At 45.2% G+C, this 72,089-nt stretch overlaps 1 pseudogene; it reads left to right on the top strand.

Annotated features, from left to right (window-relative positions):
• Positions 1–54,823: 54,823 nt before the first annotated feature.
• LOC144124774 (uncharacterized) lies at positions 54,824–57,020 on the top strand (annotated as a pseudogene).
• Positions 57,021–72,089: the final 15,069 nt, after the last annotated feature.

Raw genomic sequence — 72,089 nt, 5'->3', positions numbered from 1 at the left:
CGAGTGGTGATGAAGGACGCACAGGGCTGACGGGCTGGAGACCAAGGTTTGCAAGCTCTTGACGGACGACGGCTTGTACATTCGAGATGGTGGGCAAGTGGTTGTCGCCATCACGTAGAGGCAGGGAGGCAGGGGACATAGCTTCGAGTTCGCGTCGAATGATGCGTGTCACGTTTTCTGGAGGCGCAGGAGTTTGCCGGTGCAGCAGGTCTTCACATGAGGAAGTCGCAGCCGTGTTGGGGAGGCGTGTGTACGACTGACTAATACGGCTGCTTTTAGCTTCCTCGAAGCGGCGACATTCCTTAATAATGCTGTCGACTGTAGTGCAGTTCTTGCAGACGAGCAGGTTGAAGGCGTCGTCGGCGATCCCCTTCAACACGTGACCCACTTTGTCAGATTCGGCATGTTATTGTCAACTTTGTGGCAGAGGGCCAACACGTCCTGAATGTAGGAAACATAGGATTCCGTAGACGTTTGAGCTCTGGACGCAAGCTCCCTCTTAGCGGCGAGTCCAAACAGCTCGCGCAGCTTCTGCTTGCAGACGTCCCAGCTGGTCAAATCATCTTCGTGAGTCTCGTACCAGACGCGGGCGGTGGCTTTTAGATAGAAGATGACATTCGCGAGCATAAGAGTCGGATCACAGCGGTTGTACGTACTCACGCGTTCATACATATTGATTCAGTCGTTCACGTCAACGTTGTCGGTGCCAGAAAATGTCCCAGGGTCACAAGGGGAAGAAAGAACGAGCGATGGCATTGCCGATTGTGATGTTTGCTGGGCGGCGTCTTGGGTCATGGTGAGCGAAGTCAGCTGGCGGCCGCTGCGGAGCTCCGTCTTCGGTAGGCGTAGAGGAAAGCCGCACCTCCACCAAATATGTTGCGGGAAAGAATATATTTACAGATATTTACAAAAACGAATGAACAGCTACGGGCGGCACTCAGAACACAGCCAGAGATGAGTTCTCGTCTTCTTCCTCGTCCACTCGTTCACTCGCTCAATGTCGTCGTCGTCGTCGTCTACCCGCTGCAATATTTATGCCCTAAAGGCAAAACCACAAAACAATATAGGCAGATAAAGAGCCTCAGGGCAGGAGCAGGAAGACCGATAACAAGCTGTAGCTCAGAATGTCCATGCATAAAGAAGCGCTTGTAACGAAGGCGAAATGCCGTTCCACGATTTCAGCTATGTTGTGCTTCCCAACCACCTGGTACCATCCATTGCATTGCTGCAGCTGGTCGTCGATAAGTAGAGATTATTCGAGAACCAGTAAGCGTCTTCAAAATCAGGAACGCAGCACAAGCTTGGCGCCAGAGTAGACAAGTTATCAACTGAACGGCAACGGCTACGTGAAGCGGCTACAAAAAATGCGAGAATACGACCGAATGCGTCGCTAAAGAAAAAGAAACACAAGTGAACAGATACAATGACTTGAACGAGAGCGATTAAAAGTGTCTGGTGTGCAACGTTTATGAGCGAGCCAAATGCAAGGTACAGCTTTCTTGCGAAGCGTTTCATGCACATGCCTACTCTCGGCGACGAGAGAGACCGCTAGCCGGCAAGAAGCATGTGCGAGCCTCAACGCAGTCACAGGGTTGGACATGCGTGTGTGAATACTCACTGCGTTACGATCGACAATAAATGATGTTGCCTTACACATTATTCAGTTAATGTGATTTGCACAATACTGTTTGAACGTACTCTTTACATACTACTGCCTTTTTTGCCAGCGCAGCAAGCGGGTTTGCTTTCCTGCCATTTTACTCTGCTCCACTCTTTTGCACCACGTCACTTATATTTAGCTTTCAAAACTGATTGTTCTTTGCTACAAGTTTGTTACTCCTATTTTAAAATAATTTATCTCTGTATATATATTTTTATTTCCTTTGTTGGCAGTGATATTGGTTTCTCCGCTTGAAGGTGACACAAATAGCGGTAAATAGCGCACCTTGTGAGCCACGATAAACCTTATTTGTCATTCGGCGCAAGAGTAGTTGTATCCCGGCTTCTTGCAATGCTTTAAATACTCCTGTTACAATCACCAATTCAGTGTCAATTTCAACAAGTCATAGTCGTATTTAGTGCTATATACACAGTGTCACGCGATGAAGTTTAGAGACTACTCGCCGCAGAACACACTCGGCTATAAGTGAGTCCGGGTAATTGACTATAGTTCTTGGTTTCCACAAGTGAGCAGTCATCCTCAAGTTACGCGAAAATTTAAATGAAGTACAGGCCTGGCCCTCCGTAAAATACTTCGGAGGAGTGCCGGCGTCGTCTGGCTCAAGTATATGTGCAGTTATATTCCTATATATAGGCATATGTGCAGTTACACTCTTCAGACACACCTGCCGCCCAATCCATTGTCAGATCTTCATTTAATTCACTGGTGAACTGGCGAAGGATGCTGGCGAACTGGAACGCATACATATTTTTCTGATGCAGGTCATAGCGGTGCTGTGTGCGTGTCTGTGTGGGCTTAGAAATTGTTAGCACCTAGTATTCAATAATGCAGTTCAATATATCATTCACTTAGGAAACATATTTCTTTTGTGAAAAGGTTCAGCGGCTATTGGGAAAATTCCAGACGAAAAGGTCAGGTGCATGCACAGTACGTTTCAAGGGAAATGTGCATTCCGAATAAGTTTTCCTCCCCGCAATCGATCGTGTCGTGAAAATATTCAGTGAACCAAAGCTCACTAATTTGATGTAAAGCGAATAAGTTTTCCTCCCCGCATACGATCGTGTCGTGAAGACATTCAGTGAGCCAAAGTTGACTGCATAGATGTAAAGGCAAATTTGCCTGACGGGCGTGTAACTTTCTCTCACAGACGTCTACATGGTTATCTAGAGCGCATGTGCGTTTTTGACATTTGTTGCGGCCTGCCGGGCTCGATGAAACTTTTTGAGGCAATAGAAGGAAGCACCATCCATAAGAATATGTACGCACAGTGAAGTATTATTTCGAGCTCTGTGCTTCTCGTAAATAATGCTATAATTTAATACAACTCAAGAACAAAGTGGAAAATGCAGTTAACAAAAGCCCCGCAACCAATGTCGTCAACCGATTTTCATGCCGTCGTGCTTAATCCCCTTATACCCTCTTTACACGGGCAGCCGTAACCGTGGTTAAGGTTAACTGCAGTTAAGGCGGTGAACCGCGGTTAGGGTTCACTGCAGTTCGCCGCGCTCACACAGAGTTTAGCTATCTCGGTTAGTGCGACGAAACAGATGATGTGATACCCGCCCAAATGAAGTTAAAACGTCACCTGCTGAGGCGCATTATTAAACAGGGCTATGTTGAAAAGAATACATAACAGGAAAACGTCGTTTCATGTGCTAAGGTCTGCTTAAAAACTTTTTTTTTGTGCTTGGGGCTGTCGTTAGCGAAAAATTAAAAGAAGTTCTAAACAGTGATCACAGTCGACATCGTAACCGACTGCGCGTTCTACTTTAGCTATTTTAGCCTCTTTTTCTCCTGACTGCTCACTGTGACGCATCACTGCTCGCCTGCTCACTGCTATCTTTGTTTATTTTTCGTGGCTTTTATTACACAGTGAGTGCTGTGCACTGTTTGTTTGTGTAGTTAAGATGCTTCGGACGTCTTGTGTGTCAAGCCATGGTTGGCCCTTAGCAGGCCTGTCGCTAACGAGGGCGACGCTCAATGTTGGCCTGCGTTCGTAGCGTTGCAGATGCTGGCGCTGAGCGCTGAAATTGTCATGCTTGAAGAGAGGAGGAAGCGACACCGGGAGCGGCCGAAGCGCTTTTTGTTGGTGCCGGCACACCTGTCCGTCCATGAGCGAAATCTGTCGGCGTACCCACGACCAGATTGGTGGTACGAGACTATGCTGCCGCACCTTCCGGACACCGGCCCCCGAAAAAACTTTCGGATCAACCGCGGCACATTCCGGTACACAGTGGCTGTTTGTGGAAGCGTGAGCCGGTAAGACATCAACATGCGGAAAGCTGTTCCGCTGGAGAAACGCGTGGCGATAGGCTTGTACCGCCTCGCAACATCAGCAGAAGAGCGGACTGCTGTCGACTTGTTTGGCGTGAGAACTGCGTCAGTTACTTATATACTGCACGAATTTAGCGGCTTGGTAGTGGAGTAGTTGGAAACACGATTTGTGAATTTCCCAACACCAGCTTAGCTTTACGAGCACATGTGTAAATTCACAGCACTCGATAGTTCGAGGCGTGCCCTAAAGGAAGAAGATGCCGATTAATACAATTATAAGGAGTGGTACAGTGTTATCCTTCTTGCTGTCGTCGACCACACATACAGGTTCCTATGCACGAATGTTGGGAGCCCTGGTAGGAACAGTGACGGGGCATTGTTTCAGACGTCTGAACTGCCAGCTACTCTGGCTAGTGAGCTGTTCCGGCAAGAAACAAAAGTCATTGAAGGTGTGGAAGATGGCGCAATTCTTCTTGGTTATCAAGCCTTCTCCTTGCAGACGCACCTGACGAAGCTGTTCTCTTTCCAGGTGCCTCTGGGCCCCGTCAGAGACCTTTAACTACCGGCTGCCGTGTGCCAGACATGTTATCGAAAATGCTTTTGACCTGTCAAGGCACGCTTTAGAATGGTGCTGAAGGGCCTTGAGTGTGGCATCCACAATGTCAGTTATGTGATCCGTGCTGCTTGTGTGCCGCACAACATTTGTGAGCAGCTCAGTGACCACTGAGATTGAAGCTGGTTTGGTGTGGTTCAGAGCGCTGATGAAAGGCGGCCTCAGCCGGTGTGAACAAGCAACCGGGAAGAGACGTTAGGTGGAGCCATCAGGAACGCCCTGGCCAAGGACCTTGTCTTGAGCTAGAACCCGCTCCGTGGGAAACTCAAGAGCAGCTAAGGAGGACACCTCTACCAAGAGCGAAGAGCCCTGAACAGAGCTACACACACATTATTGAAGGAGCAGACTGGGTTCAGCTCATCTTAAATAGCTACCATTGTATGCACATGATGCATACTCCCTACTGGGGTGAAGGTTAGGATGGTTATAACTAGTTTAGTTTATGGTATAAGGGGTATATGGTATAAGCGACTCAGGCTATGTGAGACGCTGTAGTGAAGGGCTCCGGGAATTTCGACCACCTGGGGTTCTTTAACGTGCACTAACATCGCACAGTACACGGGCCTCTAGAATGTAGCCTCATCGAAATTCCACTGCCGCGGCCGGGATCGAACCCGTGTCTTTCGGGCTAGCGGCCGAGCGCCATAACCACTCAACCACCGCGGCGGCGTTTACAACTATTGTAATTTTCGTAACCTACATGTGCTTCATAAAATAGGTTTGGTTTGGTTTTGGGGTTTAACGTTCCAAAGCGGCTTGGGCTATGAGTGAGGCCGTAGTGAAGAGCTCCAGAAATTTTGACCACCGGGGGTTCTTTAACATGCACTGCCATTGCAGAGTATACGAGTGTCTTTTTTTACACTTCCATCGAAAAGCCGCCGTCGTGGGCAGGCTTTCAGAAGATAGTCTTGCATTATGTTGCTAATGTTAATTATTGGTTCTTGTTAATCTACAAAACGAAGTGGTTCGTACCAACTACTAGTACTCCTTATGACAAACAAACCTTCACCTACATAAAAACCGCCTCTAATAAATTAATAAATAAGATTTAATTACTTCCTGTAAAGAAATCTCTTCAAACAGTTTTGCTCGCAGACAATAGTAAAATGCGAGCAGCAGCCTTACATTTTTATATGATTCATTCTTGTTGAGCACTGCAGTTTATGTTGCTGATTCATTGCTATTGTACTACCTTTTTCATTTCTGTGTTTGTGTCACATGAACTGCGTATTGCCTGCTAATCTATCACTTGCGGTTTGCTTATAATTTTTGTGTATAACTGGTCATCATCTTGCCACATTGCCAATCAGCACCTTGTTGGTACCTTGTCAAGCAGTACAAGCTTTTAGGCTTGCACTCCTCCTTCTGAAAGCAGAAGTACTTGCTGTTTGGCTAGTTGGTTCTTTCTAAGCTGAATGGAACAAAGGAAGAAACACAGGAAGGCACAGCAGTGACACTTTTTCTGTGTCTGTGTCTTCTTGTGTTTGTTCCTTTGCGCCATTCAACTTTATTCTGAAAGCATTATAGTGAATGAAATGCATTCACTATATAGACGTTTCCAATAAGGGCCCCAAGGGTATCAACATATTTTTTCGCTAGACTGTTGCATGCACCTGAGCCCAGTGGAAGCGGATACCTCTGACCAAAAAAGCTGTTGGTGCTTACAATCATAATACAGTGAAAATTTTATATCTAGTCGAAGATTAAGCAATAGTTGCGAGAAATGTTTTGTTGCTCATGAAGGTAACGAAATCATGTCGGTCACAAGTGATAGCTTCAAATTGTTGCACAAATCATCCGCACACAAAGCAAACACAAAAAACTGATGTAAGTATGACCCAATGGTTAGAGCTTTGAAAGCCTTACAGTGTGATAAATTTCATTACATTCCCATCCCAACTCATTGAACCAAAGTACGCTTTCTGTGAACAATTTCATGTCATTACTATTTTGCTGTTGGCAAAATTTCATACTGTTATATCACTTGCCCCCCCCCCCCCCCCCAAAAAAAAAACAGATCTGTTGCAAGAAAAATATAAGCCTTGTATCAAACAGTTCCTAGTGAGCATGCAACAGCCAGTAATTCTGAGTGGAGAAGCAGGTGGAAAGTTATTGCGAGAGCAGCAGCAATGTACTTGCAACAGATTTGTTTGATTATTGCACGTCCACCTGTGTACCCCTGTAGTGTATGCATGTGTCCTGTTAATAACGAATACTGCAAGCTGCCACGGTAGCCAGCCCGCACGACACAATTCACTGTTTAAAACAATACAAAACTCTCAGCAGTGACAGATCTGAGTTCATCTCATCACATGCTATAATATTGTGAAAAATCAAATAACTTCTAGCTGTTCCTTTGATCAGTGTTTATTCAGCGAGTCATTATATTCTTTGTTGTCTAGAAATTTAACAAGCAGTTGCACCATGCTTGCATTTATTTTATTCGCTTCCTTCCGGAGTCGCGCCATTTTCTTGCGTATTTCGTCAGCCTTGCGGTCGGCCTTTGCTGCTGCCTCGCTTTCTCCCATATGAAGGGCAACTAGCTGGTCTACAGCAGATCCTTGTTCTTGTGGCCGCTCTTTTGGGGTGCCCTTCTTTGGGCGCTTGCGCCAGCACCGGCACTGCTCCTTGCCCCTGCAGCGGCACTGCTGCTTGCGCCAGCAGTGGATCTGCTGCTGCTGCCTGTGCGTTGCGGTACATGTACTGCTGCACTAGCACTGCAAATGGAGGTGGTGGTGATGGTGGAAACATTTATTGCCAAATACCGAGGGGGCAAACCCCCTAACATGGCACGAGGCAACCCTTAGGGGGCTGCCCTTACAGGGCAAAGGACAGCCCTTGCAGGGTTTTCCGCTTCAGGGCTTCGGTAATTATCCGGCGCTGTGCAGCAGCAGCGGAGCTGGCCAGGAGAGTCTCCCAGTATGAGTCCGCTGTGGTGGGGGAGGGAGGGTGTGGCAAGGCAGGACATGTGAGGAGGACATGAAGGAAGTCTCCCGGTTTCCCGCAGAGCTTACAAGAAGAAAGGAATTGATCGGGGTAGCGGCCATGAAGGAGAATAGGGTAGGGAGCAGTTCGGGTCTGGAGTCGGCGCCAGTGGGAGGCCTCTCTTAAGGTTTGGGAGTGAGCCGGCGGTGCGCAAACGCGCCGGGTATCTCGGTAGCAGGCAAGAATATCTTTGAACGTAAGCAGACGCTCTCGGGATGGCGGAGGAGGGCCAACGGGGTGGGTGGGGTGCCAGAAGCATAGAAGCCGAGCCGCGGTGCGGGATATCAGGCGTTTGGCGAAATTAGATAGGGCGGATTTTCAGTCGGAGATAATTTTGGTGGCAGAGGTGGAGGCAAGAGCGAGTGCAATGGCCGCTTCCTCTGCAATTTCCGATGAGTCTGTGGTGACGGATCCTAATGCGATTAGTCTGGCCTGAGAATTAGTGACGGCGAGAAGCATGCGGGAGCCCGACGAGTACGCTGCCGCGTCCACGTAGGCTACCTCGGGACTGTTGCCATAGAGCTTGTGCAGGGCTTTGGCGCGGGCTGTCCCGCGTTCTCCGCCGTGCTCGGGGTGCATATTCTTAGGGATTGGAAGGATGATGAGATGGGAGCGTAGGTCTGGAGGTATGGGAACCCCCTCGGTAGGATGGGTGATCGGGGTGATGCCTAGCTGACAGAGTAGAGTGCGGCCTGCCACGGTACTCGACAGGCGAGTCAGCTGTGCTGTTGGGTGGCCTCTGCCAGCTCCTCAAACGTGTTTTGGGTACCGAGGTTGAGCAGCCGGGTAGTAGAGGTGCTGGGGGGTAGGCGGAGGGCAACCTTCGTGCAACCTTCGTGCATCTCCTGAGGAGCGCGTTGATGTGGTTCCGCTCCTTCTGCTTTAGGGGGAGGTAGGGGAATGAGTGCGCCGTGCGGCTCGTGATGTAAGCTTGGGTGAGGCGGAGAGTGTTCCGCTCTCACAGACCCGCGTGGCGGTTCGCCACGCGCCGAATGAGACGGGTGGCTTGCTGGGCTTGGGTCTGGAGAGTTTGGATGGCGTTGCCATGCGCGCAGTGGGAGTGAAGTACGAGGCCCAGGATGCGAATCTTGGAGACCAGGGGAATGGGGTGGTTTCCTAGAGTGAGTGAGATGGGATGGTTGGCGGGGTCGTGCGGCCTGGAGTGGTAGAAGAGTTCTGGTTTAGAAGGGGAGCAGGCTAGGCCGCGTGCGCGGGCATATGAGTCGATGATGTTGAGTGCCGACTGTATGTTGTGTTCCATGTCGGCATCACTGCCTCGATTAGCCCAGATAGTGATGTCGTCAGCATAGAGGCTGAAATGTATGTCGGGTATTTGGGCGAGTTGGTGGGGGAGTTGGAGAAGGGCTATATAAAGAGGATAGGAAACAGTACAGCACCCCGAAGGGTTCCCCGTGCTCCCAGTGAGACACCGGACAGCCGGTGGTCGCCAATGGTGAGTGTGGCTGTTCGTTCGGACAGGAAATCGCGGACGTAATTGTACATCCGCGGGCCTACACCTAGGGCGTGGAGGCCCTCTAGGATGGCTGCGTGGGTAACGTTATCGAAAGCTTTTGTTAGGTGGACGCCGAGGATAGCCTTTGTGTCGCCCGCGGGGGAGTCAAGGATGTGGTGCTTGAGCTGTAGAAAGACGTCCTGAGTGGACAAGCCCGGGCGGAAACGAAACATGCACGAAGGCATAAGGTTGTTGTTCTCCAAATACCAGCTGAGCCGGGTCTGGAGAACGCGCTTCATGAGCTTGCCCACATACGACATAAGAGAGATGGGACAGAGGTTAGCGGGGAGAAGTGATTTGCCGGATTTTAGAATAAAGACTACTTTGGAGTCTTTTCACTGAGGTGGGAGAGCGCCGCGCAGCCAGCATTAGTTGAAGTAGTTACCTAGGGCTTTGATGGAGGGGGAATCGAGGTTGCGGAGTGCCTTGTGCATACCGTCGGGGCCAGGAGGTGAGGACGTGTTGAGGCGCTGAAGTTCGGCCCTCACTACCGCCTCGGTGAGCGGTTGGTCGAGAAGGTCATTGGGGGAGCCTGTGTAGTCAGGGTGGTCTGCGGAGGGATATGCCGGGAAGTAGAGATCACGAAGCTCCTCGAGAAGTTCCTGCGGGGAGGCCTCGGATGTGTGTATGAGCTTAATGAGGTTGTGTTTCTGGTGCGTCTTGGACTGAGTCGAATAAATGAGATGGCGGAATAGGTTAAATGTCTGGGGCAGGCTCCTTTTGCCGTCCAGCGTTTTAAAGAGAGATTCCCAATTTTGGCGAGACAGAGTTACAGCATGCGTCTCAATCGTCTTGTTGAGCCGGGCCAGTCGGCGTCTGAGTGTTCTATTCCAGCGCTGACGCCGCCATCTCCGTTCGAGACCCGCCTTGGCATCCATAGGTGCAGGAGATGGGAATCCATCGCGTCTGCAGGGCAGTCCTCTGGGAGTTGGCCACTCACGGCGCTGACGTCACGCTGGAGTTGGTCGCACCAAGTGGCTATGTCTGAGATGGTGTGTAGAGTGCGGGCTGCTCTGGGGGTGCGGAACAAGTCCCACTTCGTGATGGTAGCATCAGGAGAGGGTCTACGTGTTGGGCCTGCTTGTAGGAGAATATCGATAATGTAGTGATCATTTACCAAATTCTCCTGGGTGTTACACCACGCAGCGTGAGGGAGGCGGTGGGTGAAGGTGAGGTCAGGAGTAGTGTCTGCGCAGACGCTGTTCCCGTTGCGAGTAGGGGTGGTGGGGTCTGTGAGAAGAGAGAATCCGGCCTGCTGAGCTGCGAGCCATACCCTGCGCCCCTTGGGGGTGTCGGCTGTGTAGCCCCAGGCCGTGTGCGGGGTGTTGAAGTCCCCTACAATCAGAAGAGGACATTTGTGTGCGGCTCGCTTAGCAAGCGTGAATAGTTGGTCGAAGTCGTGCCGCAGGCACTTCGGGTGGCTGTATACGTTGAGGATGAAGAGACCAGTATCCCGAGAGCGCTGCGGCACGAGTTCGACGAGGAGATGATCTATTTCGGGGATGTCTAAGGGGTGGGAGATAGTAGTGAGCGCACGGCGTACAAGAAATGCAACCCGAGGGAGTGTAGGAGAAAAGGGGACGATGGGCACGTAGCTGGGTAGGGTGAGGGGATTGGAGGGCTCTTGCAGCGCGAGCACGTCGGGGCCATCTGCCCGAGCTAGGAACTGGTGGTGAAGCAGCCCTCACTTGGAACCAAAGCCTCGACAGTTCCACTGCCAGATGGTTAGGCTAGTGCGTGGTCTCACCATCACTGAAGCTTTCGTTTGCAGTGTAGGAGTTGGAGACGTTGTGGAGCCGGGCTTTCTTTTTAGGCCGCACGGCAGCACAGGCTGTCGCGTGGCGAGACTCTTGCTCCTTAAATCGGTCGTCAATTTGGCAAAGAAATTTGTCTAGACGGGTAGTGAGGTTGGCAAATTGATTTGTCAAGGCCTGGATGGCCGTCTGCACCGCGGCTTGAATTCTCGCCTCCATGAGTTGTTCGAAATTGGGAGGCAGGGTTGGCGTTCCTGCGGTCGTGGTTGGTGTGGTCAGGGATGTAGTGGGTGTTGCGGTCTCCTTCTTGGCCGGCTGTTCGCGAGTAGGGAGAGGTGGCGGTGGAAGAGTGGGGGTAGGAGCGGCCGGGGCCGCTGGTGCCGGGGAAGGGGTTTGGGCCTGCTGGTGGGCATGCAGCTGTGCCTGGAGGCGGTGGTTGGTTTGGAGTGAAACTTAACAGAGTATACTGAGGGGCCAGTTAGTCAGACATATTATAAACAAAAACGTAGCATATGGACCGTCCTGTCTTCGCCCTTCTACGTCCCGTCCATAAGCTACGTTTTTTTATAATATGGTTTGGAGTGAGGCGAGCTGCGCGCGGACACGCAGCAGCTCTTCATAGAGCGGGTTGGCGGAGCCCTGGGAAACTACGCTTGCCCAACTCACCTCATTGGTGCAGCGGCCGGGTGCCTGGGCAGGAGGTCTCGGTGGGACTGAAGGTGGTGGTGGCCTGGTTCCAGTCCAGGAGCGGGACCGGGCCTTGGGCTTGTGAGGGGTGGACGGCTGTTTTGATGCGGCAGGCTGCAGCCCCGGAAATGACTTCGATGTGAGCTGTGGGGCCTGGGGCTTGCAGGTCGTGGAGCGGCTGCGGTGTTGGGGTGGAGCCTGACTGATGGGAGTCTGGCTGGCGTTTGCCTCGGCGGCTCGCGTAGCATCCCAGTACCTGTTTTTGACGAGGTATGGCGTGCGGATGCGCGCCTTGCACGTTTTGTCCGCCGTCAGGTGTGGTTTACCGCAGACCTTGCACTGCGGAGTGCAGGAGTGGTCCTCAGAGGGTTCGACTTGGTCGCAACCGGGACAGCGGCGTTGCTTGGGAGCCGGGCACACATCCGCACGGTGGCCGAGTGCGCCGCAGTTACGGCAGTGCGCGATCTTCTTTTTGAAGAGGTAGCACCTATAAAGTAGAGGAGTAGTAGATGTGCTTGGGCACCCAGTCTTGTTCGATGAGGATGATGATGGACTCTGTCGAGCCCATGCGTCTAAAGTCAAGGGTGGGAGGGTTCCGTTCGTGACTGAGACGGTCCTTGATGTCTTCGTACGAGTGGTGAAGAGGGACCCCGTGGACCACGCCGCGGGCGCAGTCCTCCGTTGCCGCTTGGTAGGAGTATATGTCGTAGGCGGTGCCTTTGATCATTATGGACTTGATTTCCAGGTAGCGGAATCTGCGCTGCGGGTCGGGAGTGTTGACGAGGATGAGATGTTGGAGGGTGTTGACTGTTTCGGGCTTGGCCTCTTGATGTCCGAGGCGGGCTGCTTGCAGAATGGCGGAGGGTGATCTTGTGGTCGTCGATGGGGAGCTTGGGGTGGCGTAGGGAAGACAGTTGGGGCGGCCGGAGCCGGCGCCCGGCCGGGGCTTGAGGCAGAATCGGAGTAACGGTGGGAGGCGATTTGCGATTAGCGCTTCGCTTGTCGTGCGCTGACTGCCAGCCGTTAGTAGAGGTAAGTTCCGAGGGTGATATGTCTTCTCCCTTTACTACAATGGGTTCCATGCCGCCGTCGAGGCGCCGACGCGCCGGTGGTTCGAGCTGCGTCTCTAGCGACTTTCGGTATCGGCGGCTGCTCAGCGCAGCGGGGTGATGAAAAGATATGGACTTGCCTCTTAATGAGGTGGTCCAAATCGGGAAAGGTTGGTATCGGCCGAATCCTGACGAGAAGCGGAGGCTGATGACACTAATTTCAGACGGCTGGGATGAGTAACTCCGGTCGTAATAGACAAAGTTTGCCGCGCAAGCTCAGCCTCGTCGACACATCGAATTTTGCGCAAGGCGCCGCCTGCAAATGGAGGAGCTGGCCGTAATTTGTGAGAGGGCGTCTCTGCTGCCTCCTTCGGGCAGGTTGTCCTCCCATGACAGGAGCACTTCTGAGCCCTCTTGTGCCTCATTGACAACTGGCAGCCGCACATGAAGAAACATACAAGACAGCAGGTTATATCAGAAAAGAGGTTAACTGTGTCCTAATATAATGCAATCATCCGCTTCCACGATACTCAAGCAGCACAAAGTGGGCTCCGAATTGGAGCCCTTTGTCGGCCCCAACTGGGCAGCCCATATGGGCCCCATGTGGGATTTGCAGCTCGTGCCCAGAAGGGGCCCAAATGAGCAGCCCACTTGGGCTACCCTAAAGGAGTCAGAAAAAAACCAGCTTGGGCAGCCCACCTGAGGGTAAACAAGGGCAGACTGTTTGGGCCGGCCCAACCTCTACCCATATGGGCAGCCCATTTCGCTTGCCCCTAAAAAAAGCAGACCTGGCCCAACGTGGGCAGCCCATTTCAATGCCCTGCTGAGGTCCTTGTTGGGCCCGACTGGGCAGCCCACTTTCAAAGCCCTGATGGGGCCCTTGTTGGGCCCCAGTGGGCAGCCCATTTTCAATGCCCTGGTGGGGCCCTCGTTGGGCCCGAGTGGGCAGTCAATTTTCAATGCCCCTGTGGTTCCCTTGTTGGGCCCGAGTGGGCAGCCCATTTTCAATGCTCTGGTGGGGTCCTGGTTGGGCCCGACTGGGCAGCCCATTTTCAATGCCCTGGTGAGGCTCCTGTTGGGCCCGAATGGGCAGCCGAATTTCATGCCCTTCGGCAGCCCAGTTCGGCCAAAAGTGGGCAGCCATTCTTGGTTGCCCAGATGAAGCCCAGTCTAGACACAAGTGGGCAGCCCATTTCAGAAGCTCTACAAAACACTGGCTTCACACACGTTGTGCATGAATAAATAGGCCAAATTATAGAAAATCCGATGTATTCACAGCGACATCTTATGCAGATGTGCCAATATTTTAAGCCTCTCTGCCTTAGCAACTCCAGGGTCGGACTCTGGCATGGCAGTGCAAAGCTGAAGTATGATATATCAAATTAAAAAGTAGTTTTATTGCACCTTTTATTGCTATATTTTTCAAAAGCTTCATTAGTGGTCATGATGGAGTGGCCACGTCAAGTTCATTTTGGCCTTTCGGCCACCGTCCCTATCCCTGGCGCAACACAAAAAGCTTGCAATATTGCAGTTGATGCGGGCCACATCCGCAGCAGGCACCCTCCGATCCACAGCAGCTGTAATCAGACAGTTTGTAATTATAAATGTGAAAAACATGAATTCTCAGCTATGTGGTCAAACCTTGCAATAACAAAGAGAAGATTGCAGCAAAAACACAATAAATGTATTGGCATTAACTATAAAATTAGGCACAAAATTTGTGCAAATCTGTAAAGTACACATCTGTAAAGTTGTACAAACCAAATTGAAGAACACAGTGTCGCTAGCAGCTCACAAAATACACTGTTTTCTGAGACAGGAAAAGAAAAGGAAAAAGCTAGAGCAAGCTTTATTAAAAATATGGCAAATTATTTCCACCTCAAAAACCTGATAGCATTATTCCATTCTAGTGTGCACTACACTTTTTGGTTTGGTAAACGCAATGAAACACATTTGACCAGCTATATGTAGTTTCCCAATTATTGGCACATTTTTGTAAACAGGACAATAAATTTCAGCAAATGCTGACAGTGAGCAGAAATCAGTAAATAAAATTTGCTGCTAGCAAACATGTACTTTTATATTGTAACCTGTGTATCATACCTTTTATTTCGAACAAGATTATCAGCTAGAGTCGCATATCATCTATATTATATATATCTGCTCTACTTAGCCTGTGATAGAATGTAATTCCAGTTTCCTGTAAAAGCATTACTTCAACTAGAGAAAATTACTTTAGCCCGTTTGAATAAATTATTGCATTCTAGTGCACAAAAAAACTATTCTCACTGAAAACAACCTTTGTAAGCTATAAATAGCCGCAAATAAAAATACAGGAACCACTGCAGCTCACTAATTACGCAGCTGAAAGCAGCACTAACCAATTTTTTAGCGCATATTCCACATGATATGTTACACTGCAACTTCAACATGGTGATCATGGGATCTTTTCTATATTAAACATCACAAATATTGATCAAAAGGTAGAAAACTTTTAAATTTAATTATGATATTTCCTACACTCATTGTATTTTTCCATCTGACAGGCATCAACATACTAAAGAGTCCCGCAAACTTTTCACTGTTAACAAAAAGAACAATGTCCGATATGGGTCTACTTCTGCATGCTACAATAATGCAGGATTATATACTACAATAATTACTAATGAAAGATAAAGCTCAAAGAAGGTGCTATTGTAGATTATCCAGCGGCTGCTCATCAGGCATGCACAAGACTATTCACCCATACGACATCTTGGAATTAGACAACGTTATAAGTACTTTGCAATTAGCAGATTTCACAGAACCAATGTCATACTGTGGCAGTGCACAGGCGATCAGTGGGTCTAGAACATTTTATCTGATGCGTAAGCAGTTAGCAGCCCATTCGTACATTGTCAGGATTCTAAAGGGGAACTAAATATAGAAAGGGGTACCACTTATATCGACATTAGGCAAGCAAGTGACAAGTTGAGTGCCGCTGCACAATTTGTCTGGTGCCAGCATCGCATAGCACAAAAAGTTACTAGGAGGTAGTGTAACACTGACAGCGTTTTCATTGATAATGTTGCCCGCCATAGATTACCTCAACCTAGAATGCTTTGCTCAATGGTTTAATCCTAATTAGGCGCATTATTGTCATTACGCTAAGAGAAAATTTTGTTGTTCACACATTACATCTGACAGGCTTACATCGACCAGAAAAGGAAGGAGCAAACAACTGAAACTTTCTAAAAAACTTTCAAAGCCAATACTTAGAGTTGGCTGTACCAATACAGGGCCTGATTTCAAAGCTCGTGCAGCTAGAAGAAGGCTGGGAAAATGCTAGACAATATTAGCTAACAAATATCAGTGTCAAAATTCTTGTGTGCGACTCTGTCAACTGCCATTTGCATTTTGCAGTTTTTTTGCCAATTTAATTTTATGGCCTTTAAATTTAGGGTGTCCGCATGGAATCGAATGTGGCTTAGATATGAGCAACGGTGGACATTGATGAGCACAAATTCAAGCTAAAAGGTCGCAAAAGGGGGGGTTCAAAAAGTGGCGATGAAATATGTGCATTATGTAGTGGAAACGCCATTGAGCGTGCTTGTCGCATATAAGTCCTGGAGTGCAAGCTGGTAACTTACAGGACATTTTTGAAAATTCGAGCCCTTGCGCCACAACTGACGTTACCAGGCGTTTGCCCGAGATTGCGCGCAATGCATTAGCTAGCGCAATTGACGTCATGATGCAGAGTGCTAACACTGGTTCGCGAGCAATACAGAGAAAATGGACGGGTGCTTGCCCGGCCCCGAAGGTGACTGCAGCGCCTCCCCCACCTCTTTGTATTCCCTCCTCTGTCTACAGCTGTGGTAGCTGGTGTACTAGTTGAGAGGTAACAGATGAAAGCAATTTTTAAGTGCCAATATCTCTGCTTTATATTAGCTATACTGAAAAGTTTTGCAGGAGGCTGATAGGCAATTCAATATCTAGCAGTTTCATCAGTTTTTCTTACCATGATTGGGCCCCTTTTCAGTGCATTTTTAAGGCTCGAACAAGAATACCACAATTTGTAGCTTGGCTTTGCTCACTTTACAATCATTTCCTGATGATTTCCTGATAATGAAACAAGCTTGTAAATTCAACAGATCATTAAACTATGATTTGTTAAGATTTAGTGTTTTACGGCAACTCTCAAGCAAAACAGAGTAAAAATTAAAATCCAGTAATAATCGAAGTAAAGAGCCCTTTTAATGCAAGGAAAGTTGACAGAACCAAAGTAATAGTTCAGATAAATCAAAGTTCAAATTAAAGAGTTTTTACTTTTTGTTGTCCAGTAAAGAAACTACAGTGGTCTTTAACAAGTATCAATCATCTCTTCAAGCAGATTTTTCTGAATGTCAAATGCTTGCTGCCAGTTAATTTGAACCACCAAAACAAAGAAAAAGGGTGTATCTGTAGGGATCATTTCTTCTCAAAACAATTGCCTTTACTGCTAGGCACATAAAATCAAATCCACAGTAAATCAAGAAACCAGTTAAACACAATGCTTAAAGAGGATGCGAGGAACCAGAAACATTAGTAAGTGCAAACAAGGGCAAACAAACATGGCATGCAACAACTCGCCAACAACCACACTATACAGCGAAGCTGCCTAAAGGGTCACCTGTGCCGTCGACCTTCCAGTGTAAACTGCAAGGCGACTGGCGTCAAACTTTTTCAGCATGAGGCTTGTAGCCTCGTCCGCTCTGTCGCCTCCGAGCAAGGCATGCCGCTTGATGTGAAAACCATTACAGCACAAATTATAATAAGCTGCTGATTACAACTAAAGAATGAATGAGCTTTTAGAAATTGTAATATTTAATGCATACAAGACAGAGGAAATAAGAACTTTATCTGTGCTTAGCACCAAGAATTGTTTACACCCATTTTCCTCAACGAATTGCTGTTTCATGCACACGATGAAAGAAACGCATGTGCAACCAAAATTTATGCAGCGATGCACCTGTCTTCACTGCATTGCTTAGAAGAATGTGCTGGTGCCAAGCTGATCGAAACACGCTCAAGTCGTGAGCGACAGCTTTTCAGTGTGATGCGAAAAAGCATGCCCCATAACCCCCACCCCCTCCCTGAATATTTCTTAACTGTACCAGAAACCCAAGAATGATTTCAACAAATTTTATGCAAGCAAACTGCAAGGCATTGATCAAGAGTGACAAAGGGAAAAAAATGATACAGCTAAAAGATGAAGACCATGCTACAACTTCCAAAAAATTCCAATCTGTGAGAGCAATGCAAAAGCAGTCATCTTGCACTCTATATTTTCATGCCTGCAGGTTCCCAGAAAAGTTCAATTTTCAAGGCAGGTATTTTAAATTTTTGTTACTTGAAGCAGCCATAAATTTATGTGCAAGCATACTGCATAACTGCCAACCTGGCGGTATCGAAAATCAGGAAATTTTATTCGTGCTAACTAGAGAATGGGGGTGAGGCATCATCATTCTGAGCCGAATCCTTCACGGCAGGGACATTGCTGTGTACACTAGCGCCGTGCCATGGCAGCCACTTCAGGCAGGCTCACAGGAAAAGCTACACCTTTTCTACTGCAGTCTTCTAGAATGCCCCACCCATGCTGTACAGTCGAGCCCACTTATATCGAACATGAGCGTCACGCGGCATCCGTTCGTTATATCTCGAGGTTCGTAGTAAGTGGACCACAGCTTTAAAGACAGTTGCTTGTCAAAAACACAAAATATTTTCATTGCGAAAAAGTCCGTCATGGACGTCTGTTTCTGTAGCGAAGATACAATGAGGGAGGTTTCCAGTTTTTTTAAAGCAGAAGCGTGCTATCGCGGAGTCCCTTGGCATACACAAGCTGTCTGAGGATCTCTATGTAGGTAATTGCTACAGGCGCGCTTATGGGTGCTCGATCCGAAGTTTCATCCTCATCTGATACCTCCGCGTCACTCTCAATTCACACTTCAGGAACGATGCCCTCGTTTGTGCACGGTTCTGCGGTGTCGGCGTCATAATCGACAGAAATAAAATCATTGCGTCCAATTTCATGACACCCCATGTCGGAGTCGACGACGCGCTGCCACAAATCGCCGCCGGGTTGGTCATCTTCCGAAGCATCAGGCTCGGCATCAGACACTGTGTCGACGAAGCCAGCCTTGAGGAAGCAGTTCCGCTCGGCAGTGGCCGTCACCTCCGCCCAGGCCGCTTTCATCATGTCTACCACTGAATACATTGGAAATGGGCACGGCGTTACCGTCCGCCATCCCGAATTGCAACCAGAGCCTGAGATTTGAACGAAGCCATCGAAACGTCCGAACCGCAACAAGAGCGACAAAAGCGGGCGATGCGGTAGGCGTGCAACGCACACCGGCGGCAATCAAGCCAATCAAGCTAAAGCTACAGACGCACAGCGCCAGCGGAGAGACCAATGAGGGGCACCTGTGAGCGTTAGTGCAGCCACCTCGGCTCCCACGGAAGGCCTGCTTCACGGAGCATGGCCTCTGCGATCATCGCGGCGGCGGAGCGCTTGATCGCGGAAGCCAGGGGCGGATTTGCAAGAGAGTAAGGAGAGGGGAGCGGAGTTGCGAGGAGAGTGAGAGGCCGATGATGGAAGGCGCGTCGGCGTTGAAGGGTAGCTTCTCGAGAGCGGCGCGAATCGGGTCGGGCAGTTATCCTGTGATGAGTCTCGGGTAAACATGCCGCGTGCCGGGCGCATAAAAGGGTCGGAGGCAGGTTATCTCGCATCGCGGCGAGAGTTTACGCCGTCTGTTCGCTGTAACCGATCGGCTGGGCTTAATGACGTTCGTTATACGTGTGATTTCTTGTCATTGAAACAATGTATATTTTGACGGTCGCGCAGGTCTCGACTGTACCACAAAATAAGCCATAGCCACTTTAGCTTTGTCTTAAAGCTGTACTCAAGGTGATTTTGAGCTCTTCTTTTCACTGCGTGAAGTGAAGCACTAAGTAACCACATAATTTTGAATAAGCAGTGAAAACAGTGCTGACAGATACAATGCTGATTTCAGAGTTTCCATGTTTACGAATCAGATTATAAAACTTGTAATGAGAAAAACATTTCTTTACAACAACCGCTGAAAAGAATGGCTAACCAGAAGAGCCCTTCTGTCGGGGTCTTCAAGGCATTCTTCTAGCTCATCAACATCTCCCATGGAACTCAAAGGGACCAGCTCTTCTCCAAGCCAACGTTGCAGAGCAGCTGCGTGATTCCCTTTGAGCTCTTTGATGTCAGCTCTGATTTCCATCATGAGCTGCATTATCCGACTGTTGAAGCCTGCAATGTTCAAAGCCCATGATTACAGAAAGACTGACAGCTTTGGTATGGCTAAAGGTGACACAATTTCGTTTACACCAAAGCCTGATTGCACAGCACATAAATAACTTTTTTCTTAAATTCGGTGTCATTTGAAAATGGCCAGTTTCTACGAGATGAACGCACTTGTTGATGCACTACAAAGTACAAGTTGTCGAGCGTCTTGAGGGAAAAAAAGCAGAACACGACTGCGTTATTGGGTCCCACTCGCAACATGCATTCATTAGGTCTACCTTTATCCAGCTTGAACCCAACAAGCTTCTCATCTTGAGAGAGCAGCTGTTTATTATGAAAAGGTTCGAAGTTTCTGATATGAGCGAAACGCATGTGCACTCCTGATTTTGAGAGCGCACTGCACAACATAATCTGTTTGTGACCTGAAGTAAACTGTCAAAACAGGCAATAGAGAAAAAGAGAGAGCTTCGTGGCCTGTGGGCAGCGTCCCTGTCTCAAGGATTCAACTCCCACTACCCCCTCTCAGAGAAATTTGGTGTATCTGAACATTACTGAGCAGTTCCTGATTTGTTTCATTTCTACGTTTCCTTAGGACTTTCCACCCTCGGCCAGCGCCACTGCAGAGTTTTCTGTGACAAAAGATTGGTAAAACGGTCGCATTAAAATTCATACATAATGTGGGGCCTGGACAGCAGTTAGTGTAGTCACTGTGATGATAGAGTTACACGTTTTATCCTTATGCTCCGAGTCCTGGGAGCGGATGTGCCTTTCAGTTGTTTTTAAAAGACATAATTTATAAATTTTTGAGACTGACAAATCGCCCTCATATCCACAGTTTGTAGAACTTCTCTGAAACTGCAATGCAACGACTAAGTGTGGTGTCATAGGAAACGACAGTTTATATCACACTGCCATTCACAGCTGTCATGACAATATTGAGAGTTGTCTGGAAATGAAACAGCACTATACAAAATTGAATGTGGCCCACTCACGTTGCAAGCGTTGGGTTTTCATATCTCGTCGATCTGAAAAATCAATTCAATGATATATTGCCAAATTCATTCATATAATCAGCATATAACTTTCCTACCACTTGTATTGTAGGCAAGCAAGCAAGACTGAAGCGACCAATATTAGAGGTATGAAAATTCATGTTCAAATTTCTGGCTAAATTTCAGACAGCATTTGCTATTCGATTCGAACTTTCATTATAGTTTATTCTCGTTATAACGAGCATGAATACAGCGAATTATCGGTTGTAACAAAGTAAGAGGAAAGTTTGGTTGGTTCATGCTTTATATCAGTAGGAGTTCTACCGGTATAATGAAATGAAAAGTGCAAAATCTGGCACTGTGTTGGTTATAAAGGAGCTGTTTTTTGTATTCGCATGGCTCAAAACGCACAAGGAGCAGTAAAAACTTCAAGAAATGCAATATTTTGATCATTTGAATAGTCCGCAGTAGTAGTGTGTATGAATCGACCGTTCATTAACATGCCGCACCATATAGGGGCAGTACGAGCTAGCATCAAGCTGACAGACACATGACCGGCACGTGATCGAACCATCGCCTCATCACGCCGCACGTCCCTGCCACATGTGCAGACCTGCGCGCAAGTGAGCTGCGTTGCGAAAAATGACAATGCAGAAGCACAAAGTTGTTTCATTTCAGTCAAGATTTTTGGTAGTCCACAGCGAGCGCAAAAAGGGACTTTACTGAAGACTTCAGTGTTGCATCTAGCACTCAGTCGACAATTGTGAACCCAAGAAAGAAGATTGAAAACTTCTGTTGACATCCGTTTCAAAGGAGACATGAAGAATGATCTCCTTGTCATCATGTCGACTGGTGCTCCTGAATGTTACGTTTGAGTTCTTAGTCTCTGCTCATGACAACTTGGTAGCGGCACCTGAACTGACCGACCAAGAAACCGCTGACGAAGCCGATTCTTACAGATGATACAAGTAGGCATGATGACAGTTAACCGGAAAGTAAAGAGTGAGCTCTGAAAAGCGCAGGGGCTGCCGACACGGCAAGTAAATTCAAGGTCTACCTACAGAAAGTACCTGTGGCCTGATGTGGAGAAAGCTCTACATTTAATCGATTTCGTGGAGAATTTGGTTCTCTCAAATACTGCTCATTGTCATCAAGCAAAGATTGCGTTGTTTACTAAATAAATCTCGGCGGAGCCAGCATCCCCATCTATTCTTCATTTCTGCTATCCAGTACAGAACAAAGAGCGATAATTCACATGCTTATACCAAGCTTTGAATTCAACAACTGTGCGTTATTACTCCTTTCTGTTGCCCAACTTACAGAACCTTTTGCTTGGGCTTATTTGCAGACTTTTTGCAGATTTTCAGAGCGATTGTTTGGTATAGCATATTTTAGGGCAAAATTAGGCTTAGTTATAGCGAGATTTGACTCTACTCGAACCTTTTTGATCAGAAATTATGAAATTCTGGTTCATCTAAACTGGCACTGAAACATCGCGACAATCTCAGACACCAGTATATTGCACTTAAGAGTGAAGCCTACAGCCATTGACATCAAAGAAAGCATAGGGAAATTTTTTCTGTTGAATAATGTAAAATATTAATGTAATCATCGAGGTAAGTGATTAGAAAGAAAGTGGGATGCAAACCTATGAGCGCCGAATATCATATTCGATGCTCTACAACTCCGCTATGACGACAGCTATTGCAATCTTCTTCCGTAGGTATTTACTGTATGTAACTTATCCTTGAGATGTTCACCAGCACAACCGTTTTCATAGTGACAGACATAGTATGTTCAACAGCGAGTGTCACATGGAGCACGCTCCGACGGGAGAGTGGAAGTTGTGCGATAACCATCTGCACTACCCTTGACAGCAAGGCTGTCAGAATCGAGGCCCTTTATTAAAACAAGGGACTTTACTAACGCGAAAGTATTAGAGGATTCATTCTCCAGAAAATCCGGTGTTGTAAGTGTTGTGAAAGAAAAATTATGGCCATGGCTATGGCAGGTGGTCGTGTACATGTGACATGGCCGGAACTGATTGGGTGGAAGCTTGTGTGTCCTCAGGAGGTCACATGATATGGCAGGAGCTGCCAACTCGGGCTTATCAAGGTAAACTTCAAGAAGGGAGAGTTAGATGGGAAATAAAACTCACTGAGACCTTTTCATCCAGAGTAAAACACGGTACTCCTAGTCAACACAGGCACGTTATTGTCGCTTAGTTAAAAAGTGGCTTTGTCTGTGTCAGGTGGTATTCCACATAATAGGGCAGCCTACTACTGTAGGTGAATGAGTATGTGTGAGATAATAGTGGCAAAATTTAAGAAATTAATTAGTGATTAAACAAGTAGCGAACTCCGTGTATGTTCACAAGTATTAGCAAGGAGAGCCGCAGGCAAGAGCCATTAACGGTGTCTCTTATACCCTTAAAGGCATAGATTTAGTGCCCCCTGAATTTTCTGCCACCCTTGGTCCCATAGGTATTGGTAGCTTAAGAGGGTGATCGCACAAATCCCACTCTTTCATTGGATCACATATCACTGGCTGTTATACCGGACATACTAAATCCAGTGCTATGGACAAGGGTGGCACATTTGGAAGGTAAACATCTGGTAAACATCTGGCGCTGGTAAATATCTCAGGGATAGGTTACATGCAGCAAACACCTGCGAAAGAAGATTCAACTGCTGGCGCTATAGCTCAGTTAGTAGAGCACCGAACTCGAAATTTGAAGCCCACAAGTTTCACTCATCAGACTGCATTAGGTTGTTTTAGTTTGCTTTCGAACCAATAATTTCAATCATTACATTATAATATTTCAAAATGAAAAACAAAAAATATCCCCTATTCCTTCCTTGTGTCAGTAATTGTTGGCTTAATGTCAACAGGCGTACAGGCACACAATACACCTCCCAGAGGTTGGAGAGCTACAAGCTTCGATGGTACTGAATAAAAAAATAACTAATATTGAAAAATAAATATGCAAGCATGTGGTCTAGATATCACCATGCATTCTATACACAGCTTATCAAAGCAGAAATTGGTTGTTATTAAAAATTACCAAAACTATAGGCCTGCTTGATTAGTAACTACACTTAGAAGTTGTTGCTGGAATGTCGTTGATTCTCGCGGAATCATTTATGCTGCGCTGCGATGATCATCCTCGTCCAGGGTCACATCGTCGCAAACTTCCGCATGCCTGCAGCTTTCACGAATGGGACTGGCAGATGACCACGCTGCACTGCTCCGTTCTTCAATACATCCATTGATACGCGGAAAAAATTTCGTAAGCTTAACCTCATAAACAGCTTGTACACACATATACATTCAGTTTAATAGTACACTATTCTTTTCCTAGTAATTACTACCTGCTGTGTCCTGCTCCGATTGCAACATATTATTCCATCACTACTCCTCATCTTTAAATAAAATGCTATTCTTCATTTTTCTATTGGAACTGCAGCATACTAAACAAGGTCAAATGAATAACTTGCAGGTAGCGGAACCTTCAGAGAGCTTTTAATTCAAGACTACAACCACTATTTACAATATCCGACTAGTGGTATTAGGCAGGGTGGCACATAAATTGTATTGCAGAGTCAACGCTGATTCTGGACACAAAATATCTGCCAAGGTTAGCCGAGTGACTAAAACCTCTGTCATGAAGTGGAAACACACCTAAATGCCAGATATTCTGCAATTATCTTGTTGCTTTTGAGTTTACCATATCTTTCTTGGCTCATTGCAGTATGATGTGCCATTAGCAAGAAATTAAATGCAAACAAAGCAAATACAACATTGGCAGAAAAATGAAAAGGCTAACAAGGGAGTCTTTATACCAGTATAGGTAACTCAATTTAAGGAATGAAGACCATAATTTAAGTGACTATGTGTTAGCTGTTTTGTTCAAATTTCATTTATTGCTCCCACTATGTCTTGTGTGCAGACTGCTTTTCCTTATATTATGGTTTATTCTCTTAAAGGGGGCCATGACAGGGTATTTTTGTGTATACCCTGCTAAAAGAATTCATTTCCCAACACGTCAAATTACAATCCCAAGAAGTTTCAGTTGATTCTCTCTGCTAGATTTTTTTAAGATGAATTTTTTGTTCACAGTTAAAACCCGATTCAACAAATTATTTCATTAAATTGAGAAATTAGCAAAATAGAGGAAGGCATCTTTTTGTCTTTCGAAATATAAAATAGTAACGCAGCGGCATTGGAACGCTCCCGCATCACTTTTCGAGATAACCCACCCCTGCAGATATGGAAAGTCTGCCAAGGCAGCCGAGTCCCTTGTGCATGAAAGCGACATCTCGTAAAAAGAATTCAAATCCAAGGTCGAGAGTTCCGCCGATTACTGAGTCCGTTGCTCAATGCATGGAAGAAGCTTACTGCGCTGTGAAAACAAAACCAGGGCACGCTGGCACGCAGGGCACGTGTTGGCACGCTGCTAACAAGCTAAGAGATATTGTGGGCAAAATAAGAGAGAAATAACTCCTTATTTCTACTCACTGCTTCGGGGAAAACTTTGTTAAATCGGGTTTACTGATTGATTATTTCGTTACTTCGGGTTCACGAGATCAATGAACCCTGTGAGTACTTGCCGGGGAATCTAAATTTGTTTAGAAAATTTGAACTTCATAAATCGGGTTCTCTTTAGACCGAGTTTTAACTGTAATGTTAAATGATACTGGTCTGACAAACATTGATTGCTGACACCACGAGAGCATGCCTACTATGCGTCGTCTGCTGTGTGCTGCCGGCTGCATGCTTGCGTGCACACCGTGGACGGCGGTCGTTCGAAAAGTGTACATTTAGCTGAACGAAATAAAATGCATTTCCCGTGTTTTCTTTCACAAAAGCTTAGTACGCGAGCTTAGTGGTCTTTGAGAAAGCGGACTTGCTCGTGGGGCCAGTTTTCCGATTGTTGTAAAAACAGAAATATGGGCCCCTGCTTTAGTATTTGCACGCGGAAGCCTGTTATTGGCATGTTAGGAGTGTTGTCTCTTTTGAGCAGTCAAGTGCTCCCATATGTGAAAATTGCACATGCCGTGCATGCCTTTGCCACTTTACACCATGAAGGGCATGGTGGTGGCATACTGTCGTTTGCTACCAAATTCTTGACTGCTATTTGTTGTCTTGATAATTAAACAAATGGCAACAAGGTGGCACTACAGTATGCTTGCGGCATAAGGAGCTGACAAAAGTGCCGAATGCGACAGATTCCCTGCTGGATGCATGTGTCAGTCGAGCATACATTCCTTTCAACTGTTAGAACCCTTTTGCAGAACCAAGCTGCTGGCAAAGCCAAAGAGACTGGAATGTTTTCACTTCCTGTACCGATGAGTATTCGCCACCGTCTAAATGAGTGCTTCAAGTTAAATAGTACATCATTTAGCACTGACTGCGTGCATGAAAATTCCCCTAGGGATGCGACGAATGCAACAGATGCGTTCCCGCGCTGAGGTTGTTTACATTGCTGTGCACAAACAGTACCGCTCGTTTGCTCCGCATAACACGCTAGGTGGGCTCTTCATATCTTAAATTTTATCTGCTCTTGCCCATAAATTGTAGTTTTACTTGTTTACACATTAGGATAACTTTGCAAAAAGAGAAAGTGATGCTATCGCCTGCTTAGAAAATTGTTCGCGTAGGACCAGCGCTTCCCACTAATTGTATCTGCTGCCTTCAATGTCACCAAAATTGGATTTTAGTAGATTTATCTAAAAATAAATTAAGAGCAAATTCACAATAATTAAAAAGACAAATTTATTATCCATAGTTAGGTCGACTGCCCTCAGCATATGCTCTGCACACTAGATAACATCGGCACTTGTCCCTTATTGTACGCACGTTCTGCGATCTATCCAGTGGTGGCTTTTTTGAAAGTCAAAATGTTTACAGCAAACATTTTTACAGTATACACGAATAAATGCAAATGTAGACAAAGCTACACTTAATGAATATTTGCATGCACTAAAGCGTTATCAGTTCGCTCTCCGCAGTCACTGAAATTGCACACACGAATCCTGCGGACTTGCTACGCGTTGTAATAATAGGGACCACGTGTCCGCCGCAGACAGAAATTTAAAAATCGCGCAAAAGTTCACCGCTGATTACTATAAAAGTCTGAAGATATGAAACGCAGCCACCCGTTTCGTTTTTTTCGATGTGCATAAGGTAGACAAAAGCGCAGGTTTTCAAACCGTTGCCTCACCGGGCATGAAGCTTGCACTCGGCTGCACAAGCCCAAGCATAGGCGGCAAGCATCGAGCGGCATTGTCGCGCGGTGTTTTGCCCATGTCACTTGCCTCGCCGCTGGGGTTTGTGTACAGACGCTGAGTGAAAGCACATCTTCGCTGGTGTACACACGTCTTGTATGTCACCGTGGCTAGAATAAGGTCCAATAAGGTTTTAAAATTTTAAGTTCAAGGAACGTCATACCAAATAGCATCCGCTCTCTTCTGGTTCCCACTAAGCTCATTCTTTGCACTACTACGATATGTGGTCATTGGTCGTGCTGGCATCGTCGTCAGTATAGCCAGACAGACCATCGCGTCAGTGACAGCATCTCTATGCCAACCAGTCCGCCGACTGTCGATCGGCGCCGCATCGGCCTAGTGTCACTAGACCCTACCTATACTGAAGAAAAACTACATTATACTGTTATCGCTTTTGCGGAAACAGTCGCTCATATATGATGGATGACCGCTACATCGATTGCCGCAAAAGTACAGGGGACAAGAGACATTGCAGCGATGATGGCAGACGATGTTGGTCCGGGTATGCCCATATGATGTCACAAAAGTATTCAATATGGCGGTTGCTGCTGCTGAGAGGCGTTTCCCCGGTCTAATTTCGATCGCATTTTTGGAATAGTGAGTGCGTCCAAGACGCGAAAATTTTGGAAATTGAATAATAGGCTTTTGTATTAGTTACTGATCTACAAAGCTGCAATATGAAGAACGACCGCATCACGGTCCCTTTAAGCCTTCACCTCCAAAAGTGTCTAGAAATAATGAACAAAATACAAAAGGCAAAATAACTTGACAGCGATAAATGTACCTACCATTAAATGTGGTCATCTGGAGCTGTGCACATGGAACATAAATATGAAATGCCAATCAGATTATTATTGTGTAGACAGTTTGTATACATTACTTTTTCCCCTATCCTCTCTTCCTGTTGCCTCACCTCTTTCATTTCATTTTTCCATTCTGCCTGCTATCCTTTATTTCCGCTGCCCCAGCTCAGGTGTTTCAGTATCGATGGCAGATGCCAGGGCTAGCAAAAATTTCTTCCTTCCTTTTTACTATTATATTAATAAAAAAACCACTACCACCAATCAGATTATTGCCACGACCCACTTTACGCAAATCTCACTTGGCTAGGTTTAATGTCCTGAGGCAACTCAGGCTATAAGGGACGCCGTAGTGGAGAAACGCTCTTGCTAATTTCGACCACCTGTAGTTCTTTAACGCGCAATGACGCCCCACAGTACACACTATTGAAACACGGCCGCCACGGCTTGTATCACGCCCAGGTCGTCCGGTCAGTAGTCACCCACTGAAGTGGACAAAATCTTGATTTAATTATGCAGCTATAACACTGAACCATACAACATGATCAAAAACACATAGTAAGGCATGACAACACATTCCTCATGGCTTTAGCAACCTTCAATGCTTAATTTGTCCTTACTTGAGTCTGATTGCGCTGTGCACTTGATGCTGCTTCTAAAAGAACTACCGGCAAAATAGATGAATGTGGTAAAATGAAAGATGCTATAAAATAATGCAGCAAACTGCTTCTAAACGAACTACCAGCAAAATAGATGAATGTGGTAAAATGAAAGATGCTTTAAAATAATGCAGCAAACTGCAGCTGCTAAGGCACATAATAAAGAGAAATCACTTTGATTTTAAAGTAAAATGGGTCAAAGTCAAAAACCAGAAAATGTCAATAATGTTTTTAGTAAAGTGCAAACTATGCCAGATAGTGCCTCAGTAATAATGTTATAATAATGCATCCAGGGATTCAGTTCTAGTGCAAATATTAGAAGAAAAAAGTTATGCTGTTGTGATCTAATTAGTCCACTGATAGTTGCTGAACCGCATAAGTGAACAATGCATGCTGCATGGTCACTGCAGTGTTCTCGCACTGATGAAGAGTTCTTCCATGGGAAGGTGGGACTGTGATCACTATTCATACAATGACCTGCATTTGTTAGCCATTTTGTGCCTTTGCTAGTCCGAAACCAGGTACCACATGCACATTACCTGTCCCAAGATTGCCATGCATACTGGGCACCATGGATCAGGTGGCAATTTCAGTGATGGCACTTTCAACTCTCATTCAATATTGAGGCGCTTGAAAGTACATATGATAAGGTCTGCAGAAGTAAGATGTTTTATGTGCCACATGTCAGCTTAGCGTTGCCGCTTGGAATGCGCGTGTATGAGAGACTTAGTCACAGGTAGTCTTCATAAACTAGAGCGGCATGAAAATGAGTCATTAGAAATATTTAGAGTGGGAACCTGAGCTGGTTAGCACTGCTACAGCCGAGGTCGAGAAACGGTTCTTCTCTATTCCAGGGTCAAAGCTCACACAGCGTTCAGTCGCAAAGGTGCTTCCGTAAAACTGTAGAGCCACATGCAGTTCAGGCACATTCACAGGGATGAAGACCCGGCCAGATGGCTTTAGTGAGTTGGCAGTGTGCGTTGCATAACTGCGGATAGTTCATCTGCAAAGAGCCCTCAATTCCCAGCCCTACTACATGTGACCTATATAGGGTGCTTCTTAAGATTTTAATGTACGGGCTAGACGCAAACTTCCAAGACGCATCCGGAATAAGTGCCTGAGGGCCATCAAAGTTTACTTAAAGGTTATATAAAATGACACGTGACCTCATTCTGTGTTGGGCCTTGAATTAGGTTCATGAGGCATTCGCTTCGTTTTTGGTGTAGTCGTGGTCACCCAGGCAGTGTTGTTTTTCTCATCATGGATAATAGGAAATCTGTGCTTGTATCAGGGCAATAATGGAACATTACCATGTGGCAAAGCAACCTCCCTACTTAAGCTTGGTCACTAATATCTGCACAGTGTATTGTTCTGACAGAAACCAACATGAAAAAGAGACAACAGAGATTAACCACAGCCGGACTATCAAGCGTCAGTTTCAACATACTCACGATGCACAATGCGAAAAGTACTCTTGGCTAGGTTTTGTGCCTTCTTATGACGAGCTACCATAACAATCTATCACCACCCTTGGTTAAAAAAACTTCTCTAAATGGGTGCTAATAAGGCTTCTGAAGTCCAGCTCTCTAGTTTCCCAGAGGCACTGCTCTCACTAACTGCTTCAATTCTAGAATAGAGGTGGAACTCAGCCCACGACACTGCTGGCCCTGTTTCTTGACCTCCGCTAGAGCAGCTCTAACTAGCACAGCTACCCATCTGAAGTGGAATTCATTTATGATATAATTTCTGGCGGCTGTCGTGCGCCGCAACTACCGGCCAAATCTCCAGTGATCTTGGATTCGAAGCGGTAATTGGAATGCAACCCATGAAGAATGCATGCTTGCGGAGCAGAAGTTCTTGTCTGCTATGTGCACTGCAAAAATTGCAGGCAGTGATGTCATACTGCAGCACCGCGGCTGCAAGCCAGCGCATATCACCCATATGCAATCAGCGGTGTCATTAGGGCCAGCAGCATCCACTGCAGCAACTGGCTTGTGCCCCACCCCCCGCTCCTACCCAACTCATGCGTCGCATTAGTGTGAAGCTCGCTACATAGCATAGGGCTGATATTTCTGAAAGCAATCACATGGAAAGCCAACGTTATGGATACAATAATATCTGCATGTAGATAATACAAGAAGCAAGAAAGCCAGCATGTGAAATTGCTTTGGAACAAAGGAGCACTAATAATTAAACATGTGTTTGTTACATGAATGAACGAGGCAACTGACAGTTAGAATAAGCAGAGCCAAGCGTTAGTAAATAAAAGACAAAGAATTGCAAATATTGTTTAGTATTTAAAAAGTTGAAGCAATGAGAGTAGGAATAGGTAGGGAGAGTTAACACGGCAACTTGCCAAGACCTATTTGAAATTGTGCTGAAAAACCGAATTCACATCAGCACGCACTACTAGAAAGAAACCAACAACCAACTGATGCGAACAATGCCCGAGCATGTGTAAATGCGTGTACTGGTTGACATGAACAATCAATGTTAACTAAAGTTGTGATAAGTATAGAGCCCCCGTCGACATAAAGAAAACTGAAATGGTACTCCTGTCACACGGCATTCCTCGAAAGCCTTTGCAGCAAAGGCACCTCTTTTCACGCAGCTACAGGGTGCAGCCCAAAGGTGAAACATTCGTTAAGGCTTAGCACGTGCAATCGTGCTAGAGGCGGCTGAGGTGAGTGTTTTAAAATTTAAGAGGGGAATTTTGTTTATTCGTCCAGATCAGACACTTTTTATTCTAATTGCTTCCGTAAAAGAACTGCAGCAGCTACTCTCATCAGCAGCATCAGGTTTTTTTTCAATTGTTTTGGCCACTAGGGGCTCTTGGTGTTGCTGCGACACTTTTACCCTTTTACTGTTTTGAATGCTGAGTATAGAATATAAACATGCGTACAAAAAACAAACCCAGAGACACCATTCGTATTTTTTAAAATCGTTTTCAAACATTGTTGGCTGCATCTATCTTTTTTCATTGCTTCTACTTTTTGATCTTGGATAGCACTGCGATCGCAGTTTCTCGGAGGCCGCAACTTTGGGCTCCAAAGGTCTCGGACAGGCACCTTTTCCTCCGAGGTCCTTAGCCTCAAAGGTTCAACATTTGTGCCGTCTAGCTGCACTCCTTACTCCAATGGATATAAGCACCTGATTCTCGTAGGCCTTTGTGGTGCCCTTGTGACAGATGTATTATATTGGCAGGAATGGCCAAAATGTGATCAACAAATCCAGGCAATTTTTACAGCTAGCGTAAAGCAGCTAAATTACATAAAGAATTACAAGGTGCAAATATTTAATTATCAAAACAAACACTTTCGGAATGTCGCTTTTTACATATACACGGGTTGCCCAGTAGGCATATACTAAAGTACCTTCTGTCAGCTTTACACAGTTCAGCTGTTTTGTGCAGAATGTGACAAGTATAAAAATAAACAGATTAGCAGCTCAGTGTAATTAAAATATTAGAAGTGACGGGACAGCAAGTGCAGTGAAATGTGGGCTAGGTGGAAATGAAACCCTATTTTGCAAGTAAACTGTTTTCAAAGAAAAGAATAAAAATGAAACCTATGAAAGGAACACACGTGAACGTGCATAATGCACCTCCCTACAAACAAGTAAAGTTTTGGGTTGAGAAGGCCTTACAAAAAAAAATCCGGGAGACGTTCAGTTTTGCATTTTTATGGGAGACGGAACATAAGTCAAACACCATGATCCACACTCCAAACAGGAGTTATTGCTTAGGAAAAAGGTCATCATCTCCAAATAAATTTAATCAGACATTGTCAGCTGGAAATACTATGCAAACAGCAATCCAGAAAATAGGAGGTGTCTTTCTTTACTAATCTTGACGCCACACAAGGAAATAACAGGATACACCTATGCTTCATAAACAAACCTAGGCAATGTGTGGGCAGTCAAAGGAAAATTTTGGAAAGTTGTCAAAAAATTGGCTGCTCTTTCACAACAACGCCCTAACTCACAAGTCTTTCAAATTGCACTATCTGGAAATATGACTATGAAGCTCCACCACTGAACCTGCTGTGCAGGCCTGTGCCCGGGTGGATACTTTTTCTTCCATAACATGACGAAATCTCTGCGCAGGCTACAATTGCCTGATGATAATGTAGTCAAGGAAGCAGTAACAGGTTTTCTCCTGCAGCAGCAACACATCTCTTTCTGTAGCAAGGAAAACCGTATGAGGTGAATTGAAATTAGGGCGCTAATGTCAACAAGGTTAGACTGATAAGTAGAAATTTTAATTGTCTCCTAAATACTTCTTATATATTTGGACAGCCGACTAACTGAGTACGCTTTGAATTAGGCTGGTCAGGTTATAACCATGGGTGCACTCAGTGAATACCTCTACTAACGCAGATTGTGCATGAAGTAAGAAAAACAGAAACTTCTTCTATCATTGCTTTCAAGATGAATGTTTCTTAAATGACTTCAGACACTAACTTTTGGTTGCACGTTTCAGGGTTTTTAATGATGCACAAGATTTTACTATACACAGATCCCTATGTCATTTTGCCGATGACCGCGTAATAGGCTATACCCTAATTTTTTTTTCTCGCCTGCTTAGTTTTCGATGTGAACAGTTCAGCGATAGCTATGATGTCAGAATCAAGTCTAGGTCATGTGACGGATAAAAACTGCGATATAATTGCTGCTTCTTCACTGCTTGATATTCCTATTTTTTAGGCAGGCTGGCTTTACTGTTTTATTGAATCAAAATTGCGAAGAAGCGATTATATTGCTGCGACTCTTTGCAATGTTTTTTGTTCATTCGTCAAAGCTGCCGGCACTCCGCTTTATCGCTTTATTTGCGATGCAAGACACGACCAGATATATCTAGATTGATCGCATCCAGGCAGAGCTGATTCTACGTTATTCCGGAATGTTCTAGTATCTTTGCACGCTTCATCTTGAAAATTCGCTATCAGCTTTGAACTGAGCGCGGCCGAGAGCGGCGGGTATTCTGTTCGACGACCACCGAGCACGCATGTTGCTACGCCACCACCGAGTGATTGAGGCCATTGTGGGCGCAAGTCAGCCCAAGTAAAGACGCCATTTTCGCTGTAGTTCTTCCCTGATTCTAGTCACCACTTCGTGAAAATATTGCAGTTTTTCATCTGTCACGTGCCCTAGACGTAAAAGCCATCGCTCGGCTGTTGAAACCGATACCGAAACAGGTGAGCTCAAATTCGATTAGAAGTTATACAGCAGCTGTAGGTAAATGCCACCTGGTGATCTGTGTAATGTAAAGTACTGTGCACCATTAAAAATAATAAAACAAGCTACAAAAATTAGGTTTCTATAGCCCTTTAAATAAAGGCACTTCTTGTCTGTTCGCTAACAGATAATACTGCAAGGCCTTAGAACCAAGACATGTAACCATAGTAGATTTCAAATAGTTTTAAAGTTTTCAACTAGTACCCACTGCCCCATCTCCTCATGCCAGAGACAGAAATTATCCTCAAGAATTTTTGCAGGTGCAGGGAAGATGATGTGTGTGAAACAAAATCCGCATGATTTATGTATATGCTTGGTCACTTCAACGTCATTACCTGCTGCTCTGTGGTGTCTCCATACCAAATGAAATAGAAGAATGAGAGTTTCGTACTTGAAATATTGAGCTCATACAGAGTTAAATAAGACCATTCGACGGGTGCAGCGTCACCACCACTGTCTCTGCCCCCAACTCATGTGGTGCAACTGTATCACCCCTCACCCGTCGTTGATGATGCCACTGCATTAAAATAGTAACCTACAGACTTAGAGGTTGTACACAGGAAACACAAAATGATACTATAGTTGGATACAACTCAACCAACAAAGCAGGTTTTGCCCCTCAAAGGACTTTTCTGCAGCCAGTGATGTTAGCGGATTTTCAGTATGTCATAGTTAGTAATCCCCTTAGACCTGCTAGCCTGACACCACAGGGTATGGCAAATGAAAGAGGGGTCATCATCATCAACCTGACTACACCCACTTCAGCGAAAAAATCTTTTCCCGAATCCGTCCAATTAACCCAGCCATGTACCAGTTGAATCCACAAATACCCCGCAAAATTCCTAACCTCAGCCAGCCACCTGTCTTTCTGCTGCCCTCTCCTACACTTCCCTTCCGTTAGAATTCAGTCCGTACCCTTGGCTTCACATTACATGCCCTGCCCATTTCTTTTCGCGCGCAACTATATTATTAGAAACGCACGCTTGTTCGCTGACCCACTCTGCACGTTTGATGTCTCTTAACGTTACATCTGTCATTTCTCGTTCCATAGCTTTCGGCGTTGATCTCAATTTAAGCTGAACCCTTTTTGTTGTCCTTCACTTTATGCCCCATACGCGAGTACCGGTAAGATAGAGCTATCATGCGCTTTCCTCTTAAGTGATACCGATAACTTGTCATTCATGATCATAGAGTATGTGCCAAATGCACTTCATCCCAATCTGATCCTTCTAGTCAATTCCATTTCATGATCCGGCTCTGCGGTCACTGCCTGCCCTAAGTAGACGTATTCCCTTACCACTTCCAGCACCTTGCTACTTATCGTAAACTGTTGTTCCCTTCGGAGGCTGTTGAACATTAATGTTACATTAGAAAATCAAAGGTTCCTCAGGTATTCTCCACTGAAAGCGGTTCACTATGGCTTACTCCGATTAACAGCGACTTCACAAAAGTCACAATAACCAATGGCTAAAGGGCCTCCTTTAAAGGGCATCTGCTGCTTTTTTCTTGGGTTGTATGCAACTACATTGCATTTTATATATGCGCTATGAAGAAGGGAATCATCCTAGCCGCACTACCATCGCTCAGAGCGAGCGCCTGCTGATCTGAACAGACGAGAGACTATCGCCGTCGTGCTTTCGCCGCCGCCTGAGCGTTAACCTAAGCCCCCGTTAGATTTGGTAGATGTGCGCAGTGCCAAAAACACCACCATGACGACTGTCAGCTTGATCCGGATTACTCACCCGGTTCACTCGCTGACTGTGGATCCCTTCCTCTGCTCCCGGCCTCTCAAAGCAACTTCTTTTGAAGTGCCATGGCCCCTACAGCGTCCTGGAGCGCACATCCTCCATTAGATACCTTTGTGGGCCTCTGACACCGTATTTCGATCTCCGCCGACGTGGTCATGAGACGGTGCATGTCCAACAAACCAAGCCATACTATGACCCGGTTGTGTTTTCGGCACCATGGGTCACGCCAGGATGGCTTCTTTTCTCCCCGGGGCCATTGTGAAGAAGAAGGGCATCATCCTAGCCGCACTGCCATCGCTCAGATTGAGCGCATGCTGACCGGATAAGAGTAGAGACTCGGTTGCCGCCGTGGTTTCGCCGCTGCCTGAGAATTAACCTAAGCCCCCTTTATAGCGCTTACAGTCTGCACTCAAGCAAATTTTGATAAATGCACAAAACTTAAAAAGGCAAAAAAACTTACCCGTTCTTGCGAAACACAATCTTCACCTCTAGAGTCTGCAGACTCCAAGTGTCAAGTCTGTTCAGCTGGGGCCATTTTTTCGCAAGCTTTCGCTTAGGAGACTAGATTGTAGGAGATACAGGGCAGCAAAATTAGGCATGGCAAGCATCAAGGGTGTACTTTAGTAACACTTGTGCCACACAAAACCAAATAATAACATGGCTGGTTTTCAACACAGCCTGCCTCGCAGAAACTCATGACTTACAGAAACCGGAATTTTTCAGTAATTTTAGTTCAAGATTCAGGCAAGAAACAAAAAGTTTTGAAAACTGCAGACTCCATCTCTCTCTATAAAGTATTCTCCATGCCTACAACTCCAATGCAAATACCTTCCCAGTAGGTGACTTGCTGCATTATTAACATTTCAATCAAAAGGGACGAAAGAAATACCATTAGGGTATATGCCACAGTGCGTGATCCTTCTGAGCAACTAGCTTGCGGTTTGTAATGAATAAAAAGATGCCTTCCTCGATCCTAACCTAGGCAGAAAGTTCGGTAACAGTCAATCTAAAATGAGTGCATGCAAAGGGATTAGTGCAAATGAACACAGACAGCTTTGATACCTCGACTACTCTCTTTTGCTGAGAATGAAAAACCCCTACAAATGAATTAATAACGACCTAACACATTATTATAATCTCAGGGGTTACAGTGCCATTTTTGAACTGCATCTGAACTTCGCTTCGGTCTTGCTTCCCAATTACATATCCAGATATCATGATGTGGATATGAACTTAATCTTGTCGAATTTTTGTGTCATATTTTTTGCCACGTAGAAGACATCACGATGTAGATATATACTTAATCCAATCCAATTTTTGTGGCATAAATTTTATTGTCATGAATGAACAGCCAAAAATTCATCAAGAAAAAGCAAGCAATTCATGTTCCAACGTAACCATATTAAATAGGTTGAATTTCCAATTCTCAAATGCAATAATCTTGCCTACTTGAGTTGTAAGACCTAGGCATCTTGTTTTTTTCAGATTTTAGTCCAGCACAATCATATTTAAAACACGTCTCAGCGATCTGAAGGCTCAGGCAAAAGGCATGCCGGATGTACGCAGTAACACAGTACATTTGTTTTATTCAGGACACAGCGAGACTGATTCGATCCTATCAGTGTTTTCTGAAAGAATAGGTCCTAAAATATTTTCCTAGCAATTTTGACTATCTGAAATGGATACTGTAGCATTCCTAATTCAGTATGAGTTGTAGCAAAAAAATGAAGTTGATACGCTTTGGTAGCGCGAGTGGTGGCACCACTTCTTACATTTGCCCTCGGCATTTAATTCTCGCACATCTGCTTGATCTTACCCTAAGTGTCCTTCTAGCTGCTTCTTTCATTGCGTCAGTTATATCTCTGATTTAGGAATATTTACCTGCTAACCGGAATGAAGCTACTGGTAGAGCCGCGGTGGCTGAGTAGTTATGGCGCTCGGCTGGTGGCCCGAAAGACGCGGGTTCGTTCCCCGCCGCAGCGGTCGAATTTCGATGGAGGCGAAATTCTAGAGGCCCGTGTACAGTGTGATATTAGCGCACGTTAAAGAACCCCAGGTGGTCGAAATTACGGAGCCCTTCACTACGGCGTCTCTCTTAGCCTGAGTCGCTTTGGGACGTTAAAACCCACAAACCAACCAAAGCGAAGCTACTGGTGTTGAATATGGAAGCTTCGAGTGTGTGGTACGCGTCCTGTTGCACTAGCACAGGAAACCCTTGGTTGTGTGTTGTACAGCTTGCCGTTCACTGTTAGTTGCAGTGGGATAAGTGCAGAACCACTCCTGGTTACCCCCCATGTAATCATGATGTGCATGTGTTTGCCCTTGTTTACACTTCATCAGGCTGCTACTGCTCTCGATGTCTCCATCTCTAATTTAAGTCCATAACTTATATTTTTTCTTCAACTTTGTGACTAGGGAAGAAAAAAACTGAAAAAGAATGTTCTGTGTTTCCCGAAAGCACATCTCTTTTCTTACCTGCATGCACCAACACCCTACAAGGGCATCGCTGCCAGTCCAGTAGCGGCTCTACCCTCTTCCTCGCCATCTGCTTAATGGCAGACTGTGTAGTGCCTTGAGGTGGCCACAAGCACCTTTGTCTTGACTTTGTCAGGCAGTTAGTGGGCACTGAACCGACTGAATCTTTTTCTTTCGTGAACACTACCACGCAGAAAAGTACTGTGGCTTTGGCCTCTTCCTTTTTCTGAAACGCAATTATGCAACGTAAAGCGACAAATATGTAGAGCAAGCTTATGCTTGACTGGATCTATGCTACTCTTGTCGACACTCGCGAAACTTTTACACGCGTCAGGCGTATCCACACTGGCTAAAAAATTTACGTTGCCGACAGGAATACTACGGTCCAGCATGACTACAAGGCTTATAAATACGGGTTATCGGTTATGGGGGCGTAACGTCCCAAAAGAACTCAGGCTATGAGAGAAGCCGTAGTGAAGGGCTTCGGAAATTTCGACCACCTGGGGTTCTTTAACATGCACTGACATCGCACAGTACACGGGCCTCTAGAATATCGCCTCCATCGAACTTCAGCCGCCACGGTCGGGATCGAACCCGCGTCTTTCGGGCCAGCAGCCGAGCGCCATAAACACTGAGCCACCGCTGCGGGTTTCTTAGAAAAATCAACGCGGAAGTCATACTGTCAACATGCAAACATTCCTTGCATTACTAGCAAACCTTGTAAAATGCCTAAGTAGCCGCTTAACATTTTACGTGGACCCCACAGCGATACTGGACCAATGTCGTGAATGCCGTTCCAAAGGCTTCGAACTGCTCAGGTGTCAGTTATCGTTGCTGTCGACAAATATAGAAAACGCCCAACCGCTTCAAAGCAAAACTCGGCACTACGGTGGAAACATCCCGCGTTGTCAGAGCCCGCAGTTGACAGCAAGGCGGTGGTCACATGTTAAGGTTGTCAACATGCAAACAACGCTAGTCCTAATGCACCCGATAAGTAGAGGAGTGATTTATGTATAACTACAGAATTGCACACAAGCTGACAGTTCAACCACGTGACCCAGGCACTCGCAGAGCAGCGGTGCAGCTCCATTCCAGCCTTTGTATACGTACACATGCGTGTTGTCTCATTTCAAGGTGTAGCATCCAGAGTGGGTGTTGAAAACCAACGCTAGTACTGACATAAATTTACTTACCTATCTTGGAGAGCAGTCTTCCACAAAACGGATGACAACGCTGACAAATCTGGTGCTTCACGTTGGGCTGCACGCACTGCACGCCCCTACAAGCTCCAACAGGCAACATGGGGAAGAAAGTTCAAATACGAGCCTTGTTTTTATGTGTCACTGCGCTTAGTAGTCAGTGTCGGAACTTCCGGTTTGTTTCCTTACCACTGGGCACTGAAGACCAAACGGTTGGCAGCACAATTTCTTGTGCATCTACAGTTTTCCATCGGTATTTTAATTTATCGGCATAAAGTGACGCAAGATGTTCTGTACAAATTTCTCGACTAAGTATTTATCCCCGTCATGACTAGGATTATATTCTGCCACGGAATGACATTTGCACTTCAGTCTTCCAATCCTGTATAATTGGATAGATGATATGTTTATTTTTTTAAATAGAGCCGTCGCTAGCGCCATATGATTACACTGTACCATGACGAATCTTTGAAATCATTTTTATGCTTTCTTAATCTCGATGACCATTCTCATGAAATCCTATGATGAAATTAGTTATTTGCTGGCTGCAAAGATTTATTTATCCTTTAATGGTGGCTTATCAAAGCAACACCAAATGAAAGGAAATAATGTGTCTGGCTGCGGCATTGAGTGTAGACACCAAATTTCGGCTGCATATATTCTTCTTGTTAGCGATGCGCAACACATTATAGCGATGCAGTAAATCACAACGACGAAGGCGTGATTACACCTCAGATTTTCATTACTAGCATCACCAGTACTGAACTTGGATGACGTACCCTTTTTTCACCACTCTGCTGTTGAAACCGAAACAGGTCTATGGCGAATGCCAAATGGTGATCATTGTGTGGTAAAGTTTTAGGCATCATTCTAAAGAATAAAACAAGCAACCTAAAGCTTTCTTTCTATCATCATCAACAGCGTGACTACACCCACTGCAAAGGTCTCTTCCATGCCTCTCTAATTAACCCCGTCTTTTGCCGGCTGCGCCCACCCTATTCCTGCAAATTTTCTAATGTCATCCGCCCACAGAACCTTCAGCCGACCCCTGCTACGCTTATTTTCTCTTGGAATCCACTCCGCTGCCCTTAAGGACCAGCGGTTATCTTGCCTGCGCATTACATGCCCTGCCCAAGCCGATTTCTTCATCTTGATTTCGACTAGGATGTCATTAACCTGCGTTTGTTCCCTCACCCACTCTGCCGCTTCCTGTCTCTTGACGTTATACCTATCACTTTTACATATTTCGAACAAATATAACCATCAGAAGGACGCAGACAGACACACAACACAACTCTGGGTCGTTGTGCTCTCTCTCCGTGCGATTTTTTTATCTTGCCTTTAAAAAAAAGCTCTCTATATTTTACTCTAAAACTCGCGAGCTACTGCCTATGGTGTACTACCTGGGTCAGGGGAAAAACGAGAAGTAAACCAGTGATACGAAAATTGCTTTTTCAGGACAGAAAAACGAAGTAGTCTCAATTCTACATGGACACTTGAACCGCGTTTTAAGGGACGAGAGAAAGGTGGCAGTGAAAAAGGTGATTGTCCTTTTTTGCGCTGTATTCGTTCGAAGTATAAAAGTAATATCTGTATTGTAGGGCGTTTTGTCTATAAGCTCTTTGTGTGTGCTTTCTGTATTTAGAGCCATTTCACATAAAATACAGTCAATTGCAGGATCAATGCTGTCCATTGCTTCTTTCGGTATCATCCCATTTTTCGTGCTGTTTTATAAGCCTTGGATGACGAACCAACTGACCCAGCAATCCTTCCTTTGGAATCATGTTGACGTTGACGAGGGCTTACCATTGGACAGACTCGGGGGGAGGGGTATATAGCGTGAGCTACTCCCAAAACCATGGGCATTAATGGCAATGGGGAGCGGAAATGACCCTTGCGTCTTGAAATTGGAGTGCTTTATCGTGCCAGACTTCGCACCTCACCTCCCATGTACTTTTGTACAACTCAACCTCATCAGCTGGATTTACCATTGGTCAACCATGCCCCACATGCTTGCACATATTTAACATATTGCTTGGTATTGACTTTGATCAGCTTGTTATACTGTCTTATTCAGCTGCTCATTAATTTACTTATTTGTACTTACTGCGAGCCATAACTTTGGCCCAAGCAGGAGGTGCACCCAATTATAAAAGCCATAACACCATTAGCCGCAACAACCACAAGTCATTTAAAGGATATAAAATTCAACATTCATCACAACACCAACATTAGGAGACGTACAAAAATCGTCCAACTGCTGGTCGGGAAGTAAAACCGGCCTAAAGTCGTGGAACGGGATTTCACCTTCGTTAGAACTGCTTCCTTAGGAACGGGCTTTCTGAGCTCATGCTGGTTATCGGTCTTGCTGCTCCTGCCCCGGGAATCTCTATCTGCCTATATCGTTCGGTACTTTATCCTTTAGGGCTTAGATATTGTTGCTGCGGATTGAATGCGTCTGGGCATGTAAGCGTGGCTGGTCTTTTGGCTGTTGCAGCAATCAATAATCCAGCCTATGACAAGAAACCTTGGTCTCTGCTCAGTGCCCACGTCGTCGTGTGTTCTCGAGTTTTTCGGTGTTTTTGTAGCCTAAAAAGCTATATTCATTCCAGAAAAGTGTTGATGCTGACAGAAGGCAATCCTGAGAGACCTGGAAACGATGGGGTACACAGATATGATTGTCATACTACCTTAATATACGAAATGCGCAAATCGTGTCGGACAATGCGGGCGGGTCTCACTGCTGAACTGTTATTAGGACAGAAATCTCTGTGTCCAACAAAATTTTGCAAATTCCAGGCTGACGGCAATATGTCCGTTGCCCGTGCTGATCTGTGGCTCTCAATTTAATTGACAGGAGTGCCGTGTTACCGTTATCCGCGATGTTGGGGCCCGTCGATGAAGAAAGTTGGGCGTACCGAGTGGCGGTGCACTTCTTTTCAGAGAAGATGACAAATCCAGTGAAACTTGATAGACTGTCGCCAGCCTACATTTTTTTACCGAGTGCTGCACTGAATACTTAGCTTAGAGCGGACTAACTCCTCGTGTGGCAAAAAAGCCCTCTCCTTTTCACAGTCTACTTAGATATGCATGCTTTTAAGAATAAAAGTTAAGATTCCTAAACATTTTTGTTCTTCTTGTTGACTGGAGCTGCTGGACGAATTTTTCTGCCTCTCTAAGAACGCCTCTGTGAAGGCTGCTCTCGTTTTTAGCAGACTAGATGAGATTTTCTGTTTTCTTTAAACAGTGTCGCACCTTTTCTGTGCCTGTTCTCTTCTGTTAGGTGGGAGCTGAGGCCTGGTATTCAGCAACACGCTGCCCTGGTCGACGCAAGCCGCACCGAGTGCCGTCGTGTTCAAGTTTTCTTCTGTCATCTTTGTTGTAAACATTTCTTAAAGTAAACATTCCTGTTTTATTTGACTTTGTATCAAGCCCTGTGCTTTATTCTTTTACTTGTGCATGGGAGCAGCTTCCTAAGTGTGCGACGTCGCCATCTAAGGCGTGTGATGTCCTGTCAGTTTTACCTGCTTAGGCGCGCCTATGTATTCCAATACTTCCTTCTTTTTGCGTCCTTTACCCATTTCTGTGAAATATGTGCCGGTAGTTATCCTCTGAACCCATGTAGAAGCAAAAAATCGTGTCCCCACGTTCGGTGTATAGCACACTGGTGGTGTTCGAGGTATTCCAATGTCAATGGACTGAAAAATTTACTGGAGGTTCTTCGGAGTCTTCGGATATTTATGCCAAAGTTATCAGCAGGAAAGCGTTTTGGCTCAATGAAAATGAATAATTTGTTTTCTTCCTTTCTGGACATATTTCAGGGCGGTTTATGGAAGTAACCTTACCGCGAGAAGTGCGATCAGCACCGTCATCGAGATTAGCGATTCGCTTGCTCAAGGGAAAAAAATGCAAGTTGTTTTTGGTAAATTCGGGCTACTTATGATCAAAGTTGAAACTTAGTGCCCTTAATTCACTTTAATTTGGCACGTACGAGATGTTTTGTGACAGTAAGCGTGGCGTCATACTTGGGTCTTTCGTGGCATTATAATTTGGTCGGAACCCAGTTTCGGTTTCCTGGTTTTGCCAGTTTTATGATTGCTTGAGAACAAAAAAATTCAATGCGATATTGATTCCAAAATGATATAAATTCCTCTGAGTTGCCATTTAAGTCAAAGTGGCGCCACTGACCAACCCAAGAATGGCGTAACCTAGCTGCCTTGTTAAAGAAACGTACTGTAACCCAGCAGCACTGTCGAACTGTGAGAATATCAGTTATGAGTTATTTTTTCAAACTTCAGAATTTATTTTTGAGGCAAAAGGCCGGTAGCGACTGACGAGGCCTCAGCTTCCTTGTACAGTTTGCAGTACAGTGCAGAGTTAAAAAATGAACATGTTCAAATGAAACACACAGTCAACGTTTTAAAGAGTGAATCAAAAAGAAGGAGGCGCACACACTGCATGAAATTTGATCACGGCGGAGCAACAAACATGATATAAAACCAGGCTTCGCTTGCGCACAGAAAACAAATAAGTGAATTGCACATGACTTTTGAATTGTATTAATACTGTTCAGGGACAAAAAGGGGCTGTATGTATTAGGTAAGCTAAAAATGTGCCAGAACGTCGGTGCACAAAAGTTTAAGGATCTGACATGTCATTTTGCATTAAGTAGCGCTTGGTTATTGCATTAAAATGTTAGAGAAACACTAAAATCAAGGTCATTCGAAAAATTATTTAGGGCGGTAGGTACTTGATAGATCCACCATAGGCTTCAGGCAACGGTTGCTCTTTTTCCCACCCCCACATCTTTTCATCGCATCTACACATTCCACTATGCACCTAGAACGGTCCTCCTCAGGAACTTGCCTCGAAATGCCTCTTGCAGTTGAAATCTTTTCCACCTTATGAAGGTTTGGATGTAGGCAAAACTTCGGTCCGAGCTCCAGCACCTTGCGATGAACATCAGGAAGATGGCCTCCTCCTAAGACCAGCACTTTCCCTCCAAGGGGAGAAGTTTTCTTTTTGTCATGCACCCAAGGGCGATAGATCATTTGCTGCTTCCTGTAGTTGTAGGCATCCTAGGGACTAGTTTCCTATGAGCTCGGAGGCTATGCTGTGATAAGGAATTGTCTGGAATGGTATTATACAGGCGGTTTTTGTAGATGTGTTCGAACAAACGATAAAAATATTCCTGATCCGCTTTAAGCCAACTGCATTTAAAAATGAGTGGTGCTGTAGCCAAATATTGAGGATGACCGTAATACCCTTCGATAGCTTGTAATGCCTTCTTTTGTACAAGAATCAGTTTATTGTAATTGCTTTTTGTCGTAGTGCCCCAGACGAGACAACAATAAGACAATTTGGAACAAAAAAGTGCATTGTACATAGATAACTTCAACCATTTAAGTAAGAGAAGAGAGATTCTATGAAGGAAACCAACTGTTTCACATAGATTCGATTTAAGATTAGAAACGTGAATATTATAAGAAAGAATTTTGGAACACCAAACACCGAGGAATTTGAGGCTGTTGACTCTATCAATTACTTGGTTCTTGTAACTAATATTGACTGCATAGCGTTCAACAACGTTGATGGGCCTAAATATAATATAGGTAGTTTTCTCTAGGTTTAGGGTCAAACTATTTGCCTGCAACCACATATGTAATCAAGTTATGTAAACGTTGGTCATACTTTCCAGTGCAGGTAGTGAAGGAGCAGTGAAAAAAAGGTTCGTGTCGTCTGCGTACATTACACGATCAAGTGAATTTAATGTTTGGGACATATCATAATGCAAACTAAAAATAATAAAGCTCCTAAGATTGAACCTTGCGGAACACCTTGGGTTATGGCTAGCCCGCGGAACAGTTCTCATTTATTCGAACATACTGTAAGCGGTTTTCTAAATAGCTTGCGAGGAGATCCAGGGTTATTCCGCGTACACTGTAGGCATGTAACTCATTGAGGAGAATGGTATGCTGTACGCAGTCAAACGCCTTGCGAAAATCAAGCAACAAACCCAAGGTGTATCTTTGCTCTTCAATGTTATCGATAATTTTGTCTGTAATTTTGAGCAGTGCATGTTTTTGGATCGGTTCTTTAAGAAGCCGAACTGTGTAGAAACTATAATGCTATGTTTGTCGAAAAGTGCTGCAATCTACTGTTAATCGCGCCCTCAAATACTTTTGATAATACAGGTAACACAGAAATAGGCCTATAGTTGGAGATTTTATTCCTGTCACCGCCTTTATAGATAGAACTCACAAGAGTAATTTTTATTCTTCTGGGAACACTCCTGTTTCAAATATAAGTTTTATAATGTGAGCTAACACGCCAGATGTAGATGATGAGACGTAATTTAACGGCACAGCTGCTGGGTGGTCATACCCAGGCGATATGATATTCGTAATATTATAGATCATTGCTTCCACTTCATTTGGAGTTGTTAGCGCAAAGACTACAGAATTAAGTAATGTAATGGGAATCGGCTAGTCACTGCTTAGTTCGGGTTTACCAGTTGTTAGAGTGCCTACTGTCACGAAGAACTCGATCATTGCTTTTACCAACCTGGAACCACCGAGCGTTCCGTCTGAAGTTATGATATTATCCAGCTCGCGAACCAATTTTTTATTGAATAAATTATTTTTTTCTTTCCAGACTTTTCTCTGATTATTTTGAACTTTTGAAAACCGCTCGATGTAGTAATCAGTCTTGGCAGCCTTAAGATCGGTATTAAGTGTATTTATAGCCTTCTAAATTGTTTTAGTAGAGCTATGTCACGGTTCTTAATAAAAGCACGGTACATTTTTTTCCGCAACCTAATGCGTTGGTCCAGTGACATTGTCCTCCAGGGCTTTTATACATCTTGCGATTAAACGTTCTTGCACAAAGAGGGAAGGCATCGTTATAACACATCAGAAGTAGCTTGAGGAATGCGGCATAAGCCTAATTTGCATCATAAATTGAGTGTATATCCCAACTTGTACTATAAATTAGAGTTTTAAATCTAAGAAGGCTGGAGTCATTGATATGTCTGTAATTGTGTACATATTTGTTTAGAGTTCTCTTGTTTAGTTTAACGTCGAATAAAACAAAATACAGGCACGTGGTCGCTAATATCCGCAGCAAGCACACCCGATAGGGGCTCTGGGGACATTTGATTGGTTATGCATACATCTAGCAAAGTGGCTGTCTCCGTAGTCACTCAAAGACGGCAGTAATTTCCTATGTCTGTAATACGCTTAGCTTTGAGGAGAAACACCCGAGTACATGCACACAGAAGACCACCAACATAAAGTAAATGGACGACGTTTAAGCTTCGTCTTTAAGAGGGAAACGCGACAGTTTGTTGCAGCGTTGCCAGGGAGTCCACGGAACGTCATCGCCCATTCGGCGCTACGCTTTGCCCGATAAAGAAATCGCTCTGAATCTCTAGGAGGCCTCCCAGAATGTGGTTGAGGTGTCCACCGATATGTGGGAGACTTACTGCACCTTTCCTCCCTTTAAAGTAAAAATCACAACGGGGATGCACAACGGCCAATTCATGTAGCAGCATCGCTGCACCCCGCTCGTAATCTCTGAAGCGGCGGAAAAGCTGTTCTGAAAAGCCAACTAGAGACTCCGAACAATTTGTCAACGGACGGCGCGTCGCGTCGAACGGGCGATGGCGTTTCGTGGACTTCCTGGCAGCACTGCAAAACGCTTTCGCGTTCCACTCTTAAAAAGCGAAGCGCAAACGCCCTCCAGCTTTTCTCATTTTTTTGACAAGGTAAGTTTTGTTTCTCTAATTATTCAATTACAATGATATCATTAGCTCCTAATTGCCTATCACACAATAATCAATCATCAATGAATAGAACCACAATTTCTATGATACGCGTGCGTTTTGATGGAGGCGAAACGCGAGAGGCGCCGTGTGTTGTGCGATGCCGATATTATTAACTACTGCTCCTTTTAATTCCTTTTTTCTTTCACTTCCCGTTTTATCTTTTTCCTTACGGCGCGGTTCGGGTATTCACTGAGATATGTGAGACGGTTATTGCGTCATTTATTTTCCTCAAAAAACAATTTTATTTTTATTTTTTTACGCAGCTCCTGATTATAGCTCGCCGGTTCGAATCCCTTCCGTGAGTTAGGCTCTAGCTTACCGAGTAACATTATGGTGTACAAAGCGTTGAATCGTTTAACACCATTCGCAACCTTCTGCGCAAACGGGTGGCATGATACGCTTTTTTAAGCAGCCTCCAATTATTTGCGACACGTGGTGCAGACTACGCCGATGGCTTTTCGACCTATCGAGCTGTATACGCTGTCGCGTAAAAGATGAAGCGAAAGAAGCGGGGAAGGTAGCCGACTGTTGCAAAAGGTGTATGTGTGCATTTAAGTATGCAAGATTTGCCAAGTAGGAAAGACCTGAAGTCCACCAAGGGTACCAGGAAGAACTCTGCATCGATGAGAAAACAATGTTTACATTAGCTAACCATTGGAGTCAATGAGTTTTCATGAAATCACGTCTACCACAATGTTGTCAAAGGGAAACGAACCTAAAAGACAGACACAAGCAACCGCAACCGTGACAGCTGTATAATCTAATAAACAAGAAACGTGCTTTTCATCAATCTGTGGCGCTTCATTACTGAACTCGTTTTTCTGTGTCCGTACACTGGGGCGTTTCCGGTAAAAATTTGCTATTAAGGAACTAGTTGTACCCGTGGGCCCTAAAGAGGAACATAAGTGGTGCTATTGCATTGTGATTTGCGTCCGCTGCATCCTCTCTGAACATATGTTTCTGGTCGCATTTCGTTCTGGCGGAATGAAAATAGTGCATAGACGTTTAAGACTTCGTACTCATGAACTCTTAACGGAAACTTGCAGAACAGTGCTTTCAAGCGCACTGCAATAACGCTGGTCGTGCTCATGCCAGCTGCACATAAGGTAGGAGGAAGAGCTAAACTTTATTAAAGAAGAGGTCTTAGGCGAGGGTTGGGGTAATGTTCCCCTCCCCGCGGTGGGCTCCTCTTCTAGGCCGGACGCCAGGTGGCCGACCGACGATGTCGTTCGGCGACCTCTTTGGTCCGATCTGTAACTCGGAGTTGAACCTCCGGGTCCGAACTGAGCTGCGCGGCCTGCCACCACTATAGGGTGGAAAGCTGCAGACTGTTCGACGACGGCTTGTCTTTATTACATAAGAATAGGATCTGTGGCGTGCCGTTTGGTGCCCACAGAGAGAAATGACGGGACTGAACTGCTGTGGGAACCAGTGAAGTACGTGTACGGATTGAAGAAAGTGTTGGGAGCTGCCACCAACTGACTGCATACGAGGTAGCACAGAGAAGAAAATCAAAGTTAAGCATTGCGTGCGCTTTGCAAGCGAGAATAACGTGCGGGCATTCGAAGCTAACATTCCGTCTACCCGCCGCTGTAAAAAGTTGGCGCAGAACTTGACGCTAACGACCTGCAGTGAGTGGTAGCGATGTCTCCGAGAACCGCTTCTCGCTAGAGAACCTCTTGAGTGACCTGGACTTCACTGCTGCTTTGGGGTTCGCCGTTCTAGGGAACCGGGAGTGGAACTTGGCAGCCTCTTCTCTCCGCCGCCCGCTCCTCTCGCCGTCTTCTGTATACAGGTGAGGTACTACCTTACATACCCGCCTGTGCAGCGCCTGAGTGCACTCCGGAAAGGCCGCGCCTGAAATTTTCTTTCCCAAGCGCTACCATTCCAGCCACCGCGATGACGCTTGTACTCTAAGCTGATATTTACCGCGCCGTAAGCAACAAAAGTGTTTGTGATACGCTGCTTTATCATCCGTCTCGCACGCGGGAGGTGTGCGGTTTGATCTCAGGGGCCGCCGGGTCCCCACTGGTGGTACAGTAGTTACAAGCTGTTGCTCCGATTATCTGGAGTGAAATGCTTAGAAAATGGGTCTGTCAGTCCGTCTTCTATAGACAAAAATATTTTGTGCCGCGGAAAACTTTGGTCAAAGCTTTCTTGCGCCATAAAAAAATTGAAATGTACCCTTAAAGTGCGCCTTAAGTGTATAACGTGATAGTTTAGTTTCCTGATATGCTGAATTCGTCATTCTCGACTTTACGTTTTTAGATGCCTGAGAGTCTCCTACTATAACTTCCGCAGTAGTGCAGCGGTTAAGTGATGCGTAGCTGCTCTGTGATTTCAAGTGCTGCCCCCGGTGGGGCTTGCGCGACCCATGTTGCTTTTGGCGGGCAACCTACTGCGACGAATCATATATTTAACTGCCACCAGTCAGGGTGGGGTGTATATCATAGTTCGGTAGGCAGGCTGTGGTGACGCCACCAGGTCAAGTAACCTGTCCCACCTCGGTTGCTTCCCCAGCGATTTTTTTCCTACAACCCCGACGATGCCGACGCCGACAACGCCGGAGTTTCTGCACAACAGGATCCCGAACGCAATATGCGTTACAAATCATCATGAAGCTCCATATACATGCCTCGCTCGAGCCTAGTCGCGACTAAACTCTAAAGCAAGATTATTTCTGCCTTGTATTACTCAAAGCTGAGTGAACTTGTTCGCTGAATTTTGCTGCCTGGCAGTCAGAAGACGCATGGGTTGTTCGAAAGGCGAAGTGGGAATTTAATGAAAGTTGCCTTGAATTCAGCTTGGCGGAAACAAGTAAAAATTCAGATTACTGATGTGAAAGTCAATTACATCGCATGACCGATTTCACAATAAACACAAATTAGTTATACTAGTGGAAGTAATTATAAATGGAAACCCATTATTGTTAACTCATGACTACTAACCTAGAGGTGCGCTTAGTCAGGCTGACGATGATGATCACAGACTTTGATGCGTCGTGACATGCAAGAAGAAATTAGAGGCTTAACTCACAAAAGATATCACATTCTACTCAACTGCCTTGGAATCTTTGTACGTAGGTCCTGGTGATTGTAAAATGACCGAAGCATAGCGCCTGCAAACGGCACAAGGTCACACTATAAATCGGGCATGACTCTTGCTTCCAAACAATGTACTATCGATGTTAAAAGAAACGCCTATAATAAACTGCACGTCTTCAACCAAAAATTTTAACTTTGACCCAACATTTCGAAGCCGACTCGGCTCCTTCATCAAGGGTGACAGGGCAGTAGCTAGCGTCTAAGTATAGAGGGTAGGAGGGGTGAAAGGAACGACAGCTGTGACCCGAAAGGCGTGGGGGAGGGAAAGGGGTTAAGGCAGTTAATCACGTCGCACTGCAGGGAGGAGGTCAATGGCGACTTTTTTTCTTTGAGTTCGAGAGCGAAGTTCCTTGGCATATACCGGAGGCCGGTTTCCTTTTGTGCGGTAGATGTTCGGGGTGGTTTGGATATGCCGGGATTCAAGAAGGAGCCTTTTGTGGTAATTTGTTCCGGTTCCAAGGATGCGGGTTTCTTCGAAGTTGATTCTATGGTCGGAGTCCTCGGAATGTTCGGCTACTGGATTGCGCTCTCTTGCAAATTTGCCGACGTCGTTTTTATGTTGCCGCATTCTTTCTTTGAAATTTTTGGTTTCACCGATATAGCTTGCGCCACAGTTAGCGCAATTTTGTAGACAATGCCTTGGGCTCTATCTCTCCGAGGCCGGTCCTTGGGAACAGGTAGGCAAAGCGCGACAGTGTTTGTGGGTTTATGCGCCACCTAGAGACCCACGTTTTTCAAGATTCGGGCGACGGTTTCACTGAAACCTCGGACATAAGGTGAAGTGACGTATTTTGGTGGTGGCGTTGGTGCTTGCGCGTTGATTTCATGGCGAATGTTGTGTTTTTGACGTCGAATGGTTTTTTGAATACTGTTTTGGGTAGCCGTTCACGAGGTGTTCTTTGAATATCGTGCATTGTTCACTTTTTCTGTCAAGTTCTGTGCTGCAGAGTATCTCAACTCTTCTGAACAGCGTCTTTACCACTGATGCTTTATGGATTGTCAGGTGGTTCGAAGAGAAGTGGAGAAGCAAGTGACTGGCATACTAATGAATTATCTAAAAAAGCCAATTCCTTACGGTAAAGGTTTACCGACGGCTTACGCACACGTGTCCTTAGGCTTACCAATGCAGTAAGCCTCAACTATCTACCGACAGATTTCTCCCTTCCGTAAACCACTGATGTGTCGTAAAAATTCGGCGTACAAAGAGACAGGTCATCCTCAGAATTGCATTCACAAGATTGTGTGTGCAGTGCCAGATTAGAATTTGCCTTCCCCCCTATAGAGGGAAAGTTAGTGGAAGGCAATGAACTCCGTTAGTTTTGCAAGTGGTGAACCTTTTTTTTAGCAGAGTGGCTTGTTGGGCGAGTTGGTTTACCATATTGAAAATATACCTGCGCTCAAAAGACACGGACTGAAAGATAAGGACACACACACACAGCGGCGGACTTACAACTGAATTTTTATTCGGGAAACACTGCTTTTTATACACATCAGCAGCTGATAAAAATGGAAGATGGAAACACCCGGATGATAAAAAATCGACAAACTGTCTCGTCACATGTCCAGTCCTAGCTTCCCTTTTGCAAAAATGCCTTTTCCTTTGATAGTAGTGAAAGGGACGTGCTACTCACGCATGCACCCCCACTGTCCGCTATGCTCATGGCTTCAATTATTTCACGCGTCGTTTGGTCCCGGTTCCTGCTTACTATCTTCGTCTCGTTATAGGAAGGTACACATTTACACTCTTGACAATGAACCACCAAATTCCCATCGCCTTTCCGTTCCATGTTCCTCCGATGTTCACGGAGCCGCTCGTTCAAACAACGCCCCGTTTGGCCTACATATGCTTTGCCACATGTCAGCGGCATCCTGTAAACCACTCCTTCTGCGCATGCGACCATGGGGACTTGGTGTTTCTTTTTACACCCTTTAGCTTTTCTTTCTGGGTACGTTACTATTTTGCATAAGTTTTCCAATTTGTCCGGGGCTGAAAAAACGACCCTAGTTTTTACTTTCGATGCAATTCTTTTTAGATTATGGGACACCCCATGAATGTACGGAATCACCACCGTTTTTTCCCTTTGTTTTGCTCCCTCCTTGCTAGGCACCGTACCCTTTTTCCCACATTTCTTGAGCAGGCTTTTTGCCACCGACACCAACACCTGATCCGGATAACCTGCTTCCTTAAGCCTCACCACCTGCTGCTCAAAACTTTCTTTGACTAATTCCGGGCAAGATTTCTTCAACGCATTTTGAAAACATAACCTCACGATTGCCCTCTTCACTAATTTCGAATGTGCAGAGCTGAACGGAAGCAAACCTTTGTTACCTCTAGGCTGGTACATCCAAAATGTCCCATCAGGCGCCAATGACAACTTGATATCGAGGAAACGTATCGTGCCTTCATTCATTTCTTCATATGTGATTATTAGTGGGTTAAGGATTTTACTAAAAACAGCAAGTAGTTCTTGCACAGCATAGTCGTAAATGCCGTCAAGGTGATTAAAGACCACTAAAAAGTCATCCACAAACCGGAACACTTTTACGCCATCAACTTTGTTTTGATCTCGCAACAGGATAGCCAACCTTCTGTCACATTGGGCAAGGAAAATGTTACTAAGAACTGGCGCGATACACGACCCGATGCAAACTCCCTTCTTCTGCCGATAAACCACATCATTCCAAGTGACGCACGTGGCAGCCAAATAGAAGGACAACATTTCCAGAAAATTGCTCACGCACATTCCCGTTTCATTTTGGAATGCTACACTTCCAAACTGATCAATGCAATCACCCACGCATTGAAGCAACTCCTGATGTGGCAAGGAATAATATAGATCCTTTATATCGAACGAGCACGCCATGAACCGACTGTCTTTGTGATCGTCCAGAAAAGTTAAAATCTGTTGGGAATCCTTCACCAAAAACGGATCATCGATGCTCAGTAGGTTGAGCTTGCCCTTAAGAAATTCAGCAATCGACTTTTGCCATGTTCCCGACTCAGATACGATAACCCTTAGGGGACAACCAGGCTTGTGGGTCTTAGCCGTAAACATAAATTTCAGGACTATTGCATTCACTCTTGTCTATACTTGAAACGAGTCTAGTTAATTCCAGTTCTTCACATAGTTTCTTCCCCTTTGCTTTCAAGCTGCGTAAGGAATTACGGGGAAGTTTCTCAAAAACTGATTTCTCAAAAACTGAATTCACTGCCTCCAAAGCTTTTTTACCAAACATCTCTTTCGTTAGAACAACGAAACCACCGTCCTTGTCTGCAGTAAGTAAACATAAAGAGTCATCGCTGCACTGAATAAAACGCCTATTGGAAGACTGGTTTTCGCAGGCTTACATCTTGAAAGAACGTCCACTCCCTCTGATATGCATCGTTCACTCTCGGACGTTGGAGCGAACCTTGCAACTTGGCGCACGAGGGACAGCAGCTCAGGCGCGGTCTTCCGTGGTTCCACGGCGAACTTGGGGCCACGTGAGAGCACCCGCTGCACATCCTGAGGCAGGCGAACGTCGTCTAGGTTGTGAACTGCTTTCACTTCCGTCGCTGATCTTGCAGGAACGCAGGCACGAAGATGAGGCAGAATCTGTTGCCAAAGAAAGTCAAAGAAAGTTTTGAGCAGCAGGTGGTGAGGCTTAAGGAAGCAGGTTATCCGGATCAGGTGTTGGTGTCGGTGGCAAAAGCCTGCTCAAGAAATGTGGGAAAAAGGGTACGGTGCCTAGCAAGGAGGGAGCAAAACAAAGGGAAAAAACGGTGGTGATTCCGTACATTCATGGGTATGTCCCATAATCTAAAAAGAATTGCATCGAAAGTAAAAACTAGGGTCGTTTTTTCAGCCCCGGACAAAGTGGAAAACTTATGCAAAATAGTAACGTACCCAGAAAGAAAAGCTAAGGGGTGTAAAAAGAAACACCAAGTCCCATGGTCGCATGCGCAGAAGGAGTGGTTTACAGGATGCCGCTGACATGTGGCAAAGCATATGTAGCCAAACGGGGCGTTGTTTGAACGAGCGGCTCCGTGAACATCGGAGGAACATGGAACGGAAAGGCGATGGGAATTTGGTGGTTCATTGTCAAGAGTGTAAATGTGTACCTTCCTATAACGAGACGAAGATAGTAAGCAGGAACCGGGACCAAACGACGCGTGAAATAATTGAAGCCATGAGCATAGCGGACAGTGGGGGTGCATGCGTGAGTAGCACGTCCCTTTCACTACTATCAAAGGAAAAGGCATTTTTGCAAAAGGGAAGGTAGGACTGGACATGTGACGAGACAGTTTGTCGATTTTTTATCATCCGGGTGTTTCCATCTTCCATTTTTATCAGCTGCTGATCTGTATAAAGAGCAGTGTTTCCCGAATAAAAATTCAGTTGTAAGTCCTGCGCTGTGTGTGTGTGTCCTTATCTTTCAGTCCGTGTCTTTTGAGCGCAGGTATATTTTCAATATGGTAACCAACTCGCCAACAAGCCACCTTAAACTTCATTTCTTATACATCGGGCTCTTTGTCGTGTTCTTCTTTGCAACCAAGTTCCGTGATACCTCTCCTAGCAACGGCGTGCTGCCATGCAAGATCCCTGTCCTTCTGCATCCGGAAGCGTGTGATACCGCAAGCAGTAAGGGCTCTCTTCGGTGGTTTCGAGCCCTCTATGGGGCATGGCATGCGGATGTGCAGAATTTTACGATCGGAGTGGAGGTGTCAAGTCCGTACGTTCAGGGATCTCCTGCGGGTGCAGGTACTTGGCTCAACAGGTGCTCCTCGGGCCTTCAGAGTTCTTCGTGACTATCAGCGTACCGCTTACTGCACGGCAGAATTTTTGTGGCAACAGATTCTGCCTCATCTTCGTGCCTGCGTTCCTGCAAGATCAGCGACGGAAGTGAAAGCAGTTCACAACGTAGACGACGTTCGCCTGCCTCAGGATGTGCAGCGGGTGCTCTCACTTGGCCCCAAGTTCGCCGTGGAACCACGGAAGACCGCGCCTGAGCTGCTGTCCCTCGTGCGCCAAGTTTCAAGGTTCGCTCCAACGTCCGAGAGTGAACGATGCATATCAGAGGGAGTGGACGTTCTTTCAAGATGTAAGCCTGCGAAAACCAGTCTTCCAATAGGGCGGGTTATTTCAGTGCTGCGGGATGACTCTTTATGTTTACTTTACTGCAGACAAGGACGGCGGTTTCGTTGTTATAACGAAAGAGATGTTTGGTAAAAAAGCTTTGGAGGCAGTGAATTCAGTTTTTGAGAAACTTCCCCGTAATTCCTTACGCAGCTTGAAAGCAAAGGGGAAGAAACTATGTGAAGAACTGGAATTAACTAGACTCGTTTCAAGTATAGACAAGAGTGAATGCAATAGTCTGAAATTTATGTTTACGGCTAAGACCCACAAGCCTGGTTGTCCCCTAAGGGTTATCGTATCTGAGTCGGGAACATGGCAAAAGTCAATTGCTGAATTTCTTAAGGGCAAGCTCAACCTACTGAGCATCGATGATCCGTTTTTGGTGAAGGATTCCCAACAGATTATAACTTTTCTGGACAATCACAAAGACAGTCGGTTCATGGCATGCTCGTTCGATATAAAGGATCTATATTATTCCTTGCCACATCAGGAGTTGCTTCAATGCGTGGGTGATTGCATTGATCAGTTTGGAAGTGTAGCATTCCAAAATGAAACGGGAATGTGCGTGAGCAATTTTCTGGAAATGTTGTCCTTCTATTTGGCTGCCACGTGCGTCACTTGGAATGATGTGGTTTATCGACAGAAGAAGGGAGTTTGCATCGGGTCGTGTATCGCGCCAGTTCTTAGTAACATTTTCCTTGCCCAATGTGACAGAAGGTTGGCTATCCTGTTGCGAGATCAAAACAAAGTTGATGGCGTAAAAGTGTTCCGGTTTGTGGATGACTTTTTAGTGGCCTTTAATCACCTTGACGGCATTTACGACTATGCTGTGCAAGAACTACTTGCTGTTTTTAGTAAAATCCTTAACCCACTAATAATCACATATGAAGAAATGAATGAAGGCACGATACGTTTCCTCGATATCAAGTTGTCATTGGCGCCTGATGGGACATTTTGGATGTACCAGCCTAGAGGTAACAAAGGTTTGCTTCCGTTCAGCTCTGCACATTCGAAATTAGTGAAGAGGGCAATCGTGAGGTTATGTTTTCAAAATGCGTTGAAGAAATCTTGCCCGGAATTAGTCAAAGAAAGTTTTGAGCAGCAGGTGGTGAGGCTTAAGGAAGCAGGTTATCCGGATCAGGTGTTGGTGTCGGTGGCAAAAAGCCTGCTCAAGAAATGTGGGAAAAAGGGTACGGTGCCTAGCAAGGAGGGAGCAAAACAAAGGGAAAAAACGGTGGTGATTCCGTACATTCATGGGGTGTCCCATAATCTAAAAGGAATTGCATCGAAAGTAAAAACTAGGGTCGTTTTTTCAGCCCCGGACAAATTGGAAAACTTATGCAAAATAGTAACGTACCCAGAAAGAAAAGCTAAGGGGTGTAAAAAGAAACACCAAGTCCCCATGGTCGCATGCGCAGAAGGAGTGGTTTACAGGATGCCGCTGACATGTGGCAAAGCAAATGTAGGCCAAACGGGGCGTTGTTTGAACGAGCGGCTCCGTGAACATCGGAGGAACATGGAACGGAAAGGCGATGGGAATTTGGTGGTTCATTGTCAAGAGTGTAAATGTGTACCTTCCTATAACGAGACGAAGATAGTAAGCAGGAACCGGGACCAAACGACGCGTGAAATAATTGAAGCCATGAGCATAGCGGACAGTGGGGGTGCATGCGTGAGTAGCACGTCCCTTTCACTACTATCAAAGGAAAAGGCATTTTTGCAAAAGGGAAGGTAGGACTGGACATGTGACGAGACAGTTTGTCGATTTTTTATCATCCGGGTGTTTCCATCTTCCATTTTTATCAGCTGCTGATGTGTATAAAGAGCAGTGTTTCCCGAATAAAAATTCAGCTGTAAGTCCAGCGCTGTGTGTGTGTGTGTCCTTATCTTTCAGTCCGTGTCTTTTGAGCGCAGGTATATTTTCAACCTTTTTTTTATTTGACACTGTCCATTGTGGACGATTACCCATAGTTTTATCGTCTAGAAAAAACTTCATTGTTTACCCTGATGCAGTCCTGCACACGCCTCAGAAGTTATCATGCGACAATACATAGCACACGTCCTCGATGTCGATACTCACTGAAGCACACCCGTTCTGGTTGCTGTCCATAAGAAACTAGAACTCCATAGAATTCCACTTTTGTGAGTTGACAGGACGGTGTTTACATCAGAAATCAGGCGTATGCAGAGGGTCCCAGGTCGCACCTTTCCTCCGCGACATTTTTCTTTCCAGAGTCAATACCGCATAAAAGTCCTTTTTGGAATACCTCGGCATTGTAGCATTTTGTTATGTTGATGGCTACCTAATTTTCTTAGAAAAGGAGGGCTCACATAAGTTGGCACAAGACGTTTTAGAAATATTTAAGGCATGCGGTCAAAGCCTATCTTTTACGTCAGAATTTTACTAAGCAGAACCGTTTGCAGTTTCTTGATTTAGACCTACGATTTTCGGACGACCACTTCTGTTGGTGCCACAGCCCAAAATCGCTAAATCCTTTTAGCTATGAGTCGAACCACTCGATGCTGGTGAAGGACGGGTTGGCAATCGCATGCATCATGACCGCTTCACGGAAGTCATGGCATCACAGTGTTGAGAACGCCTTCTCAGAGCATGTTTCCAAGCCATTGGCACCTGGGTTCCCACTTCCCATCTCGCACACCTGTAAGAGTGTGTTTTCACTAGCTTGAGGGAAAGGAACACCACTCGGATGATGCTGACGCAATGAAGAAGCACAAAATGGCCGCCTCTATACCTTACCTCCACGGCATTTTGCACCGTCTCAAGAAAGTCGCACCAAGGTATCATGTTGCTGTTATCTTGACAGTTAAAAGCGAGGTAGGAGCCCTTTGCTCCAACGTTCAAACTAGGCTTGATACAACTAAGGGTAATCGCCCGCTATGAAAAATGGCAGATAAAAAAAGGTTCACCACTTGCAAAAGCAAAAGAGGTTTTTGAGTTCTACTGCCTTGTAGCTGAAACTACTGTGGGCAGACAGGCAGATGTCTGTACGTGCGCCTGACTGAGAGCACTTTCACTGTATAGGAAGGAAGGCAAATTCTTACCTGGCACGGCACGTTCAGTCTCATGAATACAATCGGGCGACTACCTGTCTCTTTGCACGCCTAATTCCCGCGGCACATCAGTGGTTTTTGGAAGAGATAAATCTACCCGGATATAGATGAGGCTTACTACATCAGTAACGCTAAGGACATGTGCATGTCTAAGCCACCGGTGAACCTTCACTGTAAGTAATTTGTTTTTTTAAACGGTTTACTATTACGCCAAAGCCTTTTGATTGTTTTTCGCCTTCTCACTGCTTTCGGGTTTTGCGCGCGTGCATCTCTTTGCAGGCCTTCTTTTGCCGCTTTCCTTCAATAAAATTTCAGTTGTTAGACCAGCCTCGTCTTGTGCTCATCACTTCTCTTGTGTTGTGTCTTCCGGGTGGTTTTAAGATGTGATACTGATTGCGGGAAGACAGCCATTTTAGAGTAAAGCGCACTTATAAAGGCCACACTTATAATGAATGTTAATTTATTAAAAAAAAGTGCTTACTTCATTAATTTATGCATGAAATAAAATACACTGCATCACAAAGTAAAAGAACAAACCCTCATGGCCAAACTGCAGTCACAGCGAACAAGTGGGCACTGTAAACCTGCCCCACATCCAAAAGCATGCAGTTCAGGCCAACGCAAAACTCAGATCAAATTACTTCCCAAACCGCATGACACCGCCACGCAAAGAATGTGATAACGAATAAAATTGAACAATAAAGCAAACTATAGGTCGCAGCCAATCTCATGCAGACAAGCTACAAGGTCACGCCAACAGAGATGTGGAAGGAGAAATTTTACAAAAAGCCACAATCACAAAATTTTTTTAAGGTTTTCACAGCACACTGAGCCCTTTAAATGGCAAATACGTTCCTGAAAAAAACATAACAGAAGCGGAAAATTTTTTACAGCAATCAATTTTTTTCATGTACTTCATTGTTCTTTAAGCATGGGTAGGTGCAGGGTAGTCAGTTTAATGCATGCATCCCTAAGCAATGCCATACCAACAACTGTAATTGTAGAAAAAGCTTGCTTTACTGAGTGAATAGCACTGGCCATTTACAAATTTCCCAGCCTGCTCCAGGTTGCTCGCACAAATCCTACGCAACTTGGTGGCTTGCACAACTTCCATGCAACTCTTGATCTTTAGCTGGAAATAAATTGAGGGATCAGCGAGATATAAAATTTTTATATGCATTGCTTTTTTCAATGACCGAATATGAAAAAAACAGGGTTTCCGTGAGCGCAACTATTTTTGGCACTAGCTTTCTACAGTAAACCGCGTTTATCGCGACCTCATTAACACTGATTTGCTGCACAGCCCCAGCACTACTGTGCGTAGTTCTATGGTTTGAAATGCTTGTTAGCTTTGAGCCCTTAGCCTTGCACTGCTTAATGGAGAAAACCTCGGAAAGGGCGATCAGAGCTTCGAAATTTGAGCCATAGGTATTCAGAAGCACGGTGGTTCTGTGGGATAACTTTTGGCTGTGTGACACAGCAACAAACGCTGCTACAGTTATTTTCACAGCAGAGACCTGTCCTCTATTTTGCAGTGCAGAAACAATAACTGAAATTCAAAGCACGCATACTAAATGCACACCTACCTTTGAACACAACTTCATAATTAAGGGTATAATAATTGCAATGAAGTACGTGTCAGCCCGTGTAGTTTTCAATTTTTCCTATAATTATAAGCAACTCTACAAACAATAAACAATAAAATGGAAATAAAATAGCCACAATTGTTTACAAAATCTATTCCAGAAGAAATATGTGACATCTAATACACTCCTGCCGTTCTTCAGTTGTGTGCACCATCAAACAACACTTTCTAACAGGCACATTTGCACAGAAAATGGGTTGAACTTGATCTTTAAGAATCTTTTTGGGGTGCAACAGTAGGGAGCAACCTGGTTTGACCCAAAAACGAAGGGACCTACGCATTGCATCCCAAGCCATATGGTGCACTTGAGTCTACAGGCTCTTTCATAAGTCTATAATATTCCTGTCCTCCACAAGCGGCATGATCCCTGTCTACTACTAGTCAGATTTCACTATCCTACCTGACTCAAGGCCTCCCACTTCTTTTTTCAGTCTTCGATTCCTGCAGCCCTAGCAGAACATCAGCAGTTTATTATTTAGTTACATTTTTGATGCGCCACGAAGGCATAACTGCAGGGATGAATACATACATACATAGTCAATCCTACAGCATGTGCCAACCTTTTGTACACGATGGAAAAGAATCTGTGGCAGAGCATAAAAAAGAGCGTCAACAGCGCATTCACATCAGTCAATTGTTCACGGAAAGAAAAGAAGAGGAAAAGCAGAAAAACAGCAGCTGAGCATGCGTGTCCATCAAAATTCCGACAAAATAGCTTGAAACTTTGCCTCGGACTGGCTTTCAACAATACATTGAGGCAGCTTGCAACATTCAGTAATGGCATGTGGAAAGAAAAACAGTTTGAACATATTAGTACGGAATTTTACCTCACGTATTTTTCAGTCCTGGTTGGTTGCTCCATCTGAATACAAAATGAGGTGACAGAAAGTAAGTTGCGGGGTTAATAGTGATTTCCTTGAAATAAAAGCGGTAAAAATGTTCCAACTTTATTCGTAAGCGGCACTCTTCCAGAGAATCCCAGTTCAGGTTCTGCTTGATGCTCTTACTTCAATAATAAAAAAAAATATTTATTGGTGACAAACCAGGCCGCGCGATTCTGAACGCGTTCCAGCATATCGCAATAGATTCTGACGAGAGGGTCCCAGACTGCATAAGCGTACTCCAAAATTGTTCAGATATTAGTGAAGTATAAAAGTTCTTTAACCTTCTGAGGAGCGTCCTAAAATTTCCTTTCCAAAAATTGAGCATTCTTGATGCCTATGACAAAATATATTGTTTGCTATCTCCATCATTATTGTCGTTTTAGCACTGCACTCTCCAAAACAAAACAGCTGGATATATTGCTATCAACACGTTTGTGTGGCATGCAAGTGGCTTGTATCAAGAAGAATAGATGTAAGTATAGCCTAGCACCTTCCCATGCCACAACTACAGCTGCAGCCAGATATCATTTTGTGGAGCAGCACAATGGCCTTCAATATTGCATTGGTGAAGTGTGCAGCATCTTGTTTCAAAAGTGTGAAGGGAAGACTATGCAGAATGAAAAGAAACGAATGACACGAATACTGGGGTTTGCAAGAGTACCCTGTAAACATTACAAAACACTGCCACCCTTGCTTTATCTTTGCCAGCTAAAACACCCCATAAATCATCTGCAAATACTTTGGTCCATAAAGACAAGCTGCCGCGCAGCTATTTGAGCACAGTGGACTTTCCCTCAAGCCAAACTTGAGTACAAGAATGTCTCGCTTTATTAGGCAATCTAATTGCAGTGAAGATTTGTACTCTATTTCAGTGAGTCAGTGCATCACAGCGAAGGTTATGAAAACAAATGCAAGTTTGTGAGCTTCACAAGCACAAGAGCTTGCCCAATCTATTTATGCATGTAACTGAGAAATTTGCCTTGAAAAGATGTTTACCGCTACAGCTCACATCACTTCTGCACCAGGTAGCCCACTACAAAAGAAGTCTGCGTAGATAGCGTAATAAGTATTGTAAGTATGGATGAATATAAAACTGGCTATCTTTAAATATAGAACTTACTATCCAGGCCATAGCTCTTAGAGTTAAGCTTCACATATTGCTGCACAATACTATACTGCAGATACAACTAACAAAGCAATAGAGGGACAGAAAGAGTTTTTCTAATGAAATGAAAAACAGGTTATTTACCTGGCATTCAAAACCACTGACCTGCTACTCGCCGAGGAAGGGAATAAGAGAGGCCAAGTTGAAGGAAAAGAGGGGCAGAAAATTGTTAACGTTTGGAAAATAATTATAAATTAAAAGAAGTTTGCAGAAATGATGGAGCCACTAATTTGGCTTGGATTTATGAGGTTTAACACCACAAAGCGGTGCAGGCTATATTAGATATTGAAGAAATGAATAAACCTTTAAGTGTGCTAACAGCACAAAGTTCCTGCACCTCTAGCATTTCGTCTCCATCAAAACGCGGCCACTGCAGCTTGAATTGAACCTGCATATTTCGGGTCAGCAGCTGAGTACCATAACAGCGGCATCATTTGGGATGACATGCTCAGTTTAGTTTATTTAGGTTTAACATCCCAAAGTGACTCAGGCTATGAGGGACGTTGCAGTTAAGGGTCGACATGCAACAAAGTGATGATTGACAGGCTTTAAAAAAGCTCACTACAGACGATGAGCATTGATGAGGATTTGGAGTTTGTATAGTCTACCAATGCCATATATTTCCACAGAAAATTCATTACAAGTATATGCAGCCTATGACAGGCTCTGGGGCCTAAAGCACAAAGCAATATGTTCATAAAATGAAGGCAGGAGCAGAGTTTTTTGCTGCCAGCAACCACTCCACTACCAAAAAGGACAGTCAGCTTTTAAAAAGGCATGTCTTGCCTATGTCTGTTCGAGAGTTAAGCTCAGATTTTGATTTGCATTTATTTACAACTCACGGTGTTCTCTCCTCCATTCCTTAGCATTAACCCTGTCATTTTTCTTTCAATCGTTCACTGCACTGTTCCCAATTTTAAACCTTTTATTGTAAAACTTTTTGCCCAGAAGATATGTAGCAGCAAAGCAGCTTAATTGGTTTCTTTTTGAGCATACTGCAAGGCGCTGTTCGTAACTTCTGCGTGCATGCGAAAGGCCTTAAACCCCAATCTACTCTCAACAATTTCTCTCAAATGCTCTGCATTTGTGCACTACCTGGCTTAGATGTGCGGATGACCTGGCCTAGATTGACTCTTTTACCACTTCCAGTAACTCACTGTCTATCATGTAAATGTTCTATTTCCATATTGTTGAGTATTTTAGCTCTCTGCATTTGCTCACTGAGTATTTATATCCTCAATCATGAACTACAATTCCTCCTCACTGATACTAACGCAATAACATCACGAAATCACATGTAACTAAGTCATTCTCCGCAAGTATGCATTTCCCAAACCAATCTATTGCTAGACCTTAAAAGAACGTCATCTTGGGCGAGTTGGTCACAATTCATCTTTGGTACTAGGCGCGAACACACGCAGAACACAAGGAAGGGAACGGGACAAAGGCGCTTTGTCCCGTTCCCTTCCTTGTGTTCTGTGTGTGTTCGCACCTAGTACCAAAGATGTATTGCTAGATAGAGGGTCACCTCATCTAGCATTGTCACATCTCATTCACTCTTTGTTTTCTACACAGTAAGCAACCATTGATTTCAGGTTACTGCTGACAAAACTACATTTATGATAAACTGCATACGCTAGGACTTAAGAATTCGCTTTCTACAATCATCATCACACAAACGTACTCACTAGGCTTTCTCTTCACAGAATGAGGCTGGCACTGGGGTGTGATGTTTATCGCTCTTCAGTGTTCACACATGAACACATTCAATGCAATTCTTTGTTTCCGCTCGACGTACTGACAAAGGCGAGAGAGGATACTTAGTTTGTTGTCTCGTCGGTGACAAGTTTTCGCTTGCCAGGTTTCGGCCAAGGCTTGGCTTGCTGACTGTCAGTTTCGTCGGCATCGCTCGTTGCAAAGCCTTTCACACCACTGAATACCTGGCAATCGTTAGTGCTGCTGTAGTCATTCTAGAGAGACCACAGAGGTTTTATGTGCGTGACCGACCAGTGCTATGCCAACAGGTTCTGCTAGCTAGCACACACGACGCCATCAGCATCGCTAGCAGGCAGTAACTGTTGAGAGGCGATTTTAACGACGTTCCAATATTTGATGCTGCACACCTTATTTTCACTTAATGTGGGTAAAAGGTTGAACAAGCTTCTAGGTAGCCAATATTATGTTGCACTCAGCACCAGTGATTAAAACTTGATAGAATGTTCCTGTTTACGAGCATTAAAAAATTGATATTGTAAGTGTTTAAAATTATCTATGCCTCCCCTCTAAAAACAACACTACAGCTGCTTATGCAAGAAACAGGAGCCGAGATATCTTGACTAAATTGAAAAAAGAGGTAGTGCAATGCGAGTGCAATGCAGAGAAAATGTAAGCAATACAACATTAAAACACTGGGAGGGTTCCAAGAGTAGGGGAATGCATGAATAGGTGGAAATCAGGTGGCAAATGAGATTAGGAAATTCTAGAAAAAAGGGTGGAAGCAGGTGGCACAGGATACAGTTACCTTAGATGAACTGGAGAACCATTGTTCCGCACTAATTTTAACGGCATGTTCCCATGACAGACAAAATCACTAACTCCAAGAACGGGCAGCGCATCATGCGACTCAATGTCAATCACCATTGCAAATGGCACCAGCAGCGCGGACTGCTCATGAAGAAAAGGAGACATAATTTTGCTCTGAACTTTGAGCAGCAGTCAGCTGTGCTTTTAAGAGCAAAGCAGTAAAGTCCGGCAACATGGTCATTTTTTGTTCTACTGAGATGAGGGTCCTCGTGAGCGTGCAAGTCCCATGTTTGTATTGCACCAAATGTGTTAATTGCGAGGTATGTTTTAATAAAAACGGGCATCTTACAAGGGCGTGAGCCCTCCGCTACGGCACCTCTTTTTTAATCCCTTCCTATATCCCCTCCCGTACATCACGGTTCAAGTGTCTACCAAAATGCGAGACAGTTACTATTACATTTTCTTCAATTTTTCCTCAACTACTTTTAAATTTTTCAAAGATGCAGTTTTAAGGAAGCAGAGGTACAAGCTGTGCAGTATAACCACACGCCGTGGCAATAAACAAGCAATAAATCTATGCTGACAGCAGCTTGGGCAGTGAATTGCAAGGATGCTATGCCATACAAGGATTGGTGTTATCGTGCAATGTTACATTACTGACTGACACTTTGGTCTCTGTACCAGAAATACTGGCAAACCATTGTTGTAGAGCACAATGTTTTTAAAGGAATAAATGAACACATATGGCGTTTACAAGGACACATATGCCTAACAGGCAACAGGTATGCAATGTCAAAGCACCTCAAGCAGGCTCAATTTATTTATGGCAACAGCAGCTCCGTCAGCAGCTACATAATCGACTATATTTTGTACCAGTCTACAGCTCCTGTAATTATATGCTGAGATGCTGCAATAGAGTGCATGTAGAGTTTGCATGCATTTCTAAACCTGGATGCAAGCCCATGTCTAAAATAATTTTCTAAATAGGCGGGTGAAATAAGCATCACTGAAAAAGAATAACTACCATGAATGGCTCAGGAAGGATGACAAAGCCTGAAGGCAGGAAGCACGCATGACCCAATAGATGGTGGCAGCTGGCAACAGCAAACAAAAGATTCAGAGCAACAGCTGTCAGTGGCTGCAGCAATGTCATGAATGACAAGACAGGAATTGTCTACTGCTTTGGAAACTAAAATTAGACGTAATATAAGCAAATAAAGAAGCGATGAGCTGGCCTAGGACAAAATAAATTAACAAATGTAATGTAATGCACCCATATACGTTCACTGAGAAGAGTCAGGGTGACTGTCATAACCACACCGAAAGATGAGCTGGCTGAAATACCGCACACCAATTAGAACATAGCATGCTCAGGTTTTCATTAATTCCCATCATAGTGCCTTCCACTAATGTCTAGGTAATAAATTGAACGTTGAAAGCAGTCTGGCTTGGATAAATGAGAAGAGAGAATGGAAAAAGCACTCCTTCACTAGCAAGAAGCCTGATAACTCACATCACAGCTTAGCAACATATAAAAACTGGTAGCGCATTTAAAACTCTGCATACAAATTAAAACTGCACAAAGTTTTCGACTGGCAATGCAAGTAAGGGCAAGAGGAACAAAAAATACTAAAGAACTGGTGAGTACGGTGAACGAAGGCCTGTGGGTAGGATCCCATTCCTGGGAATATTTCCGAGCTCGGAGAATCGCCGGCATCACCGCTGATGGCACGCAACGAAGAACAAATAACAGAGCGGAAATAACTAACAAAAATCCATCGACAATGGCGAACGACTTGAATGCGGGCCGCACAAACGAGGGATATAGCAAAAAGCTAGAAAACCTAAATAAGTGCGCAGTTGCATCCCCGACAGCTCGCAGTGCTCAGAAGGAGAGGAAGCATCGACGCTTAGAGCTCAGGAGAGACGCAAGATTGATCTAACTTTGACATAACACTGCCTAAAATCCTGTCCCATTAGGGAAGCACAGGTAAGTTTACAAATGACAAGGCGGCAAATATGCATCAGCCTTTCACATGCGATCACTGTTTCAGAATAATTTAGTATGACAAATATTCAGGCGCAAACACTAGTCCGATAAGTACCAACCATGAGCAAATTCGTGCGCTGTCTGATCGCAACTAGCCTAGCGCTAGCACTCCTTCGCGCGGCACTTCTCGCTCATTGTCTTCTATGCAGTGCAAACCCATGCTTTTGTGCTGAGTGTCGCAGAGCTAGCAAGCGACAGCGTAACTCTTTTGTGACATATGGTGCCATTTTTATTTACCGCGGCACACTGGTACTAAACGCACATAAAGACCATGAGAACAACACTTGTCATGCAGGATATAGGCCCTGCTTTTTGGTGCCGCATTATAGCTGCGGCCACCGCATGCAGACTGTCTCCACTCACATCCCTATATAGCCGCATACAAATAACGCGTGTGAATACAGATCAGTAGCAAAGAAACGCAGAGCGGGGCTCACCAGCCATACGATTCATCCAGGCTTAGTGAAACCACGCAGAAATCTTCGTTGGCTTTCCAGACGACAAGACGTCGCATCACTGCCTTTCTTCATGGCCTACCCGTTGGAACTCGCCATTGTTGACAGGGCATAATTCTTGTCGTTGGCTTCCAAAACATACTTCTGCTCCCCTCCCTATTGAATGAGTTTTTCTTCACACTTGTCCGCCGTAAAAGCACTCAAGCAATTCCTCAAGGAGGAAAATACAAAACGTGACTCATCGTTTGCGCTGTCATAGCGCTGACGGCTGCGCTTTCGCGTCGTTGAAATTTGCAACCCTCAAACAAGTTTGTTTTTTAAATCACGAATATTTAAATTATGTTCACCACAAAGACTATCTTTAAAATATTTCTTGCATTATTTATGAATATCAAAGCGTTTAGGTTACTTTATCTGGCATGTCGTTTGTAGAAGCTGCGATCCTGTGATCCCCTCAAGCAGCCTGGATGTCCTAGCAGACGACGAAGCAGACGACGCTGTTGACGGAATGCAATTTCGTTTAATGCTAGATAAAATTACTAAGTTGCGACAAAAAGCGAAGAAATGCCCCGTATCTCAATCTGGCGAATATCGTGGATATATTGAATGCGAGCAGCACGATGGAGCGCAGAATCGATGCATTAATTTGCGCAACACTGGCACGCTCACAGGAGATCATGAAACTTACCATCTTAATCTGTGACCAGTACAAGCGGATTGCTTTGATATCAACTGCGTTACGAAACTACGTCGATAATTACGTCACACTTTAGCTTATATGCAACAGCGGTTGGCACTCGCCGCATCCTGTTCGCATGTAATTTTACAAGCAAGAGCCAACTAGCGCATCGAAGCACCCGCGTTTTTGAGTTCATATTGTTCCTAAAAATACGACCTGTTTTGGCACGTACTGGAATAAAAGTTCTCAGCCTGTGCATCACGAACGGTGACGATGGAGTCGCGGACGATCTTAATTAAGACTTGCCAGGACGCAGCCAATACCCCAAGCATATGGGCGTTACAAATTTTTCACCAGTACTGCAAACGTAGGCACTAAGTATCGCTCAGCCGCAGGCCAGTCGCTCGCTGCTCAATTTTCAAGCCTTCCGAGTGCAAGTCGCAAGCTGCTGAGACAATCAATGAGCGAGCCGCAGTGAGTGAGCTGAGCTGTCGACAACGACGCCGCCCGCAGGCGCGCCGGGCTGCCCTAGTCGTTGCTAAGCCTAGCCGATTTCACATCGATGCAGCTACTGAGTACACTTCGGAACTGGCTAGAGCTAAGGTGCTGCTCTCGTCATCGTTTTACTGTGAACGTCTCACAGTAAAATAAAGATATGGTCGGTTTCCGCGACACCTTCAGGAGCGAAGCCAGCTGAGGCCAGGAGAGCCGCAATTAAGCAGCAGAAATTAAAGGCGCAATGGGAAGACATTTGTTTGTATTCCTGTTATCGCTTCTACCAAGAACTCGACATTGGCCAACGATACTCCATACGATTGCTTAGTATGGAGTGTAACAAACATGACTATCGCAATTTTCTGATGCTGGCGGCCGGCATCCAGGCTGGCATGCTGGCCGCGAGAAGTGCGCTCTTACGTTATCAGGACGTTTAATTGTATGGCCATGGTGCACATCAAAACCGCCAGACATCCTGCTGTTCAGTCAAGTTGTCGTAGCACACAGTCACATTGGGACCAGAGTAGTTTAGAGGACCGAGTGCGAGGGCGCAGGAGCTCGACTGAGCCAAAGCAGATGACACTCTCGAAAGCGCGCGATTGATGTTCGCCCCAAGGCTTGATTCTCGTTTCGACCGAGAATCAAACGAGAAGAAGGCCCGCAGGTCCACCTGCAGGCGTGAGCAATTGCGTTGCTGAGCTGCTGCCTGATCGCAAGCGACTGGTGGTCGCATGCTCTTTGCGGCTTGAAAGTCTGAATGGGCGTTAAATGTGTGTTGACAGTAGCGAGTCCCAGAGTTCGCGCAAGTTAATTAAACCCATTGGTCACGGGGAGGGGGGGGGGGGAAGAGGGGTAACCCCGAACAAGTACACCCTTTTATAGAAGTCGCTTGTGACATCATTTCAGCGAACTCCTCACTCAATCAGTAGCGTCGCGGGGTATAACGCTACGTCACCTGACCAATATCCGGCTTCTTCCCCCGGGAAATTCTAGCGAAGGCGCGAGCCAGCGCCCCATGCGCGCGACTTTTCTGGGCAACCATGTTCAAATCAGTTGAAACACGCCGGCCACCGCATTTCATCTCCGGCTGCATACGCTGTTCATTATATTTAGTGAGATTTCAGTGTCACCGTCATGAAATTTTCAGCGAAGGCAAAAAACGACGTCGTAAAGTATTTTTTTGCTATTTTATGATACGCAACACGTCACCGCTGCTAAGAAATTCTCCGCCAACACTGGATCAGTGTTGGACTTAAGAGCGTTAGTTTCGGGAGATGGAAGTGTTTGGATCGGTGTGCTCAGCAAACGTAGACAAGACAAAATACAAACATCTAAGATGGTTTTGTTTCAGAAATATTACTTCTAAGATACAAGCAGCGCCGTCTACTTCAAAGGTTTTGCACTACTATTGCGATTTACAGCCACCTTCGCTATATCTCGTATGTTTCCTCCTTACATATCAGTTAATCAATTGTATAAACATGTGCATAACAATAATTCGAACCGTTTGACTGCATCCGTAACCATCTGCGACAAACGATTAGGCCATAATGGTCGTCTGGAAATCCACGGAATGCATGGATTGAGGGCGGAAAGGTCATAAGTGCTAATGTCACAATATTTGGGCTTAATCTAAATGTTTATTTTATCCTCAGGAACATGACAAGTCATTTGACATCATTTCGAACATTCTGAGTCAAATGGGCGGCCCCAAAATTTGATGCATATGATGTTCCCTGGGGTTCCACTTCGATAGCCGCTATACTGGCATATGTAAAACGAAACGAAGATATGGGAGGTATGAGTGACAATTGAGGCTCGACGCGTCCGCTGTTTCTATGTTATATAATGTGGTAACTGTCTCGGCCGATTTGTCCTTCCCAGGAGACAGACGTGTCCTTGACAAACGTAAGTAGTAAAAACTGACGGTCTGAAAATCGAAACGTGGAAAAATAATATCGGGGTTGCTTTGAGCACTTATACAGAGAGCTGCCTACATGCACATACGTGCTGCTTTTGTAATAACCAGATGATTATGGCAAGTAATTTTTCCTGATTGAAATTAACGACATTCTTTTCCGCGACGCGCGTTTATCTGTCCTTGACCTTTTCTGTGCATGTAGTAGTAGCGGTTCAGTATGTCACATTGCTCGACACACGCGTCACACCAGAAAGCAGGACACTCACTTTCAGTTGCATCATTCGGCTAAGTGTGCGGGCGCAGTCGTGGCTGGCTACATGCCGCCACCGCAAGCACGTGCGGACACGCGGGCACCGCTGGCTTCGTCGTTTGTGCATTACACTTTTCTTGGCTTTCAAAGTCGCATTATACTCTTGAGCATGCACTTCTTTCGTCACAGTGTCATGTGGGAACAGAAGGGAATTAAATGGGTGCTTGAGCAGTGCCTCTCCTCTATGCCAATTCTCATTTGGAGAGAGAGCCAAGTCGCAGGCAGCGAGTTGAAAACTCTACTCACCAATGTTAATTAGTACTTCATTTCCATCGTTGCCCGGCCGTCACCAACAAACCAGAGCACCTCGAATCCTCTCCGCGACTCGAATGCATTTTACGTGAACGTGAAGGCATTTTAACGCATCTTTCGTCAAATTGATCCTATCGCTGTCACACGACGGCTATCGCTGTCGGACGACAGTATTTCTAGAATTATGCAGTAACCAATTACCACCGCCAGGAATCTGTCGTACGACACATCCCACGGTCGATATCTATCGCGCGACGCAATCCACGACAGGTATCTACACGCGACACATCTCACGACAGGTATCTGTCACGCGGCACATCTCACGGCAAGCTGTTTTGTCGCGCCGCAGGCCGCGCGGCAGGCACTTTTGTCGTGTGAAAATAAGTGTGCTAGAATTCTGTCGCGCGACTGAACCTACGACAGGCAACTCTGTCGAGGCACGCAGTCTCTGTAGTGTGGCACGACTCTCTCTGTCGCAAAACAGTACCTGCGACAGAAACCTTTCGCGCGACAAATGTTGCGAAAAGAATCTTCCCACGACAAAATGCAGGAAAGATGTCGCTCGTGCGGGAGAACATAATACAAACACCGTTGAGCGCGAAAGAACCCAGGACACAAACCTTTGTCGCACGACACAAGGCAGGGCAACACAGTTTGTATTGCGACACAAAATTGTGTCCCGCGACAGATGCACGCAAAAATTTCTCTCGTGCGTTTTTTATCCGCTTTTTTTGAATCCTTTAGGAGCATTATTATTTACGCCACCTTCTAGGACTGCGGCAGCCATGGCGTTTTAATGAAGGATCGACCAGATGGAGGTGGTCTTGAGTGAACTCTTGGGCTAAGATTTTAAGCATACCGAACCTGACACCATTACAACCCGGAACTGAGAATTGCATTGATGAAAATATAGTTGTGAACTTTGATTTGTCCACCGCAACATGGTCTGAGCAGTGGTAGGGGCGAACAGACGGACTCTACGCTGCTCTCGAAAACACTATACGAGCCCTTGTGTGATTATCTCTGAATCTTCTTTCGCCTCATGTGGCCATAACCCAACCGAGTTTGTTAACGGTGTGGCTGAGGAGTTCACATTCCGTTCCATAAAACGATACAAAGCCTTCCTACTTTTTGGGTTTGACAATTATATGTTCAAATTTTGATTGTGGTCATCTTTTGTCATTGCTATGGTACGTATAAACGAGGCTGAGAAAAATTTGTAGTTGATCCAATTTGCAGGGATCTGATCATGCGAAAGGCTCCTCCACATGCTTTCCGGCGACAGAAAGCTCTCACCCGCGCCGTTCTACCATGTAGATGGTGATTTTTTAGAAATAGCAGACGACACAGTGA

Source organism: Amblyomma americanum, chromosome 1 (assembly GCF_052857255.1).
Source record: "Amblyomma americanum isolate KBUSLIRL-KWMA chromosome 1, ASM5285725v1, whole genome shotgun sequence".
NCBI classification, from domain to species: domain Eukaryota; kingdom Metazoa; phylum Arthropoda; class Arachnida; order Ixodida; family Ixodidae; genus Amblyomma; species Amblyomma americanum.
This window is presented reverse-complemented; position numbering and strand designations above follow the sequence as displayed.